The sequence below is a fragment of the Cibotium barometz genome, chromosome 6 (genome assembly GCF_041138505.1).
Source record: "Cibotium barometz isolate CiBa-2024 chromosome 6, ASM4113850v1, whole genome shotgun sequence".
Taxonomy (NCBI): Eukaryota; Viridiplantae; Streptophyta; class Polypodiopsida; order Cyatheales; family Cibotiaceae; genus Cibotium; species Cibotium barometz.
This window is the reverse complement of record NC_141051.1, coordinates 20,362,746-20,434,834: the sequence shown is the minus strand read 5'-3', so window position 1 is coordinate 20,434,834 and position 72,089 is coordinate 20,362,746. Positions and strand designations below refer to the sequence as shown.

Genomic DNA, 72,089 nt, shown 5'->3' with positions numbered 1-72,089 from the left:
ATCATTGGGTGGACTTGAAAAATGATGTCCTTTGGTACTTGAAGCAATGTATCTCATGTCAAAGGATCAAAGCTGAAAGAGTCAAGATGCTTGGGAAGCTTCAACCCTTGGATATCCCCCAAATGAAGTGGAAATGCATTAGTATGTATTTTGTCACAAATCTCCCCACTGTACAAGGAGAATATGATTCCATTTTTGTGGTAGTGGACTTGCTCGCCAAAGTAGCTCATCTTATACCGACAAAGAAAACCTTCAAAGCTTATGATGTTGCCTGGTTATTCATCAAGGAGGTCTTCAAGCTTCATGGTCTACCAATAGTCAATGGTCAGGATTCTGACTTCACTTCAAAGTTCTGGCAGTCCTTATTTCAGGCCCTGGGTACTCAAATTTGCTTTCGTACAACTTATCATCCAGAGACTGATGGCCAGACTGAGAGAGTCAACCAAGTAATTGAAGTCATTCTCAAATCCTATTATGGATGGGAGCCAAGAAGATGGATTTAATACCTTTCTCTACTAGTAGAATTTGCCTATAATACCAAGAGCATAGGGATGTTATTGTTTAAAGCACTCTATGGGAAGGAATGCTTATCTCCTCTAAATTTCTTTGATCCAACCTTAAGAGTCGAAGCCTCCAAAAAAATGCTCGAGGAGATGGAAGAACAGACCAAGGCTATTCAGAAAGATATTAAAGCTGTTCACGATCGGCACCAAAAGCATTGTGCCAACACAAGGAGGTCTGAAAGGATCTTCAAGGAAGGAGATAAAGTTCTTCTGTGGGTGCGACCCAAGCGTAACTCTCTGTCACTTAGGAAATATAATAAGCTCAGCCCAAGATATTGTGGACCCTATACGGTCATCAAGTGTCTGGGTAGAAGTGCCTATAAGCTACAGCTCCCAACCCATATTGGGTGAAAGCATGATAAGGTGGACTGAAAACCTGTGTCCTGGATAATGGTTTACAACTAGTTGTGAAACACTTTTATGCAGAGTTGGAGAATTAAAACATGGTTGTTGAATCTTGTTTCACATTTATTATATCTAAAAGGCACTAAATAATTTACTAAATACATCTTATGATGATATTAAATCCACTAATATTGGTTGTCTTCAAGTGTGGTAGCAATCAATGCAAGTGGTGGAAAGTGTATCACCTTATCATTCTTTCACCCCATTAAGATCCACAATATATTTTATGTAAGCTTGTTAAAGCCTTATGTACCCAGACTCAATCATATTCTTGATGATGAGCAAGTTGTAATCCCAACTATCCTTGAATTACAGCCTAGTAGGATCATAGATTCTAGAGAAAGACAACTACGAAATAGAACTCTTATATAACATCTAGTACAATGGAAAGATTACCCTGAAGAGGATGCAACTTGGGAAGATGAAGCTACACTCTTAAAAGATTACCCCGAGATGAGGACATCTCGATTTCTTTAAGAGGGGAAGGATGTAACATGCCCATCTTTAATAATAATATATCTCTATTTGATAGTTGAATTTATAGTCTTTTTATAGTGTAAAAATCATCAATTTTCAAAATTGAGCTATTTCCACTTGGAATCTTAAAACTTTGAGTCCAAATTTGGAATTTGCACGTGATTTTTCCTAATATAGGATTTTACAACACTCAAAACGGACACTGACATAAGCCTCTACAAAGATTTTTTAGTTATTTTTAGTTAAAGTACGGTAAACTTCTGACCTTAATAAATGCATGTCCGGGTGTTGGATTGACGAATGAACTACACCCCTATGAACAGGGAAACACCTCGGACAATTTCAAATTTTTTTTTGAAGCGGTCGGGTGCACCGGTACGTTTCTGTGTAGAGACTGTACCCGACAATCTACACTGACACTCTATGTGAGACAGTACCCGACAGCCCCCTCTGTAGCCCCTCTCCCAGAGCAAGCCCTTTTCAGTCCATCTCCAAGTAGGCTCATCATAATTTTTTTCAACAATCTCACGCTTGTTTGTTGAGGAGAGGGTATCCTTAGCTGCTCCTCCCCTCCCCTCCCCCACCCCCCCGCGGTGGCGTGCATAGAATTAAGGGAGAAACTCCCCTTCTCTCCCTCTAAGTGTAGGCTTTTGCTCCAAATTCCAGTTTAAGGACACCTTTTCCCCTCCTCCCCTATTAGTGGTGGTGACTTTAGTAACACTTTGGCTCTTAGAGGTGGTTCCCACGTAAGAGTTTTATGCTCCTAAAGTGAGCAAACAAACTCTGATTCACGATCCAACTGAAGCATTGAGTTTGTAGCAGCATGAGCTACAAAAAGGTGGAAAGAATGGCACCTCCTTGAAGAAGCCAAAATACCATCTCGAGAAGCGTGCATAATAATGACCCTAGAGGGAATGCCCTGAATGCAGTCCCAACTCTCCCCTTGGGAATCCCACAAGGAACTAAGGGCTAGGTTAGCTTAATAATAATTTAAAAAGAGGTTTTTTAATTTACTTTTAATGTTAGCATTAATTAAGCAAGAAAGAATGGCTAGGTTAGCTTAATAATAATTTAAAAAGAGGTTTTTTTATTTACTTTTAATTAAGCAAGAAAGAAGGTGCTACTTTTATTTGCTTTGAAATACCAAAATTCTTGTGAAATTGTTGCTTTCTCGAGAAGATGATGTTGTTTCTCATATCATATGGTTTAGTTAAGCAATTGTATTATTATCTTGATTAAGTTAAAGTACAAGTACATCTTCTCTCCGCCTTGGTGCTAATCCTGTTTCCATGCTTGTGTAGCCAAGCGCCGACATTAGTGAGGCCTGAAGTCGGCCCAAGGTATCCCTCCTACCATTGGGAAGATGAGACTCGCCAATTTAGGCGAGTGTTATGAATGCTGCCTAGTTCTACGAGCCCAAGCTGGTGTAGTGAATAATTTTACCCTAACGTGTAGACGTCCCTCTGAGGAGCAGGGGATCAAGTGATGGAGCCTGAGAGGGCGACAGGATGGCTTGAGTCCTCGCCAGCTACCAACGACAAGGTGTATGGTCCCATAGGGATTGCCCAGTCTAGAAGGCCGAATTCTAGATCATTGGCAGAATAAAGTAAAGGAATAAGAGAGCCTCGATCTGGCTATGGATAGAGTTGAATATTAGATTTATTTTTTTATTAAATCCCTTGTTTGTTAAGGGCTATTTAAAGGAACATTGTGTAAGGTCATTAATTAAGAAACTTGTTTATATATGTCACATAGCGTGGTAGGACTACTTAGAAAATAAAATTTATGTGTGAGTAGGACTAATTAGAAAACAAAATTGATGCGTGAGTTGGGTGGAAAGTGGGAGGATGGAATGCCCTGATGGCACCATCCTACGGATGGGTGGACCTGATTAGACAGGTAGCTTGCCAACAGAATTAACCGAAAGCTCTACGTTAGGTAAGTAGGTCTCTGGGCAACCCTACTCTAGAGGATTAGGCCAGCAACTATGCCTCGCATAGATGGAGAAAAAAGTGTTGTTCCTAGGAATCAAGAATACAGGTTGCCCAAGTTAAGGTCAATCACTCTATGGGTGATTTGATTTTAGGAATCGTTTAGGAGACCACGCTCCCCCTGTGCAGGATAGAACTAGGTCTTACCTATTAGTCGTATCTTCGCATCTTTACATGTTCGAGGTGTCGACGAGTATGAAATTTTTCTCTCGTTAGATCTAGTAGACTATCTTAAGGTTTCCCCTATTTAGGATGGGGGGAACCTTACATTCTCTAAAATATTATTGCTCTCTTTTCATGGTAGAATCACAATGATGATCATCTCCATTCTGCTACTTTTAAACTCCTATGTAAGTTTTAAGAAATGAATTAGCTAAAGCTTCTAAGTCATATTAAGGCTTTTCTCTAGAGGAATAAAATTGCTAAAAAGTCATAACATTGTATTGCTTGGGATAAACTCTCTATGCCCAAAATGATGGCAGGGCTAAGAATCTAGGAACCTTAAACATGCAAGTACATACTAATGCCAAAATTGCTACAAAGATGGGGGGGATACACTTTTCTTGACTACTGATTAGACTCTAATGCTAAAAGAGATTGTGAAGATGTCCCATGTGAAAGACATGGGTTTGTGGAAATTTATGGACTAGAAGGACAAAATCATTTCACATGCCCCTTTGAAGATTGATGACTCACTTTATGTTGCATTTTTTAGTAAGTTTTGGAAGAAAAAAGTCTTAATAAAGAAGGTATCTCTCATCTAAAGTATTTATGAGACTTTAGAGTGGCAAGCTAGAGGGAGCTTGAACATCTTAAAGAGAATTACAGAGTTAATAGTAGAGAATTAACTTTAATAAGAATGGTTATAAGATTAAAATTTGTAAGATTTTACAGTGGCAAGTTGGAGGGAGATTGAATAGATTAAAGAGGATTATAGAGTTAATAATAGAGACTTGAGATTAATAAGAATGGATCTGATAAGACTGGAATTAACTCAAGTGTCCCCACAGTCTTTATAATGAGCATTGGGTTAAAGATTGGTGTTGGAATGGGGATGTCAAGTGTATCACTAATAAAATATATAAGGAGATAGTCTTCTCTGTTTTCAATGTCATTAGGGTAAATAAACATCAGGGACTAAACTGGGGATGGTAAGTGTGGAGGGATAGATGGGAGGATCTATGGAGCTTACAAATCCCTCTTAAGTACATTGTGTTTTTATGAACTGCATGATGGGTGCTCTGCCTAAAGAGAATGCAAGGAAGAGGGAGAGCTTATGTTCCTTGCAAGAAAACACACACACACATACACACACACACACACACACAAGAGAGAGAGAGATGGATGGCTAAATTTTCTTATATCTTCTTCTTCTCTCAATCTACTATATCATAAAGATAAGAATACATACTATAAGGAAAAGTACTCTCCTAATAAAACATACAAGTTCAATCCATAATGTGAACTTGACTATAAGAGCTAGTGCTATAACTATATCACCCTCTAGTAATCTGAATGTGGCTATCACACAACCTAGGTGGCATATCAATCATAATCTCACCAACTATTCCAGTGGCATAAGTGCAAAAGCTATCACCCAAGAGGATCATCAATGCTTTTAGCACTAGTTGAGCTTGATATCTCAACACTCCCCCTCAAGCTCAACCCCACAAACTACACTCCAAGTAAGCTCCTAAACCTACAGAGCTTCTTTGTACCCAATGCCTTCTTCGTGCAGATGTCAGCCACCTGATCTTTTGTGCTAACATATACCAAATCCACATCACCTACTAGAACCTTCTCCCTCATAAAGTGATAATAGTATGCTACTCATGTTGTCATAACAATAAATGACAATAGCCCTATCCATGGGCTCACCCATATTACTAAGTAACTTTTGAAACTAAGCCACCTCATAAGCTATCATAACAGTGCCTATGTACTCGACAAGGTAACCACATTGATTGTTTCTTGCTGCTCCAACTCATAGCAGCACTCTCAAAAGAAAACATAAAGTTGATGGTAGATCTCCTATCTGTGACACTATTAACCCAATCAACATTTGTGTATCCATGTAGCTATATTTCTAGGGCAACCTCCCAAAAAGCTTCACATAATCAACTGGAGACATTATGTACCTACTGAGAATCCATCTAGACACATCCAAGTGTGGCTTCTTGGAGGCCTACATAAATTGACTTTTACAAGTCTAATAGCATAGCTCTAGTCTACCCTAGTAATAATCATGTAGATCAAGCTATCCACTATGCGCTCGTACATAGTGGGGTCATCCAAACACTCACTTGTATCTACAAAAAGCTTAAATATGTTTTGCTCCAATGATTTTAAAATAGGATTAAACATATCATACCATACTTGGACAAAATGTCCAAGCCATATTGCCTCTGTATCAATAAAATTCCTTGAGGTGATCTCACCACCTCTATACCCAAAAATACTACAGCTCACCCAAATCCTTCATCTCAAATTTCATGCTTTGAAAGCATCATAACATCCTGTATGTCAACATCACCATCACAGTGATAGTCAAGTCATCCATATAAAGTCACTTGATTATCACTAGTGATAATTAAGTCCTCCGCATAAATGACTAATAGCATGATCGCTATATCTATCTTTTTCACATAAAGTGAAACAATTGCATTAGATATCTGAAATCCAATGGTAGCAAGATACTCCATGATCGCTATATCTATCTTTTTCACATAAAGTGAAACAATTGCATTAGATATCTGAAATCCAATGGTAGCAAGATACTCCATGATCTTGTTTGATTATGCTCTGGGTGCTTGCTTCAGCTATACAAAGCTTTGCATAACTTGCACACAAAATCTAAGTGTACATTACTATCATAACTCGTGGCTACATCATGTATTCTAATTCTTGTAAATCACCATTCAAGAAAGTATTCTTTACATCCATATGATGTAAATACCAACCTTTCGCTATGCAACAACCAATGTACTACATCATAAATAGATTCTCACTTTTTTCGTCACCCTATTTACTTTGATAATGCATAGTTGCCTTGCTGCAACTTACCATTTTTAATATCATTCTGTTTTTTATAGTGGTCCTTTGCAATGTACCCTAGTTTGCCACAGTAATAGGACTCCATAATATTAGCACTCTGATTTCTTTACCAACCACCTCAACCTCTCTGTTTTTTATAGTGGTCCTTTGCAATGTACCCTAGTTTGCCACAGTAATAGGACTCCATAATATTAGCACTCTGATTTCTTTACCAACCACCTCAACCTCTCTGGCTCCCCTTACCTCTAGAGTGATGTCTTCCACCTATTTGTTGTACATTAGAGTCTATAGTAATAAAACTCCATACTATTTGCACTCTGATTTCTTTGCCAACCACCTTGGCCTCTCTGGCTCCCCCTGCCTCTAGAGTGGCCTCTTCCACCTATTTCTACATTAGATTCATGTTGTTGTTACTACCCATGATTATCTATTTCCAAAATGGATAGCACCCTTGACCTCTCTAGATGATGATTTGCCTCTACCTCTCCCTATATCTGAGTAAAAGGCCTACTCATATGAATTTTCAAAGGATGGACCTCCCCTCATAAATGAGAAAGCAATTAGTTCTTGAAAATTAGGAAAGGTCTCTCAAACTCCAATGGAAGTATAAAATTGGTTATACTCTTGCCAAGACCACTTAAGGTCATAGACACCATATCCTCATCAATTGATCCAATAGAAGCAAGGGCATTATAAGCCCTTTAACCTGCACACTAAGTAATCATTTATACTCAACTTTCCTCTAGTATCCCCTACTTTAGCTATATCTTTCAAGCTTTGAGTGTTTATAATGTACATCTTTACCAAGGTATCCCAAGTCTCCTTAGGCATTTGTGCATCCTATATATGCACCCTGTATATGCACAATCATAAAATTTATCACACTTACAGACAAAACTAGTATAACACCTTTTTAACTCTTTCATGTCATGCCTTGTATACCTACACTTGCTATGGGGTGGGATTTTTATAACCAATCTCTGGCTCCTTTTCAGCACCTAGAGATGAACTCCAAATTTCATTTTTCCATAAGGAAATTGATCATCCTGAACTTCCATTCTTAGAAGTTCTCGTCTTAGCGTCTCACTCACAATCTGTAGATAAGCTATTAGACATCTTTACTTGTAACAAATGAGCACTTTTAGCAACTTCTTTACTTTATAGTAACCTGCAAACCCTGACTGTCATGCCTGCAGTATCATAAACCTCCTATTATGTTACCACTATATGTGAACCAGTCACATACACATACATTTGCCAATGCCTACAACACTTAGGATATATGCACAAACTGTTTACACACCAAATTTGCACTGTTGCTCTATAAAAAACCAATGTTTAAGAAAAACAATCCCGAAACAACACTTTCTCACAATGCTTACAAAAACCTTATAGTGTCTAAATAGGGATTGAAATGTGTTGAAATGTGAAAATTTTCAATTAACCACACAATAGGGTCTTCTTTCTTCACCACCTAGGAGTATGTGTATGTGAACATCACATACACATTTATTTGTTGCCAATACCTACAATACTTAGGATATGTGCACAAACTGTTTGCCCACCAAATTTACATTGTTGCTCTACAAAAACCAATGTTCGGGCAAAAACGGTCCCAAAAAAACACTTTCTCATAATGCTTACAAAACCTTGTTCAAATGGGGATTGAAATGTGCCAAAATGCGAAGAAAGAAAATGAGTTAACCATAATATGGTCTTCTTCCTACACCACCTAGGAGAATGTACCTTAATCTAAAACAGTGACCTCCTTGTCTGCCTATAGGTCTCCCAGCTACCCAACGTGTTTCTCCAAAATTAAAGAGAAAAAGACATGGAAATACCCTTACCCATGTACCACTTCCTTACTTGCCTTGTTCTTTCCTCTTGCTTCCCAAAGAGAATGCATGGGGGAGAGAGAGAGAGAGAGAGAGAGAGAGAGAGAGAGAGAGAGAGAGAGAGCTTAAGCTCCTTGTAAGACACATAAGCAAACACAAACACACGAGACATTAACACACAAAAGACATTAAGACACAAGAGAGATAGACACACAAGAGAGAGAGATGGATGAATGAATTTTCTTCTATCTTCTTCTTCTTTCAATCGAGTATATCATAAAGATAAGAGTACATAATATAAGGAAATTACTCTCCTACTAAAACATATAAGGTTGGGGTCCATAGTGTGAACATGAGTATAAGAGCTGGTGCTATAATTATGTCATACTCTACTAATCCAAATTTGGTTGTCACACAGCATGCCACTAGCAGTATATCAACCATAATCTCACCAACCATGTGCCAGTAGCATAAATGTGAAAGCTATCACCTAAGTGGGTCATCAATGTGTCTATAGCACTAGTTGAGCTCGATATCTCAACACTACATGCACTCGTGAGATAAACTGGTGAGAAATCATATAACAAGAGATGGATTAGAGGAAGTGAGCTAAAGGAGGATGCCCCAAATGCTTAATTTCTAAAGAGGAAACATGACACTTACTTTAGAGTTGCCCTGCCTAAGAAGGGAAAGGACCAAAGTGAACATTTCTTAGGTGCTGCAATCTAGAGTATCCTAGTCTCACTTGATTTTAGGCAAGAAAGGTGGCCTTGCTCAAGAGTTTCAAACACTTTTTGGCTTAACGAGATTTATAGTGTTATGGGAAGTATGATGTTCAATGAATAATGTAATGTATGGGGGGGAAGAAGGAAATCAGAGCCTACACACTATTGATGTTATGTAAAGTTGATTGTCAATCATTTGTGTATACTAATGGGAAAAAGGAGATTGGTTTTCAGGTCATCATTAGTAGGTTTAGCAAGGTCTAGATAAAGATTAGCATGCACCAGATTTTGACTCTTGATGTCTATAGGGCTTCTTGTTCATTAATGCAGATGAGGAAGAGATGCTAAGAGAGTCTCTTCCTCTGGTATGTAGATCTCTGACAGTATCATATAAATATACAATTACTTTATAACAAAAAAAGAAACCTAAAATCAGTCTTAAAAGGACAGATTCTTTTAGAAAGTTACAATCATGTCAATTTACCAAACTAGTGTCAAGTGCTTAATTCGATTATGAAGCAAAAACAGTCTTGAAAGAAAAGCTTCTTTTAGAAAGCTAAAATCTTGTCATGTTATCAAACTAGTGTTAGAATTTAAAAACTTTAAGATAAAGGATATCTTAATCTCTTATTAAGAAAATGTTGTTGCCACAAATAATTATACTAATAGAAGGGGAACTAAGATTGAGGATAAGCTATAGTAGAGGGGGGATACTTTTTGTGGACACAACAAGGAGGAATTTGGTTAAGTATGACACTCCCAAATATAGGTGAACTACTAGCCTAGGTGATAGGTTGAGTAAGTAGACCTTCAATCAGAAAAAAGGGAATACATGAGAACCCAACAAGGCAAATACATAAGAAAACATAAGCTAAGTCAGAAACCATAAACAACCTCCTCCCATGTTCACCTTATGAGAAGGAGAGGTCACTCTAAAGCGTACATGTTCTCCTACCTATAAGATAGTCCACATAATCTAAACTAAGTCAAACAATGCAAGGAACCTCTTCCCATGTTCACCTTGTTAGCATTCATGGTGGTGATGGAGCATGTGCAAAGAGAGGGATGAAGAATCAAGCCATGACTATGGTGGATGGTGAGTGAGTGTGAAGAGAGAGAGAGAGAGAGAGAGAGAGAGAGAGAGAGAGAGAGAGAGGAGGGAGAGAGAGGTATAGAGGCGGGGGGGGAGAGAGAGAGAGAGAGAGAGAGAGAGAGAGAGAGAGAGAGAGAGAGAGAGAGAGAGAGAGAGAGAGAGAGAGAGAAGGAGGGAGGGAGAGAGAGATATGATAGCAAGCACAAGAGAAATATGTTGCACAACTCAAATGATACTCTTTTTTATTAGAGAACCATCCTAAGTACATGCTTTTATGGGCATCAAGACTTATCTTCTGGCCTAGACTTTAATAAGGGTAATTCAAACCCATAAAAGGTGTTCACACCAATCAACTCCAAAAAACCCAATACCCCCCTTGTGAGTGATGGAGGTGATGTTTGGCAAACCTTCAATAGTCCCTCTATACTATAACTCTATAACCCTTGTGAGTGATGGAGGTGATGTTTGGCAAACCTTCAATAGTCCCTCTATACTATAACTCTAGCAAAGAAACAAGACATGTTCCCCTCGCTCTACTAACTCAAAGGCTCATAAGCATGGCTCATATACAAAAGCATGGCTTAGAGGTTCATGTAGCATGGCTCAATGCAAAGAATTCACAGGTCAGGAGATAAAGACAACATACCAAAAACAACCCATGATGGAGAATTATAAAAAAAAAACACAAGATATTTAGATTTTGCGACGAGACTTCCTAAGAAGAGAACCTATCACTATAAAATATTCATATTTTGGGGGACTTCTCAGGTAGAGGACCTATGACTCAAAAAAAAGGAATTAGAAAATTTTGGAAGTTTAAAAAATTTCCCTCGAGCACATGTTAGTGAAGAATATTCTCTTTTGGTGATGCCACTGTATGTTGATTATGTGGAAGGCAACGGTGACATAATGCAAACGCTTGGACCTTCCATGTCACTATAGAAGCTCCAATTTGATGTAGGAAGCTTTAATTTGATGATTTTCTTCATATATTTGGAAAAAAAAAATATTCCCTTCCACATGATGTTTATTAATGTAAATAAATGTAGGAAGTGACTTCAAGCACTACAAACTTGAGTGTGTATTAACCAAGGTGCATACAAAAGATGGTGTAGAGGATTAATTTGAAAGGCCGATCAGGTTTCCTTCTCTTGGTAGCTCATGAGTCTTGGTTTTTCTCCTTCAAGCTAAGAACATGTGCACTTTTGCATAAGTGTTGCTATCGGCTCATCAAACCTAATTTGGGCCTAAATGACCTAGTTTTATTAGGCATTTTGCTTCCTAAGCGAGCCATTCTACTCTGCATTGAAGATGGGCTATGTTTTTACTGATTTGTTAACCCTTGGATGTGCTCCATTTTCTACTCTACAACTTGTAGGTGCTTTTATTTTGCTTTAGGGCATAGTTGGAATAGTAGATGGACCTCTTCTTCATTGCGTTAATGGATGGCTTCCAACTATATCACCTGTTGGACATAACTTATGACCTATGTTTCTTTTTCCATGCTACCAAATGATGTGTTAGCACTATTATGGGTTGCCTCCTATACGTTATGTTTATGGCTAAAAGGTTTCTTTTTCCATGCTACCAAATGATGTGTTAGCACTATTATGGGTTGCCTCCTATACGTTATGTTTATGGCTAAAAGGTTGCTACAGATAGTTGTGCTCAACCATAAATGTGTAAGATTTATGAGAGATGGCAAAAGGTTGTGTGTATAGTAGGCACCTCATGGGAGGTACATGAGTCAACTTACATAACATAGAGCTTCATATGGGGAAAAATGCAAGATAACATGAGAAAAATGTATAGTTTCATATAGGAAAAAAAACATAGAGTAGATGGCTATGGTGGCTCCGATACCATGAGAGAGAGAGAGAGAGATGTGATAGCAAGCACAATAGAAATATGTTACACAACTCAAATGATACCCTTTTTTATTAGAGAACCTCCTAAGTACATGCTTTTATGGCCTAGACTTTAATAAGGGATGTTCACACTCCAACTAACTCCAAAGTACCCAATACACCTTGTGAGAAAAGGGGAGGTCACTCTAGTGCTCCACACATGCTCCCCCTACCTATAAGATTATCCACCTAATCTATCCTAGTAGCACCATCCTAGCATCCTCTTCATGAGCTCCAACACCAACATCATATTAAGGGATATAATTAAGTCAATCCATGTAAACATGAGCTCCTATAGCACTAACATACACTATAAGTTTCTTTAAGAATCTAGCCTAGTAGCACCATCCTAGCATCCTCTTCATGAGCTCCAACACCGACATCATATTAAGGGATATAATTAAGTCAATCCATGTAAACATGAGCTCCTATAGCACTAACATACACTATAAGTTTCTTTAAGAATCTAGCACCAGCCCCATTAAAAAATCAAAATCTAGATAGAGTAAAGAATTATCCTTACTTTTAGAGAAGCATGCCCAATGTCAAGGGGTTTCAATTGCACTTGTGAATGTGCATAAAATTTCCATCTAGCACTTTTGTGGCCATTGGCAAAGATGAATTTTGGAAACCACCCCATGGCTTTGTGGGTGAATTTTTTTGTTATTAAATATGGAAAACACATTTTGGGCTTAACCATGTGTAGTCTTTTATAGGGTTAGTTTATATGTGTCTACTTAAGGGTGACTCTTTTCACGTTCTAGAGGATTGTTTTTTGACTAAACACAACATCATGATTTTTGTTATATTGTCATAAAACACACTCAAAGGAAGCCAATTAATTAACAACCATGACGGTGTGGTGTATTGTTTTGTTGCCATCTAAAAAAAAACTCAAATAAAGCCACATAATTAACAACCATGATGATGTGGTGTTTTACAAGGAAAGTTTTATGGTAGCTTGTAGGTTGGTTTTTAGCTCTATTAAGAAACTGCATTCTAAGAGATAAAATTAACCCTTTAACAACCATTTGACTACCTCTAAGGAATAGTTTGCACAAATTCTTTTAAATTGAATTCATGGTAGGATATTCTTAAGGAATTGCACTCTAGGAAATGCATCACCACAAAGCCACCCCTTCACCATCCACTTAAGTACTTTTAAGAACAAGTTTTTGGGGACTCTTTGAACCTACACATTATGAGGACTAGCAATAGATGAATAAGACAAGAACTTGACATCCTTGTGTCCACATAAGATGGTGACCTAGGAGGTAGGATGGTTTAGAGATAGATAAAAAAGATGGGGCACGTTACTTGTTTTTTTGTGGATCATCTTCATGATAGTCCATACATGGGTTTGGTGGACCTTACTTTAGGACACCATGTCTTGAGTTTGTGGGGCCTAAATGTGTGCTCAAGCAAGACCTGCTACATGTTGACCAATAGAGGGCCTCATAAATTAAACATGATCTGTATAGGCTATGTAGAGAGATACACTATATAGGCTATTTAGAGAGATTCACTCTTGCACATCCATACACTAGGTATCTACCTTACTCTCTTTAAGACCCTAGGTTCTATTAGCATGCTACCTTGTGTCTCATCAATTCTAGATCGCGTCTCCTTTGATTGGAAGTCTAGATATTACAAGAATAAACATGAAATAAGAATATTTGGACACTCAATCAATAACCAAAATAGATATTATGACCTTGATGGTTATAATAATTAACGTGTGAGTATGCGAAAGACAAACTGGGGGGCACTACTATTATCATTCATGGCATGGGTGAATATGCTTTGTGGTAAGAATATCCAAGAAATCAAATATAAAAAACATAATTTTGGTTGTTGAGAGAGAGAGAGAGAGAGAGAGAGAGAGAGAGAGAGAGAGGGGAAGAAGAAGAATGAATGAATGAATTTTTTTGGCATCTTATAAAGACCCAATGGTTCTATAAGACCAAAAATGTTACATAAGCTTTATGTGTAAACTAAATATCATAAACATGGAGATAAGGAGTGCCAAAGAAAATAGATCCATGTTCTATGCAAGTTCTACTTTATAATTAAAGGCAAGCCTATGTCATCCTCATCTATGCTAATATACATGAAATATACATGGAGGCTTTGTCCCACTACTCAAGCCCAAATTAGCTAGAGGTACTCTATGACAATGGAGTCCTAGATATGGAGCTGATGGGAAGAGGGCTTGAATCTCAAAGAATAGGGACATCTAGCTCTCTGAAATAGGCCTATGATCCCAAATAATTTATGTGAAAGTTTGGCAGTGTGATGAGCATTTGTCATCCACATAAGTTAGTGATGGATAACTTAGTATAGTAATCTTGCTTATCCTATCACCATGTCTATAGACTTAATATGCCCTACCTCTTTGTGATGATGACCAATAAATAAAGGTCCAAGCACCACTGACCATTATAGTTGACAACTCCTTGAGGGGGCTAAACCCCTCCTTGAAGAGATAGTGAAACCTCTCTTGTATCTCATAAGTCACCAAGTATCTAAGTAGGTAGTGATCCTCCATCTCAACCTCACCTGCCATGCATAATCTACAAAGTTATGCCTCTCATGGTGTACCCTCCTCTGCTGCTCCCAAAGGTGGTGAGAAGATAATGGTGATCTCTGCTCTATCCCTCAGCTAACTAATTACAATCCTAATGTCTTGGGATACGTATTTGTATAAATATCCTACTTTCTCATCAATGAAACTATCCTCCATGACTCTCGAGAAGTGATCCGAAGTGATCCCTCTAAACTTGAAGCTTTGTGGGAAGCTAGACAACCATGTCCAACTTATGTGGAGGTAAGCTAGGTTGAGGCGAATAATGCAGTAAATATCGTATCAAGATAGATCCAAGAAAGGTGTATCTAGGGTACATATAATCCAACGGCTATATATTTGGAGGCAAGCTAGGTTGAGGCAAGTAAATATCTTATCAAGAGAGATCCAAGAAAGGTGTATCTAGGCTGTATATAGTCCAACAGGGGAGGTGATCCATCTAAATGCTATGTAAACCAAAGAACCTAGTGATGCAAGAATAGCAACAATTGATATGCTCTTCTTGTGCTAGATAAATGGAATTGGGAAACACCACCACCATTTGGAATGTGCAATATGGGCCAGGCATGGTATTGGTAAAATTTGGGCGTTGGTTAAATGCTTAAAAACACTATTTATGATGGATGAGGAAGGTGAGAAAGGGAGAAGAGCATGGGGGTTGTGTTAAAAAACACAGTAAAACCGAACCTTAGAGAATGGAGGAGAGATAGAGGGAGAAGGGGGGAGCTAGGAGCTAGGAGCTAGGGGAGGAGGTAGAATTCCTCCCAACTTCCATGAGGAGAGAATGAGAGGGGAGAAGGGGGTTGTGTTAAAAAACACACAAAAAAACAAAATTAAGAGAATGGAGGAGAGAATGAGGGGGGAGATAGGGGATAGGGGAGGAGGTAGAACTCCTCCCCAACTTCCATGATTGCTAGTTATAGATTACTACGTTATCCTTTCCTAAACTCTCCCTAATCGAGAGTGAACAAAACTCATATAATACTAATAAAAGAACTAATCCATTAAAATACTCTAATCCATGATGAATATTATGTTGAATAAGATGCAAGGCATTATAAAACGATAATCAACTCACTAAACCATTGAAAGACCCTAATCCATGATGCTAAACAACATCAAAGCAAGATTAAAATGCTAAAATAATAACAATGATGCCAAGAGCTAAGATTAGGGCCAACTAAGTGATGTTCACTCCACTCCATAATATATTTAATACAAAAGGCTAGGGCTAGGGCTTGCCCTAACCCTAATCCACCAAGGCCCACACTAAGGAACACCATTCATGGTCCCTTTTTGTCGATAGGCCCTTCCTAGACATCTATAATACTTCACGGCCGATCTCACCAATGTGTTTAACAACCAATTATTAATGTTTGGCTTCTAAAATTACTCTAAAAGAAGTGTCTCTAATTGGGCTTGCGGCATATCAGGAGAACATGGGTGGTCAGTCTCATGGAGAAAATAGAGCTACTAAAAGTGGTCCCAAAACATATGAGGAGACATGGATACTTTAGCTCTTATGTAGTTATTAGTGTTGTATAGTATTCATCATGAATACATCATGGATACATTATGGATAAATTGTACTTCCTTTTAGTCTCAAAGGCCCTCTACCTTTTGGTCTCACAGGCCCTCTAGGTATTTTGAAGACGCTAATCTCTCTCTCTCTCTCTCTCTCTCTCTCTCTCTCTCTCTCTCTCTCTCCACCATAGCCAATTTTTTTGAGTTTGCATCAGTATATGCCTCCCAGACCTCTGCCATGAGGGCTTCTTTGTGGGATTCTTTATGCAGATATCCATGGAGATCCAATGCATTCATCTGTGGGGATTTTAATAATTCCCCTCTCCCTAGAGATAATACCACTTCACGATCTCATATGCTATCATTGGAAAGGCACAAATGGGATGACATGCTTCTTTCTGTGTAGGCTGAAGATTTATGGGTACTTCTCCAAGGGTCAGTCCTTGGATATACATTTCATCATAATGCACTTACTACGTATTGGGCAAGGCTTGACAGATGGTATTTGTTTTATCCACGACAATTTGCAGATTTTAGCCCTCATCTCTTTATAGATTTCTCATTGGGCTTGTCAGATCATGCTCCGTTGTGGATGAATTTGCAGCTTGGCATGCCTCTTGATGATTTGCCATTTCTTTCCAGTAGATTATTGCATGTTAATCGGGCTTATTTTCAACATCACAACTTTCAGCAAATGATCAGATTTGCCACTCATCCTTTGCCAGTTCATGCCCAGGAGGACATGAATTATGCTTGGGACAGCTTCCTCTCTCGTATTCAGAATGTCATTAAGGAGTATGGCAAATGGCACATGACAAAATGGAGGAATGAGGTTAAACGGGCAAAAAGGACAGCACAACATTTGACTGAATTTTCTCAGTCGAGGCCACTCTCTGATTCAGAAAAGGATTCCCTTTCACATGCACAATTTAAACTTACTGTTAATGATCAGAGGAAATTGCACAAATGGCAGATTAGGGCAAGAATGAAGCCCCTCATGGATAAGGGCTGCTCTTCAAAATCCTTTTTCCAGGGCTTGCATGCTACTCAAAATAAAAATTCATGTCTAAGGGTTAGGAAACTGGATGGCTCTTGGACTCACTCTTTCTTTGATCTCCAAGACGAATCCCACAATTATTTCCAGAAATTGTTTTCTGCTCTTGGTTCCCCATCAAATCAAGTGACTGATGCCAGGACTGAATTTCTTCAATATGTTTCTGGAATAGTTGAAATGGATGATGCTCTTACCTTGGAGAGGCCTTTTACTGACACAGAACTTGATAATGCATTGTTCCACCTCAACAAATACAAGTCCCCTGGCTGGGATGGCCTTACAGTGGAATTTTATATTTCTTTTTGGGATGATTTGAAAGAGGTCCTTTTGCGAATGATCAATGTGGCCTGGCAAGAAAATCAGTTGCCGCACTCTTGGAAACATGGTATAGTCAAGCTTGTCCCCAAAAAACATCTGTGTGATCATATATCAGATTGGAGGCCTATTACTTTGATGCCTGTACTTTACAAACTTATTGCCAAAATGATTGTACATAGGCTTCACAGGATACTGCATGCAGGACTTCATCCTCATCAGTATGGTTTTGTGTCGCGAAGACAAATCCATGACAATATATCTAATGCCTTGACTGCAATTGAATATGCTAAGTATTCGCATCAAGATGTGCTTATATTGCAAGTGGATATTGCTAAGGCATTTGATAATGTTCAATGGGATTTTATCTCTCAAATCATGACAAAGTTGGGCTTTGGTCCCAAGATGGCAAATGCTGTTTATTGGCTTTATTCTGGCTCTACTGCTCAGTGCATTCTTGGGCGCCATCTGTCTCGGTCATGGATTTTGGGTCGATCAGTTAGACAGGGCTGCCCTCTCAGTGCCCTCTTCTATGCCATTGCGACCCATCCTCTTTTGATGTATCTTGATCATCTTACAAGCACAGGACAGATGACTGGTCTCAAAATCCCAGGGGCTACATCTTTTTTGGCACAAGCATATGCTGATGATTCCTTCTTCATGCCACAGAATTCTCCTCAGGAACTTCGCATGCTTATGGCCACTCTTTCTTTATATGGGTTAGCAGCGGGATTGCATGTCAATTTTGAAAAATCTAAATTACTCCCCCTGAAACAATGTGACTGGCATTCTATTCTTTGGCCGGGTCAGGTGGTGCATTCCAGAGATATTGTCAAGCATTTGGGATATCCCATAGGATGGCATATCACCAGAAAGCAGCAGTTAAAATGGATTTTCCAGAGACTTCAACATAAACTGGAATACTGGAAGATTTCTACTTGGCCTCTTCATGTCAGGCTCAGAATAGTACAATCCATTGTGATGTCCTATGTCCAGTTCTATTTGCCCTTGCTGCATTGGTCCTCCAGGGATATTTCAGCTTTTATGTCTCAAGCTATGGAGATATTATGGAAGACAAAAACTGCTGTAAAAGTATTGAGACTGATGAAGATGGAAATGGTGTGCTCCCCAAGGATGCATGGTGTGCTCCCCAAGGATGCATGGTGGACTTAATGTCCTCAATATAAAATATCATGTACTTGCAAGGAAGGCTACAATGTTGCATACTTTCTTCCGTCAACAGCAGCCATGGACTTGTATGTTAGCATCCATGTGTGTCAACATGAGGACTTGTGCTTATGGTCATTGGATTACGGATCATTGGGAGGTTGTGATTGGGAGATTTGTAGGGAGGATACCTGGTTGTCCTTTCTCTACTGCCCTCATACTTGATTGGAAACAAGTTCTCTCTAAGGTCAAATGGGCTCCTGATAATTGCTTGGAGACAAACTCGATGAGGAAAGAAAGTATTCATTGGAGTGCCATCTTTGACACTCCACTTGCTTTACAGGAACCTGTTCGGGCATACAATCTTATGAAATTGGGAATTAGGTACATACATGATGTGGTAGATGATCGGGGATATGTCTTATCCTTTCCCCGAGCCACTGCTACCTATGCATTGGGAATGCATCATAGGTTGATATGGAAGAAAATTGCTGATTTATTGCATCCCTTTTTACCTATTCCACCCATGGTGGCTGACACAGACAGGCTTATGGATTGGCAATTGCAGCCATCTACTACATCCATTCATCCTATTCCCCTTCCTGCCTTAACCTCCATCAAAGCCTACAGGCTTCTTCAGCCTGCCCCATGGATTCATCAACATGCTAATTCTCTGTGGCATATAAGGAAGCCCCTCTCATGGTGGCGGAAGAATCTTCGGATGTTGTGGAAGTGTAAAATGCCATTGAAACAAAGACTTTTTCTTTGGAGATGTTTGACAGGCACATTGTCAGTGGGGGTCATACTTGCTAAACGTCACATTGCACCTTCCACATGTCTAAGATGTCAGGCTCCCTCAGAGACTGTTCTTCATCTGCTTTGGCACTGCCCTTGTTCCAGGATCCTCCTCAGGAGAATTTCAGATTTTCTTCGGCTCCGTTTCCCTAGTCACATATTTGGGAAACATTTCTGGCTTTTTGGCAGATATATGCGGTCCTTGTCCCAATACTCACTATTTCTCTCTTGGGTGAGATATTGGGCTCTTTGGACAATTTGGAGTGAGCATACTTTGGCATACTTGGGTCGACAGAATCACCAGTCATATGAATCCTTCAGAGCCTCATTGCGGCAATCCTTATATGATGCCTGCCATGAGGGTGATATGGATGCTTCTTGTTTAGAACTTTTCTCTTTATGTTTCTGACATTTGGGATACTCTCCGCTTCGGAGACTTCCCATCTTGTAAATTTATGAGCATATAAATATACTGCACTGGATATTACCAAAAAAAAAAGTGTGTGTGTGTGTGTGTGTGTGAGAGAGAGAGAGAGAGAGAGAGAGAGAGAGAGAGAGAATTTTTATTAAGGTTTACTAAATATTCAACATGTGTTACAAGAGTTCCATGAGCTAATAAAATATTATAAACGTGCAAATAGAGCACCAAGAGAGAGAGAGAGAGAGAGAGAGAGAGAGAGAGAGAGAGAGAGAGAGAGAAACTAAGATTGGTTATTGAAGACCAATATCCTTACTTTAATTAGTCTTATAGAACTTTGTCTATAACCCTAGCACTAAGATTATGATTTGAAATTAAGGATTCTCTTTTGATATTGAAGAAATAATTTAAAATTATAGAATTTTAAGCAACATCGAAGCTACCATTAGTTCAAGCATGGCATGTGTAGTCCCTCTTTCCCTCTCATAGAGCAAGAAGAGGATACAAAATTATGTTCATGAAAGGGGTAGAAGGGCAATGCTAAGAGGTTACTAGGTTCAAGCTGGAAAACCCTTGTCTTGTACTTACCTAGAGCATGGAAAATTTATCTATAGTCATTACACACACACACATATATACACACGCACATATATACACGCACATATATACACACACATCCACACGCACATCCACACGCACATATACACACACGAACATATATACATATACATGCACATCCACACACACACACACATACACATACACACACACACATATACATACACGTGTATGCACACACATGCATGCATGTGCACAGACACACATACACACACATGCACATACACATACACACACATATATATACACATGCGTGTGCACACACACACACATGTGTGCACGTGCACAGACACACACACACACACACACATGCATGCATACAGGCTTGCATGCACGTGAACACACACACTCACACACACACACATGTACACATGCACACACACACACAAATTTGTGCTTTTTCCTTTGATTAATTTTCTTTCCTATGGGTGTACTAACTTTGAACACTCTTCTCAAATCTTTGAGAATTGTAAGGCAAAAACCAAGATTGTTACCCAAATTATTTTTTCTTGGGTTTATTCATGTAAAGTTTCTTAGGGTGTTCCTTCTCATATATCATTCCTACCTTATGAACTTTGCTAAACACACTTTGTCTAAAATTTGTATGCTCTATTATTTAATGTTTTTTCATTGTCTAGATTTTTAAAGTTATAGATTCACCTTAAAGAAATTGGTTGATTAAACAAAAAAGTGATGCATGAGTTTTCTTTCCATCCCTCATGGAAATTGTTGCAATACATCACCTGATTTTTGTGCTTGCATCGCTTTTGATTACTGTGCATGACTAGTATGAGTAACTCCAAAATTTACGTTTTAACAACTATTTTAACTTGAATTTATTTTCCCCTGCTCTTTTATAAACCTAGCCATTTGTAATGCCACCCTAGTTTTGGTCAAATGTCAAAATCTACCTTTAACATGGATTTATAACAAGGTCCTTTAAGAGAGTAAGATCTACCTTGAGAGGCAAGGTTGAGAGGCAAGGGTACTCCATTGACAAAGTAAGATCCACCTTGAACCAAAAAAAATAAATGATGTAAAAAAGCAAAGGGCCTATACACACCATACACACATCACTAACAGAAAATGATAGATGAAAGGCTATTTTTCTTCAAAAAAGGACTTTTCTTTTTACACACACACACACACACACACACAATATATGGGAATTCCTATATAAATCTATAGTCTTACTAACATATATATATATATATATATATATATATATATATATATATATATATATATATGTGTGTATTTTTTTAGTTTTGTCACTTCTTGGTCTCACACTAACTACACACATAATAATAGCATAGTTAGCAATATTAGTATAAGATAAAAGTGAATTATAATAGTCAAGATGGGATGAAACCATCGATTAAACAAAGAGGCGTAGTATATGGTGCATATGCCGCTGGCCCATAAATGTTTTTTTGACAAATTTGTTTTGAAGAAGGCATGGAAGATATTAAACCTCAATCAGTTGTCTTTCTATTGGCTTAATTTAAATGCAATCACATTAATTTTATATACAATTGTTTTACTACCTTGTATGCTATGTGTAGTACATTGTATGCAAATAGAGTCGTGTTATTTGGATAGGCCATAACTGATCTTCTAATTAGGCAAAAAAAGTGGTAAACATAGAGATGAACTTGTCTCTACATGCACTTATAGAAACTTAACTATATTGTCGTGCAAGGAACACGTAGAAGATGGTGGGGGTATATCATGTACATAATAATTATCCTTGGCCTGCTTCAATGGGTGACATCGAGTATAGAATTTAGTGCAAGAAAGGGCAAACTATTGGAGGGTGGTGGCCCTGATGCAAACAAGATTTTTGACTAAGGAGGCCAACGAGAAAAGGGAAAGGGTAAATCAAAGCTAAGAACGAGGAGGGGAAAAGTTCCAAGAAGCAAACTATAGGTAGCCCAGTAAGGAGTGTGAAGAAGCCACCATCATCTAAAGTATGCATAGATTGTGTACTAATCATGGCATAGTAGTAAAGTCAACCTTTCTACGGAAGTGAAAGAACATCATTAGCACATTGAAGCAACAATTGTAATGCTAAGCATTTTGGCCATCTAAGTTAGGGGAGGTAACAAAGAGAGCATGTGGAACTTAAGCTATTGGAAAATGTAGTAGAAAGCTTGGCCATCAAAAGGCATAAGGCACAATATCCATCATGTGGGATGAGGTGAGTTAATGTACCTTCATAATTGATACAATTGAAGGAGGATCAATGGTTAGGTTGAGCAAAGCAATGACTTTGCATGCTAGTTAACAAATTCATGTACACTAATAATGGTGGCTAAAAACGACAGCAAGTTGGTAGAAAGCAAAATTCACACTAATTCTCTATAGTGAAAGGTTAGAAGCCTTAAAACCTTAACAAAGAGACAATGAAGTAAGGGCAGGAAGCAAAACATAAGGAGTATGCATTAATTTAGCCCTATTATATGAAGGTGGAAGAACCCGTTTCTAAAGAATTTAGATGGGAATTTAAAGTAACAACACATCATTATTGATGTATCAATGTTTTTACCACATTTCCAAGCCTCACACCATCTCATAGTAGTAACAATCTGTGAGGGTGTGCATGTGAGTTTGAGTACGTAGTTGGAGGGGTCACTCATCGACAACTAAAATGCGTGTACATGTGTGTGTTCTCTCACTCGTTGACAACTGAAATGTGTGTGTTCTCTCACTCGTTGATGACTAAAATGCGTGTGTTTTAGATTTACCCTCCCATTTTCATAGACATTTCCTTTGGATTGAAATGATAAATTGATTTAGTTGTTCAAGAGCTTTACAAAATGTCATGAATGAGCATTTATGAAAAATTAGCTCAACAATAAGAAGCTACAAGAAAAGCATTTATCAAGTCTTTCACAATCCAACATTGAAGAGTTGAAGGGGAAAAGCTACACCTACCCGCAGTTGCCACCATCCACAAGAAACATAAGTTAGAACCAATGTTTTTACTTGCACAAGGACATGTGTTATCACCTCATCCTCATGTGTAATCCTTGTCGCAACTTAACATTCCTATATATGACTATTTTGACTTAAAACAAAAGTATCATATATAAAAGATCCAAAACTTTTGTACAATTTCATTTCATTATTATAGGGAAAAAATCTTGTATTGACATAACTACTAATAGAGTTTCTAGAAGGTACACTTCTTTGTAAAATTCATACTTTTGCATGTTTTTCTAGTCTTGGTGTAAGTACTTTTTGGTGGTTTAGTATGTTGTGTGATTTTTTTGATGTGTTGAAAACGAAAATAATAGTGGTAGTTACATGATTTAGTATGTTGTGTGATTTTTTTGACGTGTTGAATAAAGAAAATAATAATGGTAGTTATGTGATTTTTCTGTTTATATCTATTGTTCAAGCTCTCTTCACTCATTTTATTTAATTAAAAGGATTTTTGCTCACTATAATATTTTTGGTGTTTCTATATAATGTATGAATTTTTTATATTTTGAATGAAGGATATAGTTGTGTGATTTTTGTATTTGTATCTAGTATGTATATGAGGCCTCATTAATACCCTTCTCTAAGGATAAGGTCATTGTGCCTTCAACTGTGGCGACACGCAAGCCACCCTGACCCTAATCATGCACCATCCAAGTAGCTCATAACCACGATCAACCTATCAATAGACTGTATATGCTCTTGTGCCTGAGGGCAAGTCTAGGACTACAAAATTCATATGGAACATCAATTCTTTACTAAGGCAATTGGGACTAACCTATCAATAGACTGCATATACTCCTTTGCCTCGGGCAAGTCCTGGGGCAAGTCCAGGACTACAAAATTCATGTGGAACATCAATTCTTTACTAAGGCAACTGGGACTAACCTCACCATTCCTAAAGGCATGAATTCTCTTTGGTCGGCCACTTTGATGGCATGAATTCGCTTTGGTCGGCGATGCAAAGCCCCAATGCTTTTTCGATCGCCTCTAGCATGATGTTGAATCATGGCCTTCCATCTATGATGACTCTAGAGACTTGCGCTCCATCGATGTGGAGACTGTCACCCTTGGGCTATGATGGTTCACTACTCCTATGGACATGACTCCAACTTACTCCTGGGGTCACCCACCACTATTACACGAGCTTTTATCATGTAGGCTTCTTGGATGAATCCACCTTTGAGCCAAGCTTTGAAAATGCTCGACAGCTTGTGAGCCCAAATAACATAATTAAGAAAGGGGGATCTCCACCTTCAACAATGGGCTGAAAATACTGATTCCCAAGATGGAACCATGCCTCCCAAGGGAGGAGAGGTACGCAGGGGGAGTGAAGGGCCAAGATGTACATCAATTTCCATGGGGGGGAGTTTGGCTCAACTCCCCTACAGCTTTTAAATGCTTGTTCCACCATGCTCAAAACTACAACTATTGCTTGGGGTGGGGGAGGTGAGGGGGCTCCCAAAGCTCCTTGGCTTGGGTGATTTCCCCACCACTATGGGGGGCTCTTGTGGACCTATTGGTGTGACTGCCTCAATCATGTTGATTATAGGGGTGGCGAGAATGGGTTTGGGGCAATCTTGAGTGTTGTGATCTCTTTGCCCTCTGAACAGTGCAAGCACAATGGAGAGCCTTTTGGTACTGAACATTGAGTTTGGTAATGTTCACTCCTGCCACATCTGAAGAAAATGATAGGCCTAATGGGACATTGGTTGGTGGTTCTATAAGCTGGCATGGCCCCATAAACACGATTAGTAGGGGGAGTAGCTGTATAGGCTCGTGGATTTGGATGATAGTAAACTTGGGCCGATTGGAAGATTGGAGGCACCATGTAGTCTTCCATGAAGGGATTTAGAGGAGCCTCTTCTTGGTGAAGTTTTTAGTGGTGCATTTGTAAAGGTCCTTGAGGTGATAGCATTCCTTGTCCTCATGGACCCCTTTTGAGTAGAACAAGCAATACTTCATGGAAGGACACTCACTTGAGAGATGGCCTTGAGAGTTGCATACCGCGCACCATGGGTTGGCTTTGGTATCTTTGGACTTGAGCTCTTCAATCTCCTTCTTAAGGGGTGTCAATAACAGTTGCATTCTCTTGTTGAGACCTCTTATAATCTTCAAGCTCCTTCTTGAGCTTAGCTAACTTTAAAAAAAAAAAGTGGGACAAAGAGGTACATTAGACATTTTCCTTTTTTTAATGTGAAGTGCCAATTTTATGCTCAATCTTGTGTCATAAGATCTATGTTACATGGATCTAGAATCCAAACGTTCTCATTGGACAATCCAAAGGGTCCACTTTTTTTTATATAAATATTTTCTTAGAGGATCCTTTTTTGAGTCCACAAATTCCCTAATACTTTTCATTGATTGAGACATGGTAAGATAGGCTCACATGTGACTGTATATGTGAAATAATCAAGCCATATCCCTAAAAGACATGAATGATACCATCCAACCAAGTGTAGGGAAGTAGGAGTGATGCACATACTCACTTTTATCATGCCGATACCACTTTCGATGATGGTGAGGGTGTTAGTTGACTTGTCGGGGATGATGTGAATAATTGAAGAGCTCAAGCTATGCGTCAGGCTTACTTTTGCCTGTCAGACTCTCAAATTGAATCTTATCAACAAGCACCCACCAGACTTATGTTCGAGAAACATTTTTGAGTGAACCTGACACGAATCTTTCCCATCATGGGTTGAAGAGAAAAATGCGATTTTTCATAATTTCATCCAATTGCCACTATAATAAAAAAAACAGAGGTGGCATTTTTCCTTCTCGTCTCAAGATGAGGTAGATATTTCAAAAGTTGAGCAGGGTCCAAGACAAAACGAACCCATTTTTTCATGAACCCAATGCTAGACCATGATTTCTCCAATTTCCTTCGAAAGTATTAGAACTTGGACTTGGCTCACACTTTGTTGGTAGCCCAGAGCCTCATGTAAAAGATCTTGGGCTACTCATTTGTAGTCATTGTGGTGGGTAGAGATAGCTTTTCTAACAACTTGAATCTGAAGTTCCCCATCCTTGCTGCATCACAAACATGCTCGCTATACTTTGACCCCATTAACTCACCAATGTCCAAAAAATTGTTTGCGCTACAAAAGCGTGATTAAAATAGCTTGTTGGAGTGGTTTACATGGCACAAAATGTATCTTGTAAAACTCGTAAGGAGAACTCTTTTGTCACTAGTTTTATCTCTTTGCTCACACAGGGAGACTTCCTAACCCTTAAATTTTTTTTTTTAATACAGAGTGCTGCACTTTCTTTATTTCGGTTTTTTCCTTCGTGCCACGTGGATAAAAAATTCCCGGCGGGAACCCAAGTAACAATGCCACATAATATTTGATATTAGCAAAATATTAACATCAATGATATGAGGTTTACAGACAGGCGAGGCTTCTGATATGTCGAGCGCCATCAGCACAACTGCGGCGTCGCAGTCCACCTCTCTGCAGCGTCTTTGCCATGTCGAGAAGGTCTTTGTTTTTTCCCCGCCCTTTCGTCAAAGCCCCCTGAATTTTTTGTTTTCTCAGGCGGGCGCCAGAGTGACTGAATCTTGGGCTCCTTTGCAGAAGATCGTGCACGCAGTGGATTTGGCGGGAAACGTGATGGACGAGCTTGCAAGCGGAGCTGGCCCGCGGACCGAAGTTGTGGCGGCCCAATGCCAAGAGTTCATGCAGTCTGTCAAGGTATCTTCAGAATCTAAATTTTTATCCTAATCAATCATTAATTACATCAAAATGATAGAGAGTAATCATGTATGTTGGCAAACACAAACTCTAGTAAATAGTTATAAATATGGAAATACATGTATGAGTGAGTGTTTGTGCGTGTGTTTGTGTGTATATGTGGGACTTTGTTTAGGTTAAAGCCCATCATTTTGAGCTTTGATTCATTACATGAAGAAGACAGCCAAAATGGAATCTCCAGTAGAGATTTTCCACTTTTATGGCCTCTAGTGGCATGAGGCACATCTATGAGGTCGCCATACAGAGTGGTTCGGGAGAGAGACAGGCCATTGTGAGCCCTATATGACATTTCACATGGTTTGCTTGCGTGAAAAGATGATGTCTCATGCATCACCACGAGGCATCATACACTGGCAAAGGAGCAGCTAGAATGGGCTTATTACCAGCGAGCAATGCATCTGAACCATTGTTTCACATGTCCCGCAGATGATTTTGACTTTGACACTATAATTATAGTAGAGCTATGTATACACATGAAAACCCAATTTGAGATCATAGAATTTGGCAAGCTGTGATCACAGCAACCACAGACCTCCCCATTACACCAATGCTGTCTTTCCTTTTTTCCTTCAAGATGTTGAGCAATCTAGGAATTAATGATGGTTATGGTGCAAAGAAACGTAGATGATCAGATTTGAAGATGTGTGCAAATCAAATGACTAAGGAGCATGTGAGTTGCACACATGCGGAGAAGAGACCTTGCAATGACAAAATTTTTACAGTTGAGGCTGATGGTTCACCTGTGGTGTTGGAGGCTGTGCAAAAGTCTTCTTGTCAGCAGCTCTAGGAATAGTCACTATGAGAAGACATCTGCTGATTAAGCTCACCAATCTGCTGATTAAACAGTCACTATGAGGGAACGACTGCTGATTAAGCTCACCAATCTGGTGGATGCAGGATGGAAACTCCACACCAATTTGAAGCTGTTCACAAGGCTTATAAGAAAAGCCTCCCCTTCAAATGACAGATGAAAAGTCTAAAAGGATACAAGCCTTGATCTACATTAGAGGCCGTGGTGGCAGTGGTTGGAGGAGGCACAATGCAAATGTCAACATTCAGGTTGATGTAATTTATGAGTGGGTAAAGTTCGTCACACGAAAATTTCAGCATTGTCTCCCTTCATGTTGTTTGCGGAAGTTCAATGGTGACAGCATTTCAAGGAGTCACGCATTGATGATGAGACTAAGGAGCTTAATTACTATATTGTGACACACATGAGAGATTGACAAAAGGAAAAAATGTACTCTATTATTTTTGGCCATGAGCCTTACATCAATAAATAGGCTTCTAAAATAGCCCGCCTTTTTCTCTACTTTACATGCACGACCGTCCTAGGTCTATTTTTGCCTTGCCTTGAGTATCAAATAACTCTATAAATATTTGTTCTATTACTAGTTCTAGCCTATCCTTACACCTTGAGCTTTGCATTTAACCTTAGTAAAGCCAACAAACCTCCCCTTAAAACGAAGAGGTGCTTCAAGAATTACAAATGATTGATTGGTTGCACTACCTTCTAAACTGCTAGGGGCTTACAAAGCGTGATTTTCCTTGCCCAAATACATGATACCACAATAAGGTGGAGGCTGAAGGAAATTTTGTAACATGCGGAAGCTTTGGGGGAGATCGGTAACTTCAATGCTCAGAAAACAGCACACTTGTTGTGACGAAATTAACGCACAAAACTGAATATAGATGTGCAGAAAAATAGAGAGAGAGAGAGAGAGAGAGAGAGAGAGAGAGAGAGAGAGAGAGAGAGGGGGAGGGAGGGAGGGAGGGAGGGAGGGAGAAGAGGACATAGTATTTGGTCCCGAATACCCTCTGTAGGCCCCACGAATGGTGTATTTGCTCAAAGGAAGGCACCACGAATGGTGTATTTGCTTTTATTAGAATGATGCAAAAAACTGAAATAAAAGACTGACTGAACCTTCTTGGTTGAGATGGATCTCTGCCCTTGACCTTCAATCCTTCACCCCTTTTGCATTAGCTTGTTCTTGGCTGTCCTAGCCCTTGGTTCAGCTTTAGCACTTGGTGAATTATGAGATAAATGAACTGATTTGTGGCTTTGGTATTTATACCCTTCAGGACATCCAGTCGGTTGGTTCTACAACAGTCGGCTGTCCTTAAAATGCTCCACGACTAGAAAATACATAATTAAATGCTAAAAAATGCTGCGCATGACTAAAATAAATGCTGGCCACCACGCACCTCAGATTTGGCTGCTGGACAGCGTGTGTGGGCTGCCCGACACGTGGTCTACAGTCCCCTAGGGGCTGTGTAACCAGTCGGCCACCTGTCCAGGAGCCCTAGGGCTGTCTACAGCCCCTCCATGGCCATCCCATGGCTGGTGGGTTAAAACCCTCAAGTTGTTTGTTCACCGAAGTCAGGACGAAACGGGCACGCCGAGCGGCCTGTTCCGTGACCACGTCCTCCATGCTGCCGCTGTCAAACAAGACGACTCCTCTCTGGCCACCTATGTAGCCAAAGGTCTTGAGCAATTCGTTGCTCTCATACTCTTGGTCATGGGCGCCCTTTTGCTTATCTTCGAGCTCCTGACTAGTGATTGCTCCAACTGAAGCATTGGGATTTGAAGAACTAGGGGCAGCCCCCACTGGGGTCTGTGTGGGAGCTAGGCTCACTACGGAAGTTGTGGAAGCTGAGGCGGCGGTCTTTGGAGTGGTAGTCTTCTTAGGACATTCCTGAGAAATGTGGCCTTTTGTATGACAAAACAAACACCTACTCTCCTTGTACTGAGAAATCTCCTCAGCACTCAACTTGCCACCCGTCTTGCCTGCCTTCGCTTTCTGGTCTGGAGTAAGCTTGGACGCATTGTTTGAGTTCTTGAAGCCAGAGGCTCCAGTGCTCTGTCCTGGGGAAGACCCTGTGTGGTTCTGGCCTTTTTCCCCCCTGAGGCAGTAGTCTTGGGAGTAGCCGGCTGGGAAGTCTTGGGCTTGCCACCATTATGCTTCATTTCAGCACTCTACGCAAGCAAGAGTGCGTCTTCGAAGGTGGCTGGCCTAAACATACGCACCTTTGACTCGTCCCGGACTGGGCTCACATGGGACCAGTTTTCCATCCCAGGTCCTGCACCTTTTGTACAGATATGTCTACGTGGCATCCAAGTGCGGGATGCACGTGACAAATTTGCCACCTAATGCTCGATATCTTGCTTTACCTCAGTCCTTACTAGAAACTCTACACGTACATACCAATGGCAAAGAGTCCTCGGGATGTGTGATTACCTTAGTCGTATAATCTTCGAGTCGTACCGAGTTTTTGGGTCCAACACTTTTTAGAGATTTCCAAGACTTTCCATGCTTTTGGATGATGTCAGCAATAGGGCCAAGCGGTCAACATCATATGGACAATGCGGTAGATGTCTAATAGTTCTACAACAACAGGATGATATCAACTTTATGGTTGTAGGATGACGTCAACACCGTAGGGCAACATGTGAATGTTCATATAGTTGTACAACGGGTAGGAGGTGACGTCTTGTGTGTCAGAATGCACAGCAGAAATGAAGACAACTTGTCATGTGCACACACATGTACATGCTAATCTCAGGGCTAATCTTGGAGGCGACATGATAAAGACTCATTAGAACCAGATATTTTGGAGCATTGAAGTGCAAGTTTAGGCAAGGGATGGACTAGAGTGGACACTCGGCTGCATGGAAAACAAGATATGGTTGTGTCGGCTGCATTAGGTAGGTCGGTGTAATATGCGGAAGCTTCGGAGAAGGATCGGTACTTCAAAACTCAGAAATCAGCACTCTTTTCGCGATGGAATTAACGCACAAACTGAAAGGAGATGTGCAGAAAATAGAGAGAGAAGGGGGAGATGGAGAGGACACAGTATTGGGTCCCAATTACCCTCTGTAGGGCCCCCACCACGGATGGTGTATTTGCTTTATTAGAATGATGTAAATCTGAAAACAAATACAGGAAACTTGACCTTTTCTTGGCTGGAAAATCTGCCCTTGACCTTCAGAAGTCCACCCCTTTGCTTGGCAATCTCCTTGGCTTGACTGGCCCTTGATTGGCTTGAGCACTTGGTGAAAAACTGAGATGAATGATGGGATTATGGCCTCCACTATTTATACTCCTCCTCAGGAGCAGTCGGCCAGCTGAAAAACAGGCTATGTCCCACGTCTGGTGGAAATTCAGCAATAAATGCTGAATTAAATCTCAAAAAATACTGCCTTTTTTTCCTAACAGGCTGAAAGTGATGCACCTGCTTTTGATTGGCTGGACACCACTTTTGTCCACACCACTTTTGTCCACAATCCCAAGGCTGTGCAGCTTGTATGGGCTGCCCCATACATGCCCTACAGCCATCTAAAGGCTGTATGCTCCTGAAAATAGCCTTATCTTTGCCCTAGGGCTGTCCCACAGCCCTTCCATGGCTGGTGGGTCCAGCCTGGCCCTTCTTGGCCCTCATGGGGATGGTTTCACACCATTCCCATGCCCATACTAAGCTCCGGGGTAGCCCTATGGGCTGGCCCCTTGTCCTAAACATAATCTACTCAGTGATCTGGCATCCGGTACCATACCAGATACACAGAACCACTGACATCATTCTAGAGGGAGACTCACAGGGCGGACTGGCACTGTTTCATGTGCAGGACAGTGCACACCTGACCTTAGACTCCTGTGCAAGACAATGCACACCTGACCTCGGACATGGCTGACTCGTCCTGGACTGGGCTCACATGGGACCAGTTCACCATCCCAGGTCCTGCACCTTCTGTACAGAAATGTCTATGTGGCATCCAAGTGCGGGATGCACGTGACATTCACATCCCCTTCTGCTTAACTTGACGGAAGCTGCATAGCCTCCAAATAATCCGTCAATAATGCCGGATAGTTTTCGAAAAATTCTTTGTCGAGCCATACCGCTTCATGAGTTCCTCGATCCTAAAACTTGGTGAGGAACTGTCGTAGTCTTCGGCCTGAGCCATGCTTGAAACGGTGCAGAAGGATCTGTTCTGGAACCATTACTTCTGCTTCATCAACAATGTCTGGTTCCGCTTCGTCTTTGACCTCTGAAGGGGGTGGACCTGTATATGGCTTTAACCAACTGACATGAAATACATCGTGCATAGTCCAACTCGGAGGTAGCTTTAACTGCATAGACATCTCATTAATCCTTTTCCGGATGGGAAATGGCCCGAAGCTCGTGAAAGACAACTTTGGGCATCGCTTGCCCACCTGCTTCAATATTTGCTTCATAATCCGAAGATACACCCAATCCCCTTCCGAAAACTTCATGTCCCTTCGGTCACTGTCCCGAAGAAAAATCTTTTGGAACTTTTCATGGAGGACCGAGTACTTCTCGGAAGCACTGGCTACCGTCTGGGATGTCTGGATGTAAATCATCACACACTGTGCGCCTTTTCTGACTGCTCGCTTAGCCTGCAAGTGGCTTATAAGCGGAAAGTTTGGAATACCTGGCTCACACTTAATGGTCACCGGGGTGTTCGACACATTCCGATTGATTTGAAACGTGTGCTTGTCCCACTTGACATCAGGAAGAAACTTGTGAAACCATTGGATACCCAAAATTATGTCTGCTCCTACAAGAGGGGCAACCATAAAGTCACGCACAAACTCTATGCCCTGAATCACTAACTTAGCACCTAGAGCTTCATACTTGACGCTCGTTGTCATACCTGTGCTAAAACCCTCCACCTGTTTGTCCACCGGAGTCAGCTCGAAACGGGCACGCCTAGCGGCCTGTTCCGTGACCACATCCTCCGTGCTGCCGCTGTCAAACAAGACAACGACTCTCTGGCCACCTATGTAGCCAAAGGACTTGAGCAATTCGTTGCGCTCATACTCCTGGTCATGGGCGCCCTTCTGCTTATCTTTGAGCTCCCGGCTAATAATTGCTCCAACTGAAGCACCGGGGGTTGAAGAACTAGGGTAGCCGCTGGGGTCTGTGTGGGAGCTGTGCTCACCACGGAAGCTGTGGAGGCGGCGACGGCCTTTGGAGGCTTCTTCGGACAATCCCGAGAAGTATGTCCTTTTGTGTGACAAAAGAAACATCTACCCTCCTTGTACTGAGAAAGCTCCTCAGCACTTAACTTGCCACCTGTCTTGCCTACCTCCGCTTTCTAGTCTGGAGTAAGCTTAGACGCATTGTTCGAGTTCTTGGAGCCAGAGGCTCCCGGGCTCTGTCCTGGGGAAGACCCCGTCTGGTTCTGGCTTTTGCCTCCCGAGGTGTTAGCCCTAGGAGAAGCCGGCTGGGAAGTCTTGGGCTTGCCACCATTGTGTTTCATTTCTGCACTCTGTGCAAGCGAGAGTGCGTCCTCAAAGGTGGCTGGCCTAAACATACGCACCTCCCATTGGATTTGCGTTTCCAAGCCATACAAAAACTGCCCTTTCTTGTCCGTATCAGATAAGCCCAATTGCAGACACAAGGTCGAAATTTTATTGGCAAACTGAAGGACTGGTTGCGCGTTCTGATGCGCTCCCCTGAACTCGTCTTCGAGTCGCTCAAGGTAGTGGGGCGGTAGAAACCGCTGCTTAAGGTCGCGGACGAATTCGTCCCACCCATAAACTGCCATACCTGCTCTGGTGTGGGCATGAGCCCACTGAGTCCACCAAGGAATGGCCTCACCTTCCAAGTACCAACTAGCTAAGATCACTTTGTCAGTATCTGTTTTCCTAACTGCGGCAAAGTAAGCTTCAAATTGATGCAACCATGAATAAAGAGTTGTGGGATCGAGTTTACCATTATACTTACTGAAATTCATTTTCTCGGGAAAATGAATCGAGGGCGCCGCTGGTGTCAATCTGGCGTCCAAAGCTCTGAGGTAACTCTCGTGTTCCACGCGTCGCATGGCGTCGTCTTCTCGTTGTCGAATCTCCAATGCACGCATCTGCAACTCAAGCAAGGAGCTTGGCTGCGGCTGTGACCCCGCAAGAGGGTCCCTGTGACGAGGATCTGGTATCTGGGATACGGAAGGAGAGGGAGGAGGAGATGGAAAACGCGACGTTGGAGAGCGACAACGCTCCTCCAAAGCCAAGATCCGCGCCTTCTGCTCATCCAACTTGGCTGTCTGGTCTGCGATTGCTCGCATCATCTGCTGGAACATGTCTGTGACACTCAAGCCTGGTGCCCTAGTTGGGCTGCCTGGTGCACTCTGGTCCCATGGTTCTGGTTCTCTCTCGTCGCCGAAGCTCGCCATAGCGGGAAAATGCAATTCCTTTCTGGAACGCAATCTGACCATCCACTATCTGTGTGGGAGACTTCCGGAGGCTAAAAACCAACCGTCCTTCGAGGGACAGGAGTCACACCGAAAGGGGTAGTCCACCGGCGTCTAAAAACCAACCACACGAGCGAAAAAATTTTCTGGTTTTCTTTGCTGAATCTTTGTCCTTGAAGTAGGCTCTAATACCGCTGTAATATGCGGAAGCTTCGGAGAAGGATCCGTACTTCAAAACTCAGAAATCAGCACTCTTTTCGCGACGGAATTAACGCACAAAGTGAAAGGAGACGTGCAGAAAATAGAGAGAGAAGGGCGAGATGGAGAGGACAAAGTATTGGGTCCCAATTACCCTCTGTAGGGCCCCCACCACGGATGGTGTATTTGCTTTATTAGAATGATGTAAATCTGAAAACAAATACAGGAAACTTGACCTTTTCTTGGCTGGAAAATCCTGCCCTTGACCTTCAGAAGTCCACCCCTTTGCTTGGCAATCTCCTTGGCCTGACTGGCCCTTGATTGGCTTGAGCACTTGGTGAAAAACTGAGATGAATGATGGGATTATGGCCTCCACTATTTATACTCCTCCTTTGGAGCGGTCGGCCAGCTGACAAACAGGCTATGTCCCACGACTGGTGGAAATTCAGCAATAAATGCTGAATTAAATCTCAAAAAATACTGCCTTTTTTTCCTAACAGGCTGAAAGTGATGCGCCTGCTTCTGATTGGCTGGACACCACTTTTGTCCACAATCCCAAGGCTGGGCAGCTTGTATGGGCTGCCCCATACATGCCCTACAGCCATCTAAAGGCTGTATGCTCCTGAAAATAGCCTTATCTTTGCCCTAGGGCTGTCCCACAGCCCTTCCATGGCTGGTGGGTCCAGCCTGGCCCTTCTTGGCCCTCATGGGGATGGTTTCACACCATTCCCATGCCCATACTAAGCTCCGGGGTAGCCCTATGGGCTGGCCCCTTGTCCTAAACATAATCTACTCAGTGATCTGGCATCCGGTACCATACCAGATACACAGAACCACTGACATCATTCTAGAGGGAGACTCACAGGGCGGACTGGCACTGTTTCATGTGCAGGACAGTGCACACCTGACCTTAGACTCCTGTGCAAGACAATGCACACCTGACCTCGGACATGGCTGACTCGTCCCGGGGACTGGGCTCACATTGGACTAGTTCACCATCCCAGGTCCTGCACCTTCTGTACAGAAATGTCTACGTGGCATCCAAGTGCGGGATGCACGTGACAGTCGGGATCTGCATTATTGATGTTTGTGTCCAGGCGGCGCAAGACAGATGAAAGAGAGAGAGAAGCTGTGTAACTCTGCTATATACACCAAAGAAAATCTCGGAAAATACACAATGTGGAGTGTGGGGGGAAAGGGGCCATTTTATATGGCCCCAGGCTGTTGGTTGACCAGCCCATAAACAGCCGACAGCAGCCCTGACTGCTCATGACCAGCAAAAAGGTAAGTCGGCCAGAGAATACATATAGTCGGCTAGCACTGAGGGACAGGTTGGGTAGCACCAGAGCAGCTGGGCAGCACCTAAAGGCAGCCGACAGTCCAAACACACCTCCAAAAAATAGGAAAAAATACACGGAGAGAGAGGAAAAATGGGAAGACACTAAAACGGGCGGGCACAACCACAACAGAGGCCCTGACAGTGTGTACAGACAAGAGATGACTGCTAACACCCCCTCTCAGCTCGTGGATGTGGAACCAACCCTAGTGAGCTGGAGTGCTGTCGAAGCATAGCCTGAGGTAGAGACTTCGTGAAGAGGTCTGCCACATTGTCCTCCGTCGAACGATAAGGAAGCAAGATGTGTCATGTGCATAAGCAATGCCATGGACCTCAAGGCTAAATCCAGCAGGGGCAAACAGATAAAGACCATGAACCAGTAGAAGATAGGTGGAACCAGAATGATCAGAGCTTCAGGTGTATCATTTGAAGTGGACGTGGAGCAGGACAAGTGGGATCATGGAAGGCGGATCCAGGTAAGTGCAGTAGGCTGGCTGCAGAAGTGAGTCGGCTGCAGGACAGGAGGCCCATAACAGGGTCGGCTGAACCAGCAGATAAGGGGGCAGCAGCATGCGCAGGAGGATGTCCAGTCGGCTGGCTTAAAAAAGGCATTAATGAAGTATGAACTGGCCGACCAGCAGTCGGCCAGTTCCCCATGTAGTCCAAGGGGCTATAAATAGCCCCTCTTGCTCAAGGTTTCATTCATTCAAACCCACTAGGGGTTGGGATCACTAGAGGTCCCATAGGGGACATGTTTTGGTGTTTTGCCACCTTTTCAAGAAGGCAGCCAAGGGCTGCAAGATATGTACCTTTTTGTACCATAGTATATACTGAATTTCCAGCACTTCTCTCTCTCTCTCTCTCTACTCTCTCTCTACCTGCGTTTTTGCATCAGATGGTGCGTTTTTGCATCTGACGACCAAGACGGTGTTCAGAGTCAGGGCAGGAATGAATTGTGGACTAGAGGAAGACCAGATGCATAGATCTTCATCAGAGACAGAGTGGTTTGGAGAACAGACTGGATTTTCAGAGAAAAAGGTTTGCCAGGGATGGAAGATGACAGAGGGACTTCGGGACAGGATTGGGATGATGACAGTCATCCAAGAGCAGGTTGGATTCCCGTCATCAAGTTTAGCAGAGGGGGATGTCATGTGCATAAGCAATGCCATGGACCTTCTCAAGGCTAAATCCAGAAGGGGCAAACAGATAAAGACCATGAACCAGTAGAAGATAGGTAGAACCAGAATGATCAGAGCTTCAGGTGTATCATCTGAAGTGGACGTGGAGCAGGACAAGTGGGATCATGGAAGGTAGCAGACAGCTGAAGCGCAGGAGCCAGGTAAGTGGAGTAGGCTGGCTGCAGAAGTGAGTCGGCTGCAGGACAGGAGGTGTCGGCTACCCATAACAGGGTCGGCTGAACCAGCAGATAAGGGGGCAGCAGCATGCGCAGGAGGATATCCAGTCGGTTGGCTTAAAGAAGGCATTAATGAAGTATGAACTGGCCGACCAGCAGTCGGCCAGTTCCCCATGTAGTGCAAGGGGCTATAAATAGCCCCTCTTGCTCAAGGTTTCATTCATTCAAACCCACTAGGGGCTGGGATCACTAGAGGTCCCATAGGGGACAGGTTTTGGTGTTTTACCACCTTTTCAAGAAGGCAGCCAAGGGCTGCAAGATATGTACCTTTTTGTACCATAGTATATACTGAATTTCCAGCACTTCTCTCTCTCTCTCTCTCTCTCTCTCTCTCTCTCTACTCTCTCTCTACCTGCGTTTTTGCATCAGATGGTGCGTTTTTGCATCAGAAGGTTTCCAAGAGTGTTTAGGGCTGAAAGAAGACTACCCAGAGCTTCCGCGTGTTACAAGATGTCACCAACTAAGATCTTCTCACGAACAAAGTGATATTGTACCTCTATGTGCTTGGTTCGGGCATGGAAGTTTGGGTTCCGAGCAATAGCGATACAACTCTAGTTATCGCAAATTCTCCCATAATTTTTTGGCTCGCTGAAGCTCCCGCCCCTCCCTGCGCTACCTGCACACCTACGCCCCCCGCCTACCTGCCTGCTCGCCCCCTCGCGCCCCCCCCCCCCCTTGCCCCCCTCGCCTGCCCTCGCTACTGCGCCCCCCTCGTTGTTCTGCCCGCCGCCCCTCCTCTCCTTCGCGCCCCCCCTTCTTTTCGCGCCCGCCTCCCCTCTGCAGCGCCCTGACCCCCCCCTCCGCCAGCTCTTTCTCCCCCCCACCCCTCTTGCGCGCAGCTCCCCCCCCCCCCCCCCCCCTAGGGCTTCTCCTTCGCCACCTCGCCCCCCCCTCCCTTTTCTTGCCGATTTCCGCCCCTAGGGGGGTTTTCCCTTTTTTTCTCCGGCCTTCATCTTCCGCCTCTCTGTGTGTAGCTCGGTTCTTGCAGGATCTCCGCCTTCGCCTCGCCTTCGCCATAGCTTCAGACTCTGATGGCTCCTCCGGCCCCGCCTCAGAGGGACTCCCCCGCAGCCCCCTCGCCCGCCCCCCTGAGGACACCCCATCAGGCTTTCTCTTTCGCCAGAAGAGGAAGCGAGCCTCACCGCAGAGGTGGAACGCCTCCAGGCTCATTCCACCATCTGCCGTATAGTTGGCACTCGCCCCAGCAGAGGGGAGATCGGGGATCTTCTCCAGGCCCGCCTTCTTGCAGATGTGGGCAAGATCCTGGACGTACAGCTACTGGGCCGTGGACATTACCAGATCGAGTTCGAGACCGCCCAGAGCGTGGCCAAGGTCCTAGCCATGAGTCCCCTTGACATCAGGGGTGCTCGGACTTTCTTCAGACCTTGGCAGCATGGCTTTGACCCAGCACCGGCCGAGCAGGGAGAGCGCCTTTTCCATGTTACAGTTTGTTTCCCTGGACTCCGTCGGGAGTATCTTCCGCTCCTCTCTAGGCTAGGAGCATTGGTGGGCTCGGTACTAGAGACTGGCCCCACAGCAGCTTCAGTGGTGGCCAGAGCAGCTGGGCTACCTTCGGTCAGAGTTTTGGTGTCTGACATCTCCTCTCTTCCTAAGGTCATTCAGCTACCTAGGATAGGGGGGGGGGGGGTGGATTGATCAGAGAGTGGAGTTCTCGGGGCTCCCGAACCAGTGCTCCATTTGCAGGCAGGTCGGCCATCTGGCCAAGGCCTGCCCTCGCAGGAGACCCCGATCCTCACCACAGCAGCAGGCCCCCGATGGCCCGCCCACAGGTGCGGCTCGACAGGCAGCCTCCGGGACACCTGCTCAGGCCACAGAGACCTCGGAGTGGCAGCCTGGACAGGGGCGCCGTCGAGGGAGACAGCCACAACAGCACGCCCAGAGACTGCTGCAGCAGCAGCCACAGTCTCAGCATCACTGGGTTCCCGTGAGGAACAGCTTTGCTCCCCTTAAGGAGGAGACCCCTGCGACGACTGAGGACTAGGAGATGCCAGCACCCCCTCCTCCACCCCCCCCCACCCCCGTCCCCCCCCCACCGCCTCGCTTCCATCTTCGCCTCCTCCCGTCCTCGCTCTGGTTTCGGCAGCGACTCCCCCTCGCCCCCCCCTCCTCCCCCCCCGCCCGCCTCACCTCCCCGGGAGGCCCTGGCAGTCCCCTGGCGTTCACCTGCAGTCCGGACTCCGGAGGGCACTGAGCACCGACCTCGCTCGAGCACCACAGAGGAGACTTACCATGCCGATTCGGGCTTCACGGATATCATCTATCCGCAGTCGGCTGAGTCGCCTCGGCACTAGACAGCGCTCGGAGGCTTTTGATTACGCCTTCACACGGCTTTTTGGAGCAGAGGGCCCCCATGAGCCAGCACCCATCAGAGTTCATGTAGTGATTCCTCCGGCCCGCGGGGAGGAGGCACTTGATTCAGCGGTGGCCTTCTCGTTCCCTCTATGTGGCCCATGCGACCGGGAGTGGACTCTAGAGCTCGCTCTTAGCACTTTGAAGACTCAAGCAGTTGAGTTTTCTCATCATGTGAGCGATCTGGAGGTGACAGATGTGATAGGCCGACTATGGGAGTTGGCTCATTTTTTCTTGGATCCCGGGAGTGTGGATGCCTTAGGGATTCGTCATTTGGTCGTTCGCATAGTGGCAGACTTAGCACGCGACCTTGGATATATATGTATACACGAGGTTGCTCTGTCTGAACGGGAGGCAGTCGCCATGGGACACAGCCACTGGCGCCTGATCCGTGATTCTTGCAGTAGACCGGGTGGGCAGATTCGCAGCCGCTCGGATGGGGACTATTCTCCATCCAAGCCGCTTGCGAAGGCCCGCCGTACGGCTGAGACAGCATCCACCTCAGCAGGTCATCCATGAGGATCATCTCATGGAATGTGCAGGGCCTTGGCGGAGCACATTATATACGCTATCGTGGTTGCTTGAGGCAGGAGCTTCAGAGATGCCTGGTTGGTGGTAGCATTGATATTTTGATGATGCAGGAGCACCACTTGGGTGAGAGTAGGATCCGGAGATATGGTTCGGTGATGCGTGGTAGATGGGACACCTTTTGGTCTGCAGGGTTTGGTTCTTTGGGTGGACAGGGAGGAGTATGCATGGTCATTGCAGATGTATGGTGGCAGGCCATTGTGGATCGAGGGATCATTGTGCCTGGTAGAGCACAGTATGTCATTCTGAGAATGCATGATGAGCTAGTGGGCGTGCTCAACGTCTATGCGCCCAACCATGCTAGTGCCAGAGCAGAGTTCTGGACCCAGGTTACGGATGCATTGCCAGAGGCCGCACATTGGTGTGTCGGGGGTGACTTCAACATGCTTGAGGACCCGGCTGAAAGGGTGGGAGGCAGTCATGTTACAGTGCACGGCACGGAGCCTGCAGCTTGGGAGCGATTTTGCATGTCACTGAGGATCACTGATGCATGGCAGCATGGGGCCTTCTCCCGCTCTCAGGACAGTCTTAGTTTCTCTCGGTCGGATCGCCGAGAGACAGGGAGGGACTAATCTATCACGGATTGATCGCTTTTATGTGGGCGACTGGTTAGGGGAGCGAGGGGGCTCCGTTGGCATTCTCGCTGGCACCTCATTTTCATATCATGCGCCAGTTATTTTGACGCTTGAGGAGAGGACACGGGAGCCTAGCTTGCAGTTGAGGATCCCAGAGAGGGTACTTACAGATCCTAGTCTCGCAGAGGACATTGAGAGGATCTGGCATGATAGTCAGTGCTCTGACCAGGATGCAGCAGGCCAGTGTGCCTAGGGACTCGTGGAGCTTAGCTCTTTTCTGCACGTTGCAGCTTTGACACGGTTGGGAGAGATTCGCGAGCGAGAGCAGCGGCTGAGATGCAGCCTTGCTTCGCTTCAGCGCCTTCAGGAGCAGCAGCCTGCATGTGAATGGGTGGCGTCCCAGCTGAGCCAGGCACGCCAAGAGGTTAGAGAGGCAGAGGAGCAGAGACATGAGTTTTACTATCGTCGCCAGGCCTCTCAGTGGACGCAGCTTGGGGATAGAGTGACTGGGGAGTTTTTTGAGATTATTGGACCCCGCCATGCTCGAGCAGGAGTCCGTCAGCTTGGGAGGCCGGACGGGTCTGTAGCTATTGAGCCCGGGGAGATGAGAGCCATTGCCACTGGGTTCTATAGAGACCTGCTTTCAGCGGAGCCAGCCACTGAGGCTCGGGATGCTTGCAGACAGACGGTGTGGGCCCAGGTACAAAGGAGGGTCACAGATCGTATGCGTACAGTCCTTGGTGCGCCTCTTTCAGAGGTTGAGCTTGCTGAGGCCTTGAGGGTCCTGCCGCGCCATAGTTGCCCAGGGGAGGACGGGCTGACGCCTGCCTTTTTTATGCGCTATTGGGACCTTTTGGGGCCAGGCCTCCGCACGGGCTTTCAGTATGTTTTGGACACTGGGGTGATGCCACAGAGCTTTTCAGAGGGCTTGATCTTTCTCATCCCCAAGGGGGAGGGAGTATCAGATATGATATTCGGCATTGGAGACCTATTACGATCCTCAATACTGTCTACAAGGTCTTAGCAAAGGCCTTGAGTTTGAGGATCGAGCCCTTCCTGGGGGAGTTGATTCATGCTACCCAGACAGGATTCGTCAAGGAGCGTAGTATCCTTGACAACATTTTCACCTTCTGGGAGGCGACGGCCCGAGCTAGATTTCTTGGTGAGGACTTGGTCGTGATGCTTCTCGATTTTGAGAAGGCATACGATAGAGTCAATTGGGGTTTCTTAGAGGGCACTATGCTTCGCCTGGGCTTTGAGCCAGGTTGGATTAGAGGGGTGGCGGCTCTGTATTCCACAGCTCGCAGCCAGGTGTTGATTGCAGGAGGACGGGGGCCGAGTTTTGAGCTGACCAGATCAGTCCGTCAGGGGTGTCCCCTCGCCCCTTTTCTTTTTCTCTTCTTTGCGGAGGCTATGAGCATGTATTTGACGGCAGAGGAGGTTGGTTTGAGAGGACTCCAGCTCCCAGTTCGGGGGGAGGACCTGCTCGATGCTGAGTTTGCAGACGACACGGGCTTATTTTTGCATGGCCAGGAGGCCAATCTTCTTCGGGCAGAGCAGTTGCTCCAGGTTTTTAGTGCAGCTTCAGGAGCATTGATCAATTGGCGCAAGACAGTGGCCTTTTGGATCAGTAGCGCTCCCACTTCGGCATGGAGCCCGGACCCCGGCTTTAGATGGATTCCTCCTGGCACAGCAGTGCGGTATTTGGGATGCCAGATTGGACTAGATTTGTCACCTGAGCAGCAGATTGCCCCGCTTCTTCTGAGCATTCGGAAGAAGCTTTTGTATTGGAGTACAGCTCGACTATCCTTGGCTGGGAGGGTGGTGGTGGCAAATCAGGTGCTGTTAGCGACCATGTGGTACATTACGTCTTGTTGGATCTTCTCGAGCTCTTGCATCAGCCAGGTACAGAGGCTGATCAGGAACTTTCTTTGGTCTGGGCGGGACGGTCAGCCAGCTCGAGCAAAGGTTGCATGGGCAGTTATTACACTTCCGTAGGGAGGCTTGGGCATTATAGATCCAGTCGATCAGAGTAGAGCCTTATTGGGGAAGCTTATTGTTCGGGGGCTGCTTCCAGGCGTTGAGCCTTGGAAAGAGCTTCTCTTGCAGCGGCTACAGGCTCGGGCTCCCCCTGCAGGGGGCACTTGGGCACCAGAGATTCGATGGATCTTCATAGAGATGAGGAGGACAGGCCTCAGTAGAGGATGGGAGGACAGATTTGCTTTGAGCATTCTGAGAGCTTGGGAGCTGCTGAGACCGGGGCTCTCTTAGCGACCTCCTTCTTGTGTTGAGGAGCGGGCCAGACAGCCGCTCATCTGGAGCCCAGCGGTTCACACAGAGTAGGGTCATATGCTGGGTTCTCGGCCTCGTCTAGCCTGGGGACCTTTGGCGGGCAGGCCCAGCACGTAGCTTTGGAGACTAGAGGCCTTCTGCAGTCTACTAGAGGAGATCCAGGTGGAGGGGGGGTTGATTATGAGGGATGACATTCAGGAGGCACTCACAGAGGAGTGGTTCACGCCTATCGAGCTAGTGGCCCCACGGTGGATGGGAGCCTTTACACAGTTGGAGATCGTGATTGCTGTCAGAGCTTGCACTGAGGATGGCAGATGCCTCTACTATGAGATTCAGGATGAGGGCAGACTTCAGAGAGTGGATGTGGAGTCGCCTTTGGTTGCAAAGTGCACCTTTCAGAGGATACGGATAGTGGCCGTTGCTTCTCGGAAGTGGCATATTGACCCAGACCCTGTTGATGTGCTCCCGGATTGGCGCATATGGGCATATGCAGCGCGCCCCTTGGCCCGGCTACAGTGGGACCCTGGTGAGTACGAGTGGCACGATCCTTATGCATCCCTTGAGGCCACAGAGATTACCTTTTTTTAGTTTACTGTTCGGTTGGGACGGCATATTTTGACCGCGAGGAGGATGGTCTCTCCAGCTGCAGCGGGGCAGTGGCGGCTACAGGGACTCTCACAGGAGTTTCTGGAGGATTTTTGGGCCCGGCTCTGGGCTAGTCGACAGGCCCGCAGGATCTCGACTTTCCAGTGGCTGGTCGCCCACAGGGGCTCAGCAGTTGGCACCTGGCTTGTCTACAGCGGTCTTTCGGCGGCCTGCGTTCGATGCGGCCACCCTATGGAGACACAAAGACATTGCCTTTGGGACTGCCCTCAGGCGCAGCTGATTTGGCTGCGGATGCTGCGTATTCTGGCCCCCCTCTCTCTAGAGGGTCTGTATACGTGGGGTGCCGCTGCTTGGTCGACTTCGTCAGGGCCTGCTATGGGCTATGAGACGGAGCAGGACAGCCAGGCCATCAGATTCATTAGGGGCCAGCGTCGCCTTGTTCCTTCACCGGATTTCTCATCCGCCAGCTGGACACAGGAGAGGGATCTACGATGGGAGCTCCTCAGCAGCATCACCATCTGGTTCACCTGGAAGGCCCGGTGTTTCAGGGCCTTTGAGGGGAGACTGGAGCCACCAGCAGAGACTGTTCGGGGGATCTGGCAGGAGTTGATCCACACCTTGCGGGGACAGTACGACCGCATTCGGGGCGACTCGGATGAGGCGATCTTGCGGCGCCAGGCCTTTCACACCACCTGGCGCAGCGGCCCCTTCTATACCCTTCACGCGGGGTCCCCCCGCTGGCACTACAGGCCACCTGTTTGGCTTTTCCCCCCTCCTATTGTATGATATAGCCATTCAGTTCTTTGTACTGATACTTGTACGTTTCAGCACCTAGGGAGAGTCTCCCTGGCTACCCTGCTGTTTTCTCTGCTCTGTTTTTTCTTGTGATCAGGAGAGAATCTTTTGTAGCCCTACGGGCGTTTTTTTTATAACTAATGAAAGGATCTTCTCTCTCGAAAAAAAAAAACTCTAGTTATCGCATTGGATGACCGTGGGCTCCTTCTGTGGAAACCCAATCTCGCCAAGCAACCTCCGCAGCCACACAACCTCGCAAACTGCACCACAAGCAGCCCGGTACTCTGCCTCTGTAGACTACAAGGCAATAGTTGGATGCCTCTTGCTGCTCCATGAAACAGTTCCTGAGTCGAGGGTAAAACTGTAGCCTGATGTAGATCTCCTCGTGTCTGGATCTCCTCCCCAATCTGAGTCACTCCAACCTTGGAGTCGAACTCGGTCCTTCGTTTCACCTCCAGTGGCGTAGAAGAGTCCAAGATCCTTCGTACCCTGCAGACACTGCAAGATCCGTAATCTTGCGTCCCAGTGAGACTTCAACGGCGTCTGCATAAACGAGCTCAACAGTCCCACAGGAAAGCTCAAGTCCAATCTGGTGTTCAGCAACTAGATCAATGAACCAACGAGCTTCCGGTACAGAGAGGCATCAACTGGCTCACAAAGATCACTGACGGTAAGCTTCGTGTTCGGGTCTTGCAGTTCTCCATCCCAAAGGCCTCAAGCAACTCATGGACATACAGCTGCTGAGAGACAATGAACCCCCTCTGGGTTTGCCAGATCTCCAATCCCAGAAGAAGTGGAGTAAGCCTAAATCGGTCATCTCGAACTCCTTTGACAAGGCAGCCTTCGTCATGACTGTCAGTGAGAATGAGGTCATCCACATAAAGGATGATCAATGTGACCATGCCGTGTTCTCGAAAGAGATACAAGTTAGGATCTGCAACTAATCTCTGAAATCCAGTCCATAGAAAGAAGGAATCAATCTTTTGATTCCAAACCCTGGGAGCCTGCTTAAGACGATACAAGGCCTTCCGCAACTTGTAAACCAGATCATGCATGTCACCGTTAAGGAACAGAGATTTCACATCCATCTGATATACGGGCCACCACTGAGAAGAAGCAAGGGAAAGAACGGTCCGAATCGTGGCTGTCGGTGCAAAGGTATCCTCATAGTTGATGCCAGGTCGTTGAGCATAACCCTTAGCAACAAGTCTGGCTTTATGTTTGTCCACGGACCCATCTGACGTATACTTGGTCTTAAAGACCCACTTGACACCAATGACAGACCGTTTCGACGGCCTCGGAACCAACTCCCAAGTTTTATTCTTCTCTATGGCATCCAGTTCCACGTGCATGGCTTTTCTCCAAGTATCTTGTGCAAGGGCTTCCTTGACGGAAGTGGGCTCTTTGTCCCGCATGATATGAGACATCAAAGCATAGTTTACTTGTAAAAGCTCTGCTGAATGACTTTTGTCTCGAACTCTATGCGATCTTCGAGGTCCGTCCTCTGTTGTCCATTCGGAGGGAAGCTCCGTAATACCTGACTCCCGAAGGGTGTCTAACAACCACCTGGGTACTCGAACACAATGCGGAGCCTCTTGCTGCTGCGGGGGCTCATCTCCAACCGCGGGCTCAACCTCCTCAACTGACTGAGGTTGTCCAAGTGGAACAATTGACTGCAGTTGGAACAATTGACTGGGAATCATCATCAGAATCATCTAGGTCTCCGAGAAGTGGCGGCTCATCAACAGTGGAAACTGGAACATGCTTATCAAAAACCACATCTTTGCTGACGATGACCTCGTTCCTCTTCGGATCATACAACCTGTATCCCTTGCAAAGAGAGTTATATTCCACAAAAACAAGCTTTTGGGACTTTGAGTCAAGCTTCCCCCTCTGCTTCTTTGGAATGTGAACATATGCATCACTCCCAAACACACGGAAATGGGAGACATCTGGTTTCTTGCCAAAATACGCCTCAAAGGGAGTCATGTTCGGTACTGAAGTCGTTGGAGAACGGTTGAGGATATGGATAGCCAAAGCCTCTCCCCGAAGTGGACGAGAAAGATCACGATGCTCCAGCATCGTTCTTGCCATCTCCACCACAGTCCTGTTCTTACGCTCAACTACTCCATTCTGTGAAGGCGAACCTGTATTGGCCAGCTCTCGCTTGATGCCATGTTCCGCACAAAACCGCACGAATGCATTGGAAGAAAACTCTCCTCCTTTGTTAGCCCTAAGAGTCTTTATTTGCAAGCCAGACTCTTTCTCCACCATCACATGCCACTCCTTGAACCAAGCAAAAGCTTAGTCCTTCTGTGAAAGAAAATAATGTGAGGATTACTATTATTACTTAGTATTTCATCCACTATCTGTGTATTTAAGACTGAAACTGAAAGTAGACTTGAACATAGATGTTTGATTGATTGATTGAAATTGTGATACAACAGGCTCCTTATATAGGAGTCCAAGAGTCACGAATGAAAAGACACATCCCATGACCAATAGTCATGACTCCAGGCGAAGAGACACATCCTTTGGACAAATAGCTGCAACCATTGGATGAAGAGTTGCAACCCTAGAGCGAAGGGGTGTGACCAGTCGTCGAAGGAGTGTGGCTCTTGATGAAGAGGTATGTCTCTTGAGTGAATAGTCGTGACCATCCAAGTGTGGGGGTCCTCTGTAATCATGTCACTTCAGTATCTGTAATCATAAGGAGACTGTATAATGAACTAAGTCACAATCGTGACATTCCCTCCCATTTAAAATAAAACCCTTGTGATTAAATGAGAGTCGGTCGTCTGCCAAAGAATTCTTGGGGGAGTTGAGGATATTGTTGCATTTCTTCATCTGTCTGCTAAGTAAAATCTGACTCATCCAAGTCCATCCACTTAACAAGAAATTCTGTAGTAATCTTCTTTCTTGTTTCTTTCTGACGAACATCAAGAATCTTCTCAGGAACAAGAATAATATGATCATCTTCAATGTGAGGAACGTAAGAAGATAACTCCGGGATAGATGAATCTCCTTGTATGTATTCCTTGAGCCAAGAGATGTGAAATATCGGATGAATTTTTCCCCAAGATGGTGGAAGATCCAACTTACAACTGACAACTGAAATCTTCTTTATAACTTTAAATGGACCATAGAAACGTGGTCGCAACTTCGGAAAGACTGACTTTACTGTCTTATATCGATGCGGTGCAACATAAAGCAAAACCAAGTCACCATCTTGAAACTCAGTATGCCTTCTGTGCTTATTCGCATACTTCTGATACTTCTGCTGAACATGAATCAGTCTGTCTCGAACTTGTACAAGAATATCTTGCATTTCTTGAATCAACTGATCTGCTAATGCCACCTTGTGTTGAAGAACAAAGTTTGTAGGCACAAGCGGAGTGTGACCATATGCTGCTTGAAAAGGAGTCATTCCAGTGACTGAATGTGGAGAATTATTATAAGCAAACTCCACAAGAGGCAAATATTCTTCCCAAGAAGCTAATCCTTTCCGAATATAATGCCTAAGCATTTCTTCCAAAATTTGATTTACTCTTTCTGTCTGTCCATCTGTCTGAGGATGATAAGCAGAACTGAACAAGAGATTTGTACCAAGAGATTTGAATAAGGAAGTCCAAAAATGTCCAGTAAACTTTGGATCTCTGTCAGAAACAATAGATCTTGGCAATCCATGGATTCTGAAAATATGCTGTACGAACAACGCTGCAAGATCTGGAGCAGAAACTGTCTTCTTGCAAGGAATAAAATGTGCCATTTTGGAAAACCGATCAACCACTACTAAAATTTGAGCATTGCCTTTCTGCGAACGCGGCAAAGTAGTGATGAAATCCATGCTTATACTTTCCCATCTTTCCTGAGGAACTGGCAAAGGCTGAAGCAATCCTTGAGGAAGTTGTCGTGAAGCTTTCATAATTTGACAAGAGTGATGTGATATGCAGCGGAAGTCTTTGTATTGGTTGATCCTGTCACACAATATGCTCACACCGTCTTCTGTATCTTGAGTTTCGTGAGTTTAGCAATCCACTTTAATTACTTCAAACTTTAAAGAGTTGAGAGAGAGATAGATGAGAACTGTACACCAGATGGGGTCCCGAATTATCCACTGAAGGGCCCCCTATCCCGATAACGAGATAGTATTTGCTTTATTACTTTAGAGAGAATGACTTTGGACTCTAGATAAGCCAAACGCAAGATCTCGGAGGATCGGAGAGCGGCTGATCTGTACACTGCTGTAGAAACACCTCAATGACTTGATCTCGAGCCTATGCACTCCTCCCAAGGGCATGAGGAAGGGCTGCACACCTGAGGCTCAAAGAAGAAGAAGGTGGATTGTTCTACACACTGTTAGAATGTTGAAAACACATATGAATGCTGAGTTACCTTCACCAGATGACTGCTGAATGTGTTGATGATGCAGAGAAGGCTGGACACTGATGCAAACAACTGTTTCAGGGCTGGAAACTGCTGTAGACTGTTGCTTCAGGGCTGGAATCTGCTGAGGACAGAAACGCAGGTGTCTGGAGTGCTGATGGACTGAAACGCAGGTGTCTTGGGGCTGCTGGACAGAAGCTGCAGGGTACTGAGGCTGCTGGACAGAAAACGCAGAGGTCTTCTGCTGCTGGACAGAAAAACGCAGGTGTCTGGGGGCTGCAAACTGGCGTTGAACTGAAGATGAACTGTGGACTGAATCAGGGCCTGAACTGAGTGCTGAATTCAGGGCTGAATGAGATTGAAGGCAAGCACCTAGGGCTGGGCTGAAGCTATGGATCTCAAGGGCTGGAGAAGAAAGCTTATGGGCACTAGGGCTGGATTAGTCTTAGGCTGAAAGCAAGAGAGAGGAGAGCTCTTAGCACAATGAAGACTGAATGAGCAAAAGAGGCTCTAGGCAAGCCTATTTATACTAACTGGAGGTTGGTCATTTAATAAAGTTAATATTTATAAATGCCCAATAATGCAAATAATGATAAATAAATACTAATAAATATGGAAAAAATACCAGATAAATCCCAGTAAATTCCCTAAGGCTTTGGGGATGTTCTAAATGATGCATAGGCATATGTATGCATATTATGCAAGATGCAGAGTGCTTTCTGATGCAAACCCTAAGGCTTCTACTGACTCTACATGCATGAATGATTCTCTCCAAGTGGGTTAAGGGACTTGACTGACTGACTGACCCACTAAGGCTGAGGAATGGCCTACGTAGCTCGTGCCTGACTTATCCTGGACTGAGGATGTACAATGGGGTCACGGCTTACGACAATTATCATCCTATTGGGTTCTAAAACTGTACAAATGCTGCACTTCTGATGATGAGCCATCTTGTCACCATGCACTTAGTGCAGAGTGCATGTGACATTCCCTCTTGATTAGCTTGGCGGCAGGTTCATGGCTTCCAAGTAGTCCGCCAATAACTGGGGGTACTCCTGGAAGAACTCCTCGTCGAGCCATACGGCTTCGTGGGTGCCTCGATCTCGAAATTTCGTATAGAACTGACGAATCCGTCGACCGGAACCATGCTTCCATCGATGAAGAAGGATCTGCTCAGGCTCAATAACTTCTGCCTCGTCTACCACGTCTGGCTGCTGTTCATCTGAAACATCAAACACTTCTGGACCAACATATGGTTTTAGCCAAGAAACATGGAAAACATCATGCATTGTCCAACTGGCAGGCAACTTTAACTTCATTGAGACATCACTTATCCTCTTAACTATTGGAAAAGGGCCAAAACTACGGAAAGAAAGCTTGGGACAACGTTTGCCCACTTGTTTCAATCTCTGCTTCATGATACGCAAATAGACCCAATCCCCTTCCTTGAAGTGGACATCTCGTCTAGATTTATTTGCCTGTCTGCTATATGCTTCCTGAGCTTTGGTCAAGCGGTCCTTGACTGACTCAATGATCTCGGAAAATGCTTCCGTGGTTTTATTAGCCTCTAAAGATGGAGACACCATTCTCGTCAAAAGAGAAGAAAAACGGCGACCAAAGGCTGCTTCATATGGAGTCCGTCCGACACTGGATGAATGCGTGTCATTCAAGATAGCTTGGACCAACAGAAGATAGTGCTCCCATTTGGACTGCTGGTCATGACAATATGACTTGAGGACATCAAAGGCCAACTGATTATAAATTTCTGTCTGGCCATCTGTCTGGGGATGGAATGCACTAGACAACTGCAACTTAGTTCCAAAGTTTTCAAATAATGCCCTCCAGAAATGCGAGGTAAACTTGGAATCTCTGTCTGATGTTATGGTGCTAGGCAAACCACAAATTGGATACCAATGCTTGAGAAACAGACGGGCTACGTCCTCGACTGTGGCCGTATGCTTGCATGGGATGAGCATGCAAAACTTAAAACACTGAGTGTTACGGGATCCAGTGGATGCTGGTAGAGGCCCTACAAAGTCCATAGATATGTCGATGAAAGGTCCGTCGGGGATAGGCAAAGGTTGAAGTAAACCTACCTTCTTTGTATGGGGAACCTTGACTTTTTGACAAATCTTACAGGCTTGTACATGTGCATATAGACATCACGCCTCATCTTTGGCCAATAAAAGGACCGTTCTAATTTCTCGAGGGTACTGTTGATACCCCTATGTCCTCCAACTAAGGAGTCATGGGCATCGTGGAGAAGAGCGGAACGTTTTTCCCGAGTAACACAGAGACGGTTCTTGTAGAACAACCAACCGTTCTGTACTGAATAGTGACCAGGCTCAGAAGTGAGGGCCAAACTATACTCAGTACCAAACTCAGGGGAGTCGACATATTGGTCTTTCATACTATCCAAGTCCTTCCCCGTGATTTCGAGAATGGTAGCTTCTTGGACTGCCTGGATGCTGGACTTTCGACTGAGAGCATCTGCTACTGGGTTATGCTTACTAGGGATGTATTCAATCATGCCTCCAAACTGTTGGAACATTTGACTCCACCTGGCCTGTCGATCACTCCACTGGGCACTTGGCATAGTCTGAAGCCACTTAAATGCTTGGTGGTCTGTTTTCACTGTGAAAGCCTGCCCATAAAGAAAAGGCTTCCAATGTTTGAGCGTTGTGATCACACCCAAAAGCTCTTTGTCATATACCGAATAATTCTTTTCGGCGACATCCAACTTTCTGCTGTAATATGCCACAGGTCTATTGTCCTGCTGGAGGACTGCACCTATGGCTACATTGCTGGCATCGGTGATGACCTCGAAAGGTTCGTCCCATGATGCTAACTTTAATACAGGTGCTTCTGAGGCAGCTTTCTGGAGTGCACGGAATGCATCAAGTGCCTTACCTGTAACTAAGACTTTCTGCTTGCGAGTCTTCACCCCCTTTAGCAAGTCGGTAAGAGGTGCTGCAAGGTTGGAAAACTGATGGACATGTGTGCTATAGGCCTGACAAAGACCTACGAATGAACGGATTTCTTGGGCGGTCTTAGGAATATCCCAATCTAAGATCTCCTGAACCTTTGATGGGTCCAGTCTAATCCCATTGGAACCAATGATGTAGCCTAGATACTGAACTTCCTTAACACCAAAGATAGACTTTTTGGCGTTTATGTAGAGCTGATTATCTCGCAAAAGTTGCAAGACTTTCTCCACATCTTTCTCATGCTGCTCCGCAGTGGCTGAGAAGACTAGTATGTCATCAAGGAATATGAAAACACACTTCCCAATGTGGACTGCGAAAATCCTAGACATCATCTTATTGAACGTTGCGGGTGCATTTGTAAGCCCAAAAGGCATGACTACGAACTCGTAGTGACCACGCTCTGTTCTGAAAGCTGTTTTTGGAATGTCAGCTTCAAAAATGCGGACCTGATGGTAACCACTCTTGAGGTCGATCTTAGTGAAAAACTTAGCACCGTCTAAACGCTCCAAAATGTACTCTATCCTGGGCATAGGAAACTTATTCTTGATAGTGAGTTTGTTTAATGCCCTGTAGTCTACACAAAGGCGTGCAGACTTGTCCTTCTTTTGGACAAATAGGATAGGTGCAGCAAATGGGGAGGAAGAAGGCCGAATGAATCCGGCTCGGAGAAGCTCAGATAACTGCTTTTCCAACTCGCCCTCTAAAGTCTTAGAAAGACGATAGGGAAACCTGCTAGGAGGATCTGATCTAGGGACCAAATCAATGTGATGGTCCTCAAGGCGAGAGGATGGGAGACTGGGCGGGAGATCGTCCCTAAGCATAATGTCCTGGTGTCTGGATAGGAGGTCTGCTAACTGAGGGACTGAAGATGTAAGGGATGCTACTACTGAGGGAGGGGCTGTTTGAGCACGAACATAAAGAAGTGCTCCTTCTGCTCCCTTGCGGATAGCTCGTCGGGCCTGGAGATGTGAAATCAATGGGATGCCAAGAATGCTTCTATCCCCACGAATCATGACAGGCTCAGGAAAACCTTTACAAATAGTAAAAGTGTCCTGCCCCCAATTGGGAATAGGCTCATACTGACGGAACCACTGAATTCCTAAGATCATGTCACACCCTAACAAAGGTGAGACGATGAAATCTCGTTGAAATGAGGCCTTCTGAACTTCAAAGGCAAATTGATGTGCCTTTTGGGAAATGTGGGTGCGAAGACCAGGTGTAAACCCGTCCACATCCAGATGATATGGGACTACAGTGCAGTTCAATTTATTAGCCAACTGGGGAGAGATGGCGTCTTCAGAACTGCCCATATCGAAAAGGACTACAAACTGTCGGCCCTGGGCAGAGCCATAAGCTCGGATGAGGCTCTTCTGAGCAGCATCGCTCTCACCCTCCTGCGTAGCATCAAATACCACGGATGGCATAGGATGCATGGAAGGTAAAAGTTGAACTGCATTTGAGGTAGTAGGCGGGGCTGGAGGAGCTGGGGAGGCTGTGGCAGAAGGGGTTTTGGCAGCTTGTGCTGCTTGCCATTTGTGGCAATCCTTCTTACCATGCCCTATAATGTGACAGAAAAAACATCTATTTTCTGACTGGTACTTCCTTTGCTCCTCTGGAGGAAGATAACCTCCAGTAATGCCTGCTTTAGCCTTTTCATCAGGGGTTTTTTTAGGTTCTTTATCCTTCTTACCCCTTGAACTGGAGCTATTACTGCTGTCCTTCTTAGCATCTTTAGAAGATGCGTTACCTTTCCCTGTCTGTGCAGCTGATTGCTGCTGCTGGGGTTTGGTACTGGACTGAGATGTCTGCTTGGGCTTGCCCCCGTTGAGCTTCATTTCTTCATTCTGAGCGAGAGTCAGAGCCCGGTCATATGTACTTGGGTCAAAGTTACGAACTGTGAACCGAATGTTGGAGTCCAATCCACGAATGAATTGCTCCATCTTGGCCTGCTCAGATAACCCTAACTGCTGTGCTAAAGTAATAACCTTACCGGAAAACTGAAGCACTGGGGAACCGTTCTGTCTGAGTCCATAGAACTCATCTTTCAGACCGGTCATGTACTGGGGCGGGAGAAATCTGGTCTTCAGGTCATGGACAAAGATGTCCCAGTCAAAGGCTGTGACACCTGTGGCCTGGTCAGTATGAATACTAGACCAATGCTGCCACCAAGTGACTGCCTCACCAGTGAGATGGGGAGCCACTAAGTGGACTTTGTCTTGTGGGTCTGTGATCCTAGCTAATGGAAAATGAGCATTAAACTGATGAATAAATTGATTAACTGAAGAATGATCACACTTACCATCATACTTGCTGAAATTCGGTTGACTGCGAATGATGGTGGTTGATGCTGCTGCGGGATGCTGGCTGGTGACACCTATGACTGGGGAGACTGAGGAGAGCTGCTGATACCTCAAGTGTATGGCCTCCTTTTCTCGTTGGTGTTCGAGTAACATACGTTCTCGATCAAGCTCACGTTGGTGTTCCCGAGCGGCGAGTTCAGCCTGACGCCGGTCTTCTTCGATCCTGCGTTGGGCTTCCTCATAGTCCCGTCTTTCTTCTTTTTCTCTGCGCCTTCGGGCCTCGTCCTCTCTCCTTTGTTGTTCCATCTAAAAGAAGAGGGAGATGTAGTCGGGTGCTGCTAGAGGTGTAGAAGGACGTGCTGCTGCTGCCTCCAAGAGTTGGAGACGCTCCATGAGTAGCTGGTTCTGAGCTCTAAGAAGAGCTATGGTGTCTGCTGTAGGCGGAAGAACAAGGTCTCCTTCGGGGGAGACGTCTTCCGGCTGATGAGTACTCTCTCGTGTAGACATGATGCTGAAGTCGGTGGTCGTGCCGGAACGCAATCTAACCATCCGAGGATGCCCCCACGCTAGGATACGGTGTGTGTGGACTATCTGAATCTGATACCAATGTGATATGCAGCGGAAGTCTTTGTATTGGTTGATCCTGTCACACAATATGCTCACACCGTCTTCTGTATCCTGAGTTTCGTGAGTTTAGCAATCCACTTTAATTACTTCAAACTTTAAAGAGTTGAGAGAGAGATAGATGAGAACTGTACACCAGATGGGGTCCCGAATTACCCACTGAAGGGCCCCCTATCCCGATAACGAGATAGTATTTGCTTTATTACTTTAGAGAGAATGACTTTGGACTCTAGATAAGCCAAACGCAAGATCTCGGAGGATCGGAGAGCGGCTGATCTGTACACTGCTGTAGAAACACCTCAATGACTTGATCTCGAGCCTATGCACTCCTCCCAAGGGCATGAGGAAGGGCTGCACACCTGAGGCTCAAAGAAGAAGAAGGTGGACTGTTCTACACACTGTTAGAATGTTGAAAACACATATGAATGCTGAGTTACCTTCACCAGATGACTGCTGAATGTGTTGATGATGCAGAGAAGGCTGGACACTGATGCAAACAACTGTTTCAGGGCTGGAAACTGCTGTAGACTGTTGCTTCAGGGCTGGAATCTGCTGAGGACAGAAACGCAGGTGTCTGGAGTGCTGATGGACTGAAACGCAGGTGTCTTGGGGCTGCTGGACAGAAGCTGCAGGGTACTGAGGCTGCTGGACAGAAAATGCAGAGGTCTTCTGCTGCTGGACAGAAAAACGCAGGTGTCTGGGGGCTGCAAACTGGCGTTGAACTGAAGATGAACTGTGGACTGAATCAGGGCCTGAACTGAGTGCTGAATTCAGGGCTGAATGAGATTGAAGGCAAGCACCTAGGGCTGGGCTGAAGCTATGGATCTCAAGGGCTGGAGAAGAAAGCTTATGGGCACTAGGGCTGGATTAGTCTTAGGCTGAAAGCAAGAGAGAGGAGAGCTCTTAGCACAATGAAGACTGAATGAGCAAAAGAGGCTCTAGGCAAGCCTATTTATACTAACTGGAGGTTGGTCATTTAATAAAGTTAATATTTATAAATGCCCAATAATGCAAATAATGATAAATAAATACTAATAAATATGGAAAAAATACCAGATAAATCCCAGTAAATTCCCTAAGGCTTTGGGGATGTTCTAAATGATGCACAGGCATATGTATGCATATTATGCAAGATGCAGAGTGCTTTCTGATGCAAACCCTAAGGCTTCTACTGACTCTACATGCATGAATGATTCTCTCCAAGTGGGTTAAGGGACTTGACTGACTGACTGACCCACTAAGGCTGAGGAATGACCTACGTAGCTCGTGCCTGACTTATCCTGGACTGAGGATGTACAATGGGGTCACGGCTTACGACAATTATCATCCTATTGGGTTCTAAAACTGTACAAATGCTGCACTTCTGATGATGAGCCATCTTGTCACCATGCACTTAGTGCAGAGTGCATGTGACAAGTGACAAGCTTTAACAAACTTAATAACATCCTGTTGCATCTGAGGCCAAAAGTATGTTGCTGATAACAGACGATATGTCTTGTTAAATCTAGGATGAGCTGCAAAGGGTACTTCATGATGCTCTTGAATAAGGAGTTTCCGCAAAGATGCATTGTGAGGAACACAAATGCGATCTAAGTAATAAAGTAAATCATCTGTAATTGTATATGCGGCAAACATATTCATTTCTGCAACAGTAGGATGAAGAGATTTGAGAGCTCGAAAGACATCTCCAAAGTCTCTATTTGTCAAATGCTCATGCTTAAAACATGCTGGAATCTCCATCTGCACATTTGAGATAGCAAAGTTCGTAGCTCGAGGCATGCGGCTCAAAGCATCTGCTACCACATTCTGTAATCCAGGAACATAGAGTATTGCCATGTGAAAATTCGCCAAAAATTCAACCCATCGTCCTTGACGAGGATTCATCACTGGCTGAGTAAAGATATAGGTCAAAGACTGATGATCTGTCTTAACCACTGAATCTGCACCAAGAAGATAATGCTTCCACGTTCTATAAGCATGAACAATTGCCAAAAATTCCTTGTCATAAACGGGATATCGCATTTGAATAGCCGAAAATTTATGACTATCAAAAGCAATAACACGATCATTCTGCATAAGAACGCCTCCAGATGCTCTATCCGAAGCATCGGTCATGACGTCAAATGGCTGAGTTGGATCCGCAATAGCCAAAACAGGCGTAGTTGTCAACGCATGCTTAAGATCATTAAAGGACTTTTCAGCTTCAAGTGACCATTGCAATTTATCTAACTTTGTAAGGGCCGTCAAAGGAGCAGCAATATCTGAGAACTTGTGAACCTTGGTGTGGTAAAAATTTGCTAATCCCAAGAAAGATCGCACATCTGAAATTGTAAGTGGCAAAGGCCAATCAACAATGACCTTTATCTTCTTAGGATCAACTGCAATACCATGTCCAGAGATGATATGTCCAAGATATTCCACATGATCTTTGAAAAACTGACTCTTCTTCTTGTTGATGTACAAGACATTCGTACGGAGTACGTCGAAGACAATCTGCAAATGCTGCTTGTGATCTGCTAAAGTCTTACTGAAGACCAAAATGTCATCCAGATAAACGATGACAAACTTATCCAAGTAAGGACCAAAGATGTCATTCATCAAAGTCATGAAAGTAGCTGGGGCATTGGTTAACCCAAAAGGAATGACCAAAAATTCATAATGTCCATACTTTGTTCTGAAAGCTGTCTTATACTCATCTCCAATTCGAATCCTGATTTGATGATAGCCTGACTTCAGATCAATCTTCGAAAATACCTTTGCACCAAGCAACTGATCAAAGAGCTCATCGATGCGAGGCAAGGGAAACTTATTCTTGATTGTCTGCTTATTAAGGGCACGATAATCAATGCAAAGTCGCATAGATCCATCCTTCTTCTTGACCAATAAAACTGGAGCACCAAAAGGACTTTTGCTTGGACGTATATGACCTTTATCTAACAACTCTGCCAATTGTCTCTGAATTTCTTGAGATTCTGAATAAGAAACTCGATAAGGAGCTCGAACTGGCGGTGGTTGTCCAGGAATTAGATCAATCATATGATCTACAGAACGTCGAGGAGGCAATGTCGTTGGCAGCTCGTCAGGAAATAAATCCTTATAAGGTTGAAAGAAGGGCTGTTGTAAATAAGAAATATCTGATGGCGAGGATTTCGATTGGTCAACTGTATTATCTTCTGCTTCTCGCAACATAACTAAGGCAGAAGTGTTGTCGCGTTTACGCACTAAGCGTTTGACTTGCATAGCAGAAACCACAGTAATCGGCTTAGAATTAAACAGACCTCGTAATTCCATTTCTTGATGATTATGATAAAGTCGAATGGAATGATCTCGAAAGCTGATCAAAGGATCATACTCATATAACCAAGACTGTCCAAGGATCATGTCATAGTGTGACAAAGGCATAATAGAGAAATTCAGCTGATCCTGATAGTCCTGAATCTGAAAATGCAACTGCTGAATCCGTTTGCTGCAATGCAAGAAAGAACCATCTGCAAGTTCCACTTGGAAAACTTCCGCACTCTGCTGAGTAGGTAATCGCAACTTGCTGACGAGAGTAGTTCCCACAAAATTAGTCGAGCATCCACTATCAACAAGAACATTGATAGGATGCTGGCCAATAAATCCCAATAAGCTCAAAACTTGATTGGAAAGGTTAACAGGCACTGAAGTATGGTTGTGGGCATTCAACATTAAAGCACTGACAACTTTAGAAACTCTCACTGCATGAACCACCTGCTTGCCTTTTTCTGGCGCAGAAGGATGATGATGTCCATGTTCACCTTCTGGGAAACATTCCATGTTGGAATTTTGGCGAGAATTACGCTTTGGGCACTCATACCACCTGTGTGGTCCATGGTGGCAAATTGTGCAAAGACCTGAAGGGTTGGCTTGAGAGGTTGAAGGTGCCGATGTAGAGGCTTGCTGACCTGCTGAGGTATCGCGGCGAAAATTGCGGCGATTGTTGGGTCGGCGATCTTGCCAGTTGCGTCCTCGATTCCGATTGTTGTTGTTGTTGGAAGAGGATCCTGTTTGTGAGGCTGCTGCCTGACCTGAAAATCTAGGCCGAAAGGACTGTTGCCGAGTAGATTGCTGACCAGAGGATTGGGAATATTGAGACGCAGGTTGAGATAAATTTCCTCTGCGATTGGGCTGGGAGAAACGAGCACTGTTTGAGGACCGATTGCCAAAGAAGGATGTCCTGGGTTGTCGTCGTAAATCTCCAAGGCGCTCTACGTAGGCAATAGTAGCATCTATGGTGAGAGGGTTAAACTTCTGCACATCTTCCTGTAAGTGGGGTTCAAGCCCATCGATGAAGCTGTGTAGCTTGTCAGCGGGGCTGAGGCTCTCAATTTCCAGAGTTAAACGTTGGAACTCTGTGATATATGCGGCTGAGGATCCTGTTTGCCTCACGCAGCGGAGAGCAGACCGGGCATGGTAGTCCGCATTGGCAGGTTCAAAGGCCTTGCGGAGGGCGCGCCGGAATTTATCCCAAGTAGGAGTGTGTTTCCCATCTGCAACACGTCGTTGCCACCATAGAAGTGCTGTATCCTTGAGTAGGGAACTGGCTAAAGCAACCTTCTTGCTTTCGACCAAATCGGTATTGGTCAAATATACCTCCATTTTGAATATCCATTGGTCAAGCACGCGCTTGTCGCGGCGACCATTATAAGGGGCAAGCAGTTTGACATCGAGTTTCTTTTTTTGTGCAGCAGTTAATATTTTATAAAGAAGTTGGAGTTCTGCATTGTTTACCTCGGCAGTTGGATCTGGTTCATCTTCATTTTCTGCTACCGAAGTCTCTGAAGAAGATTGGTTGTGGATCACTGGCTGGTGTGCGCGCTGGATGGGGCCGCTGCAACTGGTCGAGTCGTCTGCTGATGGTAGAGAGACTTGTCGAAAAAGTCTGCTGAAGTGTCTCCATCTGCTCGCGTAATAATGTAATGGCCTGCATTTGCTCGTCTTGTTGCTGGCCCTCTTCCTCGGAGATAGATGGCATGTTGGATCTTCTAGAGGGAGTAGCGCGGAGAAGCTGGTGAAATATGTGGTACTGCTGGAGGAGAGAGTGACAGTGAATCGTCTCCCAATTCTGCTAAGAAATCGGAGCCTAACTCCGAAGGCTCGAAGTCTTCCACCTCGTCGAGAGGAGGTGTCTCTGCAGGGGTTAAGGGAGTGTAATCGGGCACAATGAGCTCGCTGTATACTCGAACCAAGGGTTGGAGCGAGATGATCCGGTTCACTGCATCCACACGGCACTCGTCCAGGAAATATGCAAGATGTGGGTACCGTCCCAAAATAAACTCGTAATGAGCAAGATGGTGTGCTGGACACGTCAAGTAAATATGCCAGATCACCCACGCCTGGAACTGAGTGGCGTGGCGGTGACTGACGTATAATAAAAAGTCCAAGGGACCTGGTACATGAACTGGAGCCGGAACAGGTTCTGCAACAGGTTCGGGTAATGGGGCGGGCTCCGGTGTGGGTGTCTCGCGAGGATTTTCGGGCAATATGGCCTCCGGGACCTCGTCTATGTACGAGATGTAAGGCACGGGCTGATTGCTGTTGGGTTCCATTGGACACCTGGTTGAGAATGGGAATGTGGCCAGAGTGGATAGAAGTCCCTGGCGTGGCAGAGTGGGAGAGGAGCACTCCTTCTCTCGAACGGTGTGCGAGTGAAACTAATCGGCTGGCCGGCGGATGAAGTCGTTGCACTGGCCCCATTCGCTCTTTTATATTTTTTTTTTGAAATGCGTTGGGCGGCTGGTTTCCTTGCGCTCGTCGCTGGCGGCGGGTGTCCTTGCGCTGGCGGCCGTTGGGTGCTGGCCGCTTTACGTAGCTGGTTGAGCCACGTGTAATAAGGCTTAATTGTAAGCCTTTAATTATAAGGTGTTATTATTATTTTTAGGTGTAAAGGTGACGGGCACGTCGCCTGGGAATCGATGCGCCGCTTCGAAGAGCCTCGCCGACTGGAGTGCGCCGAGTTGAAGGGCACCGGCAGCGACTAATCGAAGAGAAGGTGCTCGTCGGCGGTGAGGGCTCCAGGCCGACAACTGGTAGCCACTCTTAGCAATCAAGAGGCACGCTGGCAGCAAACAAGGCGAAGAGAGGGGGGGCTTCCAAATTCCGCAGCGAAGGGGTGCCATGCGAAGAGGTGCCATCTCTTGGTGCCATCGTTCGTGTGAAGGGGTGCGAACCCATACATGAAAGGGCACAACCCATACACGAAAGGGCACAACCCGATGAAGAGGCTCACGAAGGGCTACCAGTAGGAGATCGCTGCATACTCACCGGGTACGCCACACACACATCTGTGCATCTGTCTTCTATATGTGAATTAAGAAAGAAGGTTTAGGTTACCTCATACTTGTAGATGTAGGTTCCATCTTTCTTCTGCTTCCATACAACGCCGGGTAGGGGAGTAGAGCGGAGAGGGTGAGAGGCTCACAACCGTAGGCCCGGGAAAAAATTTTGCTCTGATACCACTGTGAGGATTACTATTATTATGTCATGTGCATCACAGATGCCATGGACATTTCTAGGGCTAGATCCAGAAGAGGCAAGCAGATAAAGAGTAGAATCAGGATGATAGAGCACAGATCACCTTGGGCAGTGAAGACTGGAGACAGGCATGGAGAGCAAACTAAAGACCAGATGGTTGTCGGCTGCAGAAAAGGGTGTTGCTGGCTGCACACAGGGCTGTCGGCTGCACATTGGAGTGGTCGGCTGTACCAGAATACAAGGCGGCTGAGAAGCGCATGCATCAGGACCAGTCGGCAGCATTAAATATGTTTTATGCATTTATGACTGGCCGACCAGCAGTCGGCCAGCATAAAATCTGTCCAAGACCCCTATATAAAGCATAGATGCTCATCATTGTAAGTATTCACTCCCACTAGGGGTGTGGGTCACTTATAGGTCCCTTGGGGACAGATTTAGGAGTTAACAACCTTTTTATGAAGGCAGCCCATGGCTGTACAGATGTGTACCTTTTTTGTACATAGTATATACTGAAATTCCAGCACTTCTCACTCTCTCTCTCTACTCTCTCTCTCTACTCTCTCTCTACCTGCGTTTTTGCATCATGGTGCGTTTTTTGCATCAGGAGGTCTTCAAGAGTGTTTAGGGCTGAAAGAAGACTACCCAGAGCTTCCGCGCGTTACATTGGTATCAGAGCATCAGGCCCAGCCAATCTAAACACTGATTCAGTCCCATATGATGGTGTACAGGTCCAAGGTACAGGAAAGTACACGGATTCGAAGCCCAAGGCGGGAACACAGATCGGGAAGAACTCCCAGGAGGTTTGTTGGTGGTGTTCCACAGTGCCAGATGGGGATGGCAGTTCCGTGAGCCAGATGGGTTCTAAGGGAACGGTCCCAAGGGAGGTTGATCCTCCAAGGGTGATGTGAGAGTGCCAGACTCAGTTCCAGGAACGAAGACCAAGACGGTGTTCAAAGCCAGGGCAGGAATGGATTGTGGACTAGAGGAAGACCAGATGCATAGATCTTCATCAGAGACAGAGTGGTTTGGAGAACAGAACGGATTTTCAGAGACAAAGGTTTGCCAGGGATGGAGGATGACAGAGGGACTTCGGAACAGGATTGGGATGATGACAGTCATCCAAGAGCAGGTTGGATTCCCGTCATCAAGTTTAGCAGAGGGGGATGTCATGTGCATCACAGATGCCATGGACATTTCTAGGGCTAGATCCAGAAGAGGCAAGCAGATAAAGAGTAGAATCAGGATGATAGAGCACAGATCACCTTGGGCAGTGAAGACTGGAGACAGGCATGGAGAGCAAACTAAAGACCAGATGGTTGTCGGCTGCAGGAAAGGGTGTTGCTGGCTGCACACAGGGCTGTCGGCTGCACATTGGAGTGGTCGGCTGTACCAGAATACAAGGCGGCTGAGAAGCGCATGCATCAGGACCAGTCGGCAGCATTAAATATGTTTTATGCATTTATGACTGGCCGACCAGCAGTCGGCCAGCATAAAATCTGTCCAAGACCCCTATATAAAGCATAGATGCTCATCATTGTAAGTATTCACTCCCACTAGGGGTGTGGGTCACTTATAGGTCCCTTGGGGACAGATTTAGGAGTTAACAACCTTTTTATGAAGGCAGCCATGGCTGTACAGATTTGTACCTTTTTTGTACATAGTATATACTGAAATTCCAGCACTTCTCACTCTCTCTCTCTACTCTCTCTCTACCTGCGTTTTTGCATCATGGTGCGTTTTTTGCATCAGGAGGTCTTCAAGAGTGTTTAGGGCTGAAAGAAGACTACCCAGAGCTTCCGCGCGTTACATATTACTTAGTATTTCATCCACTATCTGTGTATTTAAGACTGAAACTGAAAGTAGACTTGAACACAGATGTTTGATTGATTGATTGAAATTGTGATACAACAGGCTCCTTATATAGGAGTCCAAGAGTCACGAATGAAAAGACACATCCCATGACCAATAGTCATGACTCTAGGCGAAGAGACACATCCTTTGGACGAATAGCTGCAACCGTTGGATGAAGAGTTGCAACCCTAGAGCGAAGGGGTGTGACCAGTCGTCGAAGGAGTGTGGCTCTTGATGAAGAGGTATGTCTCTTGAGTGAATAGTCGTGACCATCCAAGTGTGGGGGTCCTCTGTAATCATGTCACTTCAGTATCTGTAATCATAAGGAGACTGTATAATGAACTAAGTCACAATCGTGACAAATAAACCCAAGTGAATCTGCTACAATCATCAACAAGCAGCATGAAATACAAAGAACCTCCCAAGGATGGCGTCTGCATAGGTCCACACAAGGCAGTGTGTACCAACTCCAAAGGTTTCGAAGCCCGCCTGGAAGCCTGCTTCGGAAAAGATTCCGTGTGCTGCTTATCACGAATGCAAGAACTACAGAGTCCCTGCCTGCTGCCAACGTTCGGCAAGCGAACCACCATGTGGTCCTGGAAAGCTCGCCGCAGCGCATCCACATTCAAGTGGCCAAACCGAAAGTGCCACAAGTCACCAATTTGAGAGCCTATCAATGAGGAGAGTGTTGAGAGTTTGTATATACCATTCTCCACTCCGCCTTCCCAAACAACCTGGTCAGTCTCTCGGTCCCATAGAGCAACAGAATGCGCCTCAAACTCCACCTGGAAGCCAGTCTTGGAAACCCCATGCACCGACAATAGATGAAAACCAAGTGCGGGGACGTAAAGAATACGAGAGGAATGCTTCCCCCCTCTGCCATCGGGAATGATCTCCATCCGGACCTCACTGTGAATCGGTATGGTGAAATTGTCGCCAATGAAAATGCGACTTGACTGCCATTTAAGATCCTGAAAGAAGTCACAGGAAGGAGTCATGTGCCTGGAAGCACCACTAACAAGAATCCACTCCCGAGTATCCCTAGCGGTGAAGCCAACTGCCTCCTCGCTCGAAGAAGATGAAGCACTGGTGTCCAACATCTCCAAGTGCAGAAAGGTTGGAGTCTGTGGCTGAAGAATCAGTGCTCTTCCCAGTCCGCTTGGGACACTTCCTCCAATAGTGGTGGCCTTTCTCGCCACAATCATTACAGGCCCTCTCGGTTTTCAGTTTCTCATGGTCTGAATCGGACTTCTTCTCAGAAGACTTCTCCGATGCCCTTGTTGTTGTTACGACCTTTCAACCGCTGGCCAGTCAAGACCTCAGAACCTCTGTCCTTTGGAGGGTTCATAAATCGCTCTTCTTGGTCCAAGACCATTGGCACAAGCTCCTCCCACGTGATGGTGCTGAGCCTGCCACTGGTGATCAAGGAGGAGTAAAATGCTGAGTACTGAGAGGGCAAATGGGACAACAACGTGATGGCCATATCCTCTGACGATATCTCTTTCCCGGCTTGGAAAACCTCCTGTTGAAGAGCTTGCAATTTGTTGATGTGCTCCCACATTGTCGACGACTTTGCAGGATTCATCACCCGCATCTGAACTTCCAAGGAGATCCTCTTCATGGGTGAAACCTTGTTGTATAGAGAAGCCAAATGTTGCCAAATCCCTTTGGCCAGCGTCATATGCTTTATGTGATTGATCACCTGTGGTGTGCAATTTAGGAAGATGAAAGAACGGATGCAGGCATTAACACGATCCCATAACTGTGCCTGTGCCTCCCGTTCCTTCCGTATAGAGGGTAACTCCCCATCTTCCAACTCTGGCTGTGGATCCACAACAACAATGAAATCAACCAAGTCATAAGACTCCAAAACGGGCTCCATCATTACCTTCCATATGCCGTAGTTGTTCCCGTCCAACTGTCGGTCCACTGGGAACGTGGGGAGTGTTGGGATCTTCATGTGCTTCTCAGCCATCTCAAGCAAGTCTGCCATCTCAAGGGTTCACAAGGTCTTGTGAAGGGAGGGTGGGTGGGAAAAAAGAAGAAGAAGAGGCTGAGAGGCTGAGAGGCTGCAAATAATACGCAAGGTGGCTGTCCAACGGTGATGGCCGCCTTCTACCCGATCTCCAAGTTCCGTATAGGCCAAACTGTCGCCAATCAGCACCTCAAATCAGCAAACCCTCCACGTCCCACTGTCTCCAAGCTTCAAGCCAGCTGGGGCTCTGATACCATGTCAAAATGCACATCGGAAATGAAGACAACTGTTGCAGAGAGCAAGACACAGATGAAAGAGAGAGAGAAGCTGTGTAACTCTGCTATATACACCAAAGAAAATCCCGAAAATACAGTGGGGCCAAGGGGGCCATTTTATATGGCCCCAAGCTACTGGTCGGCCAGCCCATAAACAACGTTGTGTGCACCTGACATCCCCTCCTGTTGAGCTCGACGAGAATCCAACTTTCAATGTCTTTTGACTTTGGATGATTGTCATCATTCCTCCTTGACTGTGCTGGGAGTCCAACTTGTCATACTTCTTCCCTAGCAACTTAACTGAAATCCCTATCATACCTTTGAATTTTCCCCATGATTGGTGTTGAAAATGTGCATCGTGTTCCACTGCTGTCCCTTGCTTGCATATCCCTGTCCCCTAATGCATTGATGACTTCTTATTGAGGTAGATCAAGGCACCTAACTGAGGCTGCACCTCTTGTTCCCGAGAAGCCATTGAGGTACTGTTATTGCTACATGCATTGAGGTTGATTGTGGTAACGCACAACAAAGCCTTCTTTAAACCTTTACTTTGGTGAGATCTTAGGCATCCATTCACCGAGTAGAGAGCGAGAGAAGGGAAAATAGACAACATAGTATTGGGTCCCAAATACCCACTAAAGCCGCCCCCCTCCCCCCCCCCCTCCCCTTGGGCCCCGAATGGGATATCAAAACCGAATGAACAAGTGAGCTACGTCCTCGGCTGTGGCTGTTTGCTTGCATGGAATGAGCAAGCAAAACTTACTGAATCTGTCTACAATAGTCATGCATTGTGTGTTTCTAGATCCAGATGATGTAGGAAGAGCGCCTATGAAGTCCATACTGATGTCGTGAAAAGGTCTCTCTGGAATAGACAAAGGCTGAAGTAACTCTACCTGTTTCATATGTGGAACTTCCACTTTTTGACATATCTGGCATGCTTGGACGTGTTGGTAGACGTCCTGTCACATTTTGCGTCCAATAGAATGACCGCTCTAACTACTCCAGTGTACTGTTGATACCTCTATGACCTCCGACAAGAGAATCATGGGCATCGTGGAGGACTCGGCGCTTTTCTTTGAGTACACATAAGCGGTTCTTGAAAAGCAACGAGGCATCTTGTATACTGTAGTGGCCTAGTTCTGAACTGAGGGCCAATTGATACAGAGTCCTGAATTCTTTCGAATTCGGATATTGTGCCTTCATGCTTTCTAAGTCTTTTCCTTGAATTTTCAGCATTGTGGACTCATGCAATGTTTAAATCTTGCCTTAAAAATTGAGAGCATCGGCCAAGAGGATTATTCTTATCAGGGACGTATTCAATCATTCCCCAAAATGCTGGTACAATTGACTCTATCTAGATTGCTTGTCACTCCATTGGGTGCTGGCCATTTAAGTGCCTAGTGATTTGTCTTAACTGTGAAATCTCTCCCGTAAAGGAAATGTTCCCAATGTTTGTCATCGCTCCCAAAAGCTTTGCCAAAATCTCTGCTGGCAAATTGCACTTCCACACCTGACATGCTGTTATCCAACTAGGGTGTTGGCCGCCTACTACGACTAAGCTTGTGCTGCTGTCGGTTGTGTTGGCTGGATTATGATGCTTTGGTATATATGCCACTTAAATGCAAGTCGGCCACTTCTTCATTTTGTTGGCTTGTGAAAATACCCACGACTGTCATAAAATGATGTTTATGTTGCTTTTAACATACGTGTGGGGTCGGTTGTAACATGGCATCCTTGTGTTGGCTGGATTATGATGCTTTGGATGCTCGTCGATTGATATATCTATTGAATATCATGCCCTAAATGAATGCCTACACTGCTGCCTAATGAGGGATTAGATGAGGGACTATCATGGCACGTTGTGTGCACCTTACATCCCCTCCTGTTGAGCTCGACGAGAATCCAACTTTCAATGTCTTTTGACTTTGGATGATTGTCATCATTCCTCCTTGACTGTGCTGGGACTCCAACTTGTCATACTTCTTCCCTGGCAACTTAACTGAAATCCCTATCATACCTTTGAATTTTCCCCATGATTGGTGTTGAAAATGTGCATCGTGTTCCACTGCTGTCCCCTTGCTTGCATATCCCTGTCCCCTAACGCATTGATGACTTCTTAGTGAGGTTGATCAAGGCACCTAACTGAGGCTGCACCTCTTGTTCCCGAGAAGCCATTGAGGTACTGTTACTGCTGCATGCATTGAGGTTGATTGTGGTAACGCACAACAAAGCCTTCTTTAAACCTTTACTTTGGTGAGATCTTAGGCATCCATTCACTGAGTAGAGAGCGAGAGAAGGGAAAATAGACAACATAGTATTGGGTCCCAAATACCCACTAAAGCACCCCTCCCCCCCCCCGCCTCCCCCCCCTTGGGCCCCGAATGGGATATCAAAACCGAATGAACAAGTGAGCGATGTCCTCGGCTGTGGCTGTTTGCTTGCATGGAATGAGCAAGTAGAACTTATTGAATCTGTCCACAATAGTCATGCATTGTGTGTTTCTAGATCCAGATGATGCGGGAAGAGCGTCTATGAAGTCCATACTGATGTCGTGAAAAGGTCTCTCTGGAATAGACAAAGGCTGAAGTAACTCTACTTGTTTCGTATGTGGAACTTTCACTTTTTGACATATGTGGCATGCTTGGACGTGTTGGTAGACGTCCTGTCACATTTTGCGCCCAATAGAATGACCGCTCTACTTCTCCAGTAGTGTACTGTTGATACCTCTATGACCTCCGACAAGAGAATCATGGGCATCGTGGAGAAGGACTCGGCGCTTTTCTTTGAGTACACATAAGCGGTTCTTGAAAAACAACGAGGCATCTTGTATACTGTAGTGGCCTAGTTTTGAACTGAGGGCCAATTGATACAGAGTCTTGAATTCTTTTGAATTCGGATATTGTACCTTCATGCTTTCTAAGTCTTTTCCTTGAATTTTCAGCATTGTGGGCTCGTGCAATGTTTAAATCTTGCCTTTATGACTGAGAGCATCGGCCAACGGGATTATTCTTATCAAGGACGTATTCAATCATTCCCCAAAATGTTGGTACAATTGACTCCATCTAGATTTCTTGTCACTCCATTGGGTACTGGGCATGGTTTGCAACCATTTAAGTGCCTGGTGATCTGTCTTAACTATGAAATCTCTCCCATAAAGGAAATGTTTCCAATGTTTGTCATCACTCCCAAAAGCTTTGCCAAAATCTCTGTTGGCCAATCGCACTTCTAGGGCCTTCTTTATACCTTTATGTGGTGAGAATCTTTTGCATCCAATTTAGAGAATAGAGAGAGAGAGCAGGAGTATTTGCTTATATTATTCTTTGGAGAATGCTGTACAATGGTTGAGAAACAAACAATATGAATGCCCAACCCAAGGACGAGGAAGACAGTACGTCGGCTGAGTATCCACCTAGTCCGAGGCTCCGCTGAAGACTCTTCTGGACATTGATGCAAGTCTAGATAGCTGTAGGACTGCACATATGCTGGCTGTATGTGAAGAGGAGCTCCCTTGTAGCCTAGAGTCGACTGGATCCTGACTTGCTTCTGCACTTTTATGCTGAATACCTGAATGAATTGGTGTGGGACTGAGGCCATGCTTTTATATGACCTCTTGGCTGCAGTCGGCTGCTGCGAATGAACAGTCGGCCTGCAGAATTATTCGCACAACCGCATGATGCCAGTCGGCTGCATTGAATGCCTGGTCGGGTGCTGAAAATGCCTTGTTGGCTGTAGTAAAAGCCCACGAATGGCAATAAAGCCTAGTCGGCTGCCCAAAACTGCTGGTCGGGCTGTATTTCAGGTCGGCTGCTGGCCAACTGGGCACATAAGCCACCAAAGGGGCTGGCCGACTGCTTGGCAGGGGCTTGGTCACCCTTAGCAAGGCTAGCCCATGTTGGGCTGCCTTGGGGCTGGCCTTAGGGCTGGCCCCTCATGCAGTGGTCTACCATCATGGCAGCTGGATACCTCTAGGGCACAGCTTGGGAAGGGCACCGTAGAAGCAGTAAGTCGGACAGTTTCGAAGGCCATGTGGTCTGAAGGTGATGGTTTTTTGGTGGATCTTTTCAAGTATTCTACTCTACTACATGCTCTCTCTCTCTCTCTCTCTCTCTCTGTTGGATTGGTTTACTGTGGTCAGCTTTCTTTGTTTATTCTGATCATGTTATTCCCTTTGTTTAAATGGGGACAGGACATACAAGTTACTTTGCGAGAGGAGATCAAGGGAATGTGTGATTACCGTGCTTATGAAAATTGTGACTACATTGCACGCACATCAGCTGAGATCAGTACAAAAAAGCTCGATTGTGTGATTGGTCAGATAGAGAGCATGCTAAAAAGTCTTCAAGGATCCTGCTAACAAATCGGTGCTTGCCAAGTTAACCCATTGTTTATCACTACATAGAGCTAGTGAAGAGTGCTAATCGGGACTACAAACCTGCCACTTTTTGCAATGCATTTATGCTCCATTAACGAGTGTGAACAGAGCTAAGGGTTTGTAATGCTAGAAACTGGGTTTTTTGAAAGTGATGGTCAGATGTACAAGCTAACTTTGATGCGACATCGTTGAGACCATGGTGTTATCATAAACTCTTGCTGACCAGTTTGGTGCAGTAAATTCAAAGAGAGTTTAACTTGTTACCATGTTGTTTTGTGGATTGTTTTATCTATTCAAGTGATTGCAGGTTCTTAGAATTAACCATGCCATCATAATATACTACATTGGATAGAGACAAAAAAGATGATTAAAAAAAGACCCAACTAGAGAGAGAGAGAGAGAGAGAGAGAGAGAGAGAGAGAGAGAGAGAGAGAGAGAGCTATGTGTCAACATAGAGCCCTGAATATATATATATATATATATATATATATATTTTGCTGAGCAATTTTCAAGAGGGCTGAGCTCATTTATCCTATTTTCTTGCTGAGCAATTTTCAAGAGAGCTGAGCTCATTTATCCTATTTTCCAGCGGTTTTAGGTCTTGAAATTTTGTGGTTTTGTTTTGTTAAGTGAAAATTAAAACGTGAGCATTCTTTTGTATTGATAATATCAATATGTTAGGTTTTATTTTTTATTTTGGTAATAAGAGGTACACAGTAAATATATTTTAAAGCTTTTGGAAGTTGAAAATGTTTGCCTTCCAAAGAAGTCATGGAGAACATTGCCTCTTGAAGGAGCGAGTAGGGGTGGGGCTAATATAAGGCCATCGACGGGTGAAGCCCTGCTGCATCTTGACTTTTGTTTAGAAAAGTAGGTCATGAATTATCAGACCATGCTAGTGGTGATATAACCCCCATTGGTTGGTGGTGGTTGGCTAAGGGTCCAAAAAAAATGTACTTTCCTAGTATCCATATTTCTTTAATAACTCTCCACACATGTTTAGTTTACCTATGCCTAGTGGACAATATTTTAATAACTCCCCATGCATGTAGAGTTTACCTATGACTAGAAACAGGTTGATGCTGGGCGAAGGGTCCAATGCAAATGGGTAGGTGGTGGGTGAAGGGTCCAGTCTTTCCTAGTATCCATGTTTTTAGAATAACTCCCTACACATGTAGAGTTTACCTATGCCTAGAAATGGGTAACTGTCTAAATGGCAATATTTTTTAAACCCATAAAAATGATTTTTTAATGTTTGTTAGAGAGGGTCCAATAAAAGGGCATTGAATTGAAGCAAGGAAAGGGTCAAGGTATAGTTGATGAGGGTAAGGGTATCTATGGGGGATTGACTCATGGTTGGCAAGGTGTCGAGGTCAGTGTCCCATGAGAGAAACATACCCAACGTCTTTTGGTTGCGCCATTCCAAAGGGATATCATTTGAGGTAATGGTTTCCTGCTTATGGATTTCGGTGTTGGATAGACTCATCCCAGGACTTGCGTTCATGTTGTTGCTAGAGACTGCCGCGTGGATGTCTCTTGTGCATGAGAGACCAATCTATGGCATCCTTGATAGTTTCACAAAGGTGGGTATGGGATGGTTTCGATAATAGGAAGATTGGCCAAAGCGGATATTGTATAGGTTGGGATGATGTGGGAGTGGGTGGTGGGTAGAGAAGCATGCTCATGGGTCACTTGGTGACTTTGTTGATGGGCATCTTCTGCATGGGCTCCAAGCACCTCTCCTTGATGTGGGTCTTGTGTCAAGAAGTCCCTTGGCTCAAACATAGCACTTGCAGAGCCAGAAGGATCGTCCTCCTAAGTGGATTGGAAATTGGGATTGTGGCTTCCGGAGGTAGCTATTACGGTTGTTCTTGGGCAAGAGGCACGTGGGTGGTTGAAGGTTCAAGGTTCCTCCATGGTTGGCATTGGTGAGGAAATTGAGGGGTTCTCAATTTGCTGAGTGGCCTGAAAGTAGCTTCTTAATTAGGATGGTGAGTGACGCCTGGTTGTGCCGATCCCTAGCCTTTTGGTGGTGAGTGAGGACACAACCTAGGGGCACCACTTCGGGGGGCTATGATGTCTTCAAATTTAGCCCTAGCCTTTTGGTGAGTGAGCACATGAGCTGAGGACACCACTTCAGGGGCTATGATGTCTTCAAATTTAGCCCCATTGGAATTG

General features: G+C 44.8%; 1 protein-coding gene across 1 annotated transcript; it reads left to right on the top strand.

The window, feature by feature from the left end:
* The first annotated feature begins 26,836 nt into the window (after positions 1 to 26,836).
* Positions 26,837 to 70,174, top strand: LOC147637504 (mediator of RNA polymerase II transcription subunit 11). The gene is made up of 3 exons (XM_086799284.1): positions 26,837 to 26,989; positions 27,086 to 27,202; positions 69,726 to 70,174. Exons 1-3 carry the CDS (start codon positions 26,918 to 26,920, stop codon positions 69,891 to 69,893), a joined length of 357 nt encoding a protein of 118 aa, XP_086655410.1. The 5' UTR covers positions 26,837 to 26,917; the 3' UTR covers positions 69,894 to 70,174.
* Positions 70,175 to 72,089: the final 1,915 nt, after the last annotated feature.

Bases quoted from the DNA above. Each gene is read 5' to 3' on its own strand.
- LOC147637504 (XM_086799284.1), top strand. From the start codon at position 26,918: ATGTCGAGCGCCATCAGCACAACTGCGGCGTCGCAGTCCACCTCTCTG. The intron at 26,990-27,085 runs GTCTTTGTTTTT...GCTCCTTTGCAG, and splicing joins GTCTTTGCCATGTCGAGAAG to AAGATCGTGCACGCAGTGGA. The intron at 27,203-69,725 runs GTATCTTCAGAA...AAATGGGGACAG, and splicing joins AGTTCATGCAGTCTGTCAAG to GACATACAAGTTACTTTGCG.